Raw genomic sequence first — 72,089 nt, 5'->3', positions numbered from 1 at the left:
AGTTCAGAAAAAAAAAAAAAAAAAAAAAAAAAAAAAAAAAAAAGAAACCATAAGTGTTTGAAAGCAAAATTATCAATACACATTTGTAAGTCTAAAAACTAGTAGCTTGACAGAAATCGCAATATGTGGACACTTGAACAGAAAGCACAACACATTCTTGGGTGAAAAATTAACAATCTAAATACGAAATTACAGTCAATGAGCATAGATTGGATCGGTTATGACCCAAAACCGAAGTTTTCTCAAACAGGAACAATTACATATAGTCAGATTGACTTCATACTTAATAACTACAGGTGAAGTTAACAAGCAACCAAAAATATGAACAAAAAACGCAGTTCAAATTAAGAAAATCAAAACTTCTTCGACAAAAAAGGATGAACCAAAGAGGAAAAAGAATCGTACCAAAAGCGGAGCAAACAAACGCCAGCGTAGGAGAAAGTGAGGCTAGGGTTTTGATTAAAAACTTACTGTTATGATTTTAACAAATAATTATAACAACCAAGTTTGATCATAATACTTCACCGACCAAACGTTCAAATTTAAAAGTAAGCTTGCTTTTTATCAATCAGTCTAAAACAGAAACAAAACAAACAATCAATGTTGCCTTTGAACCTAATACAATACCAGGAGGATATATCTATCTCTTATACTAAAGCAAAATAATGGTTGACTATTTGACGTTGATGTGGCTATTCTCTTTGGCCAGAGAATTGGTTGTTTAAGCGGCAAAATGATTTATATGGAAACTCACTCAATTCTCAATCACAGTTATAAATCTTCTCCAATACGTTTCTTTCATATAGAAACCGCAATCAATCATCAATTACTTGAAAATCTTCTACAAAACTATGAATACGTTTCCAATTTTATCGCGTATAAACAGTTTATTATGTTTAATTGGAGAATTCAAATGCCAATTAGCTTCACCTGTTTTGGTTTCTCTTCATCAGTCTTCAAATCTGAATCATCGGTTAGTGGTTCCTTTCAATTGCTACTTATATTATGGATTATGTTGATATATTGTTCGGATTCCATCTCTGTTTGTGTGTTTTTAGTTGTTATAAGAAAGCCCTAATTTTATATGTCTCAATTTTTATGTTGTTGTTGATGTTTAATCCGTTAATTGTTCTTTGATATGGGGTTGTAATGAGTTTATTGTTCTAATTTCAATCTAAGTTTGTGTGTTTTGTGTTGCTTGATGTGTGTAAAATGCAACATATAAATTACATCAATTAAGGCATAAAACTAACCCTTTTTAAGTACTAATGTTGGAAAAAGAGTGTTTTTTTCTTCCTTTTGTATTTTCAGGATGAAATGAGCTCAAATTCACAAAAGAAGCAAAAAGACAACTAATTCTAGCATAAATACAAGAAAAGTAATAAAAGTAGACTGCTCGAACCCTCAACGGCATCCTCCAAAGCAAAGAAGAGAAAACAGAAGCCTGAACACGCCCCGTGCTCAGCCAGCACGGGGCCGTGCCCAAGAAGCAGCAGAAAAGACAAACTTGTAGAAGCTTCTATTGCCCACCACGGGGCCGTGTCCAGTGAGCACGGGGGCGTGGTGAAAGTACAGCAGGCGCATTAATTGTAATTGCGAATTACAATTAATGAGGAGAGAGAGTGTCAGACGGGCACGGGGGCGTGTCCAGCGGACACGGGCCGTGCCCAGCCTTCTGTTCAGCCTATAAATAGGAGTGCTTGGTTTCATTCCATCTCATCCCTTGGCACACCACCTCTCTCACACTTCATCCACCACCCACCACCACCATAACACCATCATCCACCACCATCATCCATTGTCCATCGTAGAGTGTGTGAGTCGTCTCGGGATCCAAGATTGATAGTAAGAGTTCTTGACAATCAAGGCCATGTTTGCCTAAGTCTCTTACATCACTTGGTGAAGACAAGTGTTTAGTATAATACTTTTTATTTTTAATCTTTTGCACTTTTTATTTGGTTTTGTATTAATGACTTTAATAACTAGTTGCTTATGTTGAAGGTGATCTTTCCTTATTGTTTGTCCGTGGTGTCTTGGCATTATTTTACTATCTATATAAAATAAAAGATTTTCACCATTCATATCTCCACGGTCTATATGGAGGTATGTTGGCTACCTGGTCGGGGGTTAAGGGAACGGTTTGGTAAGGGTCTTGCCCTTGTTCAGCGTTTAGAGGTCCTGCAAGGGACCTGGGTCAAATTTAGTAGGATCTCCTTCAATACCCATAGGTATTGGATGGCGGGGATCCAAACTCTTTGACCCCCCTCATAAGTTAACTACTATTAATACTATAACCCGGCTATTTAGGACTATATCCCTGCTGACTCAGACTACTTAGCCGAGGGTAACGTCACCGCCAAAAGCGGGGCCTACCATAATTTGCATTAATAACTTAATTCATTATCTTCCAATAATCCAATCTTTTAGGATTGTATCCTTGCTGACTCAAACTACTGGGTTGAGGGTAACGTCGCCTTCAAAAGAGGGGCCTACTACAATAACTAAGATAATCTCTTAAACAAGTGCAAAAGTGCGAAAATAATCAAAGGTTATACTAATACACGAGTCGGAGCCAAGTGATTCATCTTGTCTATATGTTTTTATTTTTATTTTATTTTTCAGCATTTAGTTAGTTTTTATTTTCTTAGTTTAAAAACATTTTTCTCACTTTTTGATTTGATTAGACGTTGAGGATAAACCGGTATTAAAAGCTCTTGTGTCCTTGGACGGCCTCGGTATCTTACCAACACTATACTACGTCCACGATGGGTGCAGTTGCCCATATGTGTGTTTAGTGTTAGTGAATATCGTGTTTTATAAATTTAAAACTTGGCTAAAGGTGTAAAAAGGGCTTAATTATATATCTAAATTATATACACACCAACACACATCAAGTTTTTGGCGCCGCTGCCGGGGACACAAGGATTTTAAGAAAGTTAGGAATCAACGGCCTAATCATATTTTTTTATTTTTCTTTTTAATTTTTAGGATTTTCTTAGTTTTTCAGCTTCTGCAGAGCTCAGCACGGGCCGTGCCCGCTGAACACGCCCCCGTGCTCAGTCATTGGAACTGGCAATCCTGTTTTAAGTCAGACAGTAAGCTGAACACGGGGCCGTGTCCACTCAACACGCCCCCGTGCCCAAGATTCTCTTACTGAAAACAGAACCGTTAGATCCCGGCGGTTGGTAATTTCCGACACAAACATGAGTGATAGTAATTCTTTTTACTTTCGACACTCTTATGGTATGTGGTGTCAATTATGTGGAGGCGAACATGAAGAATTAAAATGTTATTTTCTAAATTATAGGCCCCACTATATAGACCCACCGATTCCTTATAACCTTAAGAGGGGCGAAAGTAAAAATAAGCACTATCTCTCCCTCGAATGCGCCCAGCCAGATATGCTAGGAGACATGCTCCTTGACGAGTTATTTCAACTAGAAGAACTGATTCTAAATTGGTCAAAAGAACTTAGGAAGGATTTTATTGATCCGTCCCAGGACGATGACCATGAGGAAATGTTGGAACCGCATTCCGACAACCTCGTTGCTCCCGAAAATACCTTCATACCTAGAAAAGACTTGGACGATAGTCGTCCCTGTGCCGATTGTGCCGTGAAGGACTCTCCATCGACTTCGTTCGGTGCATACATAGACCTGAGCGATTCGGCATACACCTTCTTTAACGAGAGCCCGGGAAAGGGTTGGACTTGTCCACCTAGAATGAAAATAGGAATTACCCTCACCGACAACCTCTTGCGTTCTCGCCTTAGTATAGGACAATTAAGGTATCTTAGGCACTTTGGGGTTGTCCCATCCAGTAAGGAACCACCCGATATAAATAAGATCCTTAGGAACAACAAAAACCCATAAGGCAGTCTCCAGACACGGGGTCGTGTCCGGCCAACACGCCCCCGTGCTCACCCAAAAGATTTTTTGCTGATTTTGTCAGAATACGGACAAAATGTGTCAGGATTTTCTCTGCACACGGGGTCGTGTCCAACGTGCTGTCGTTTTCTTTAAATGCAGCCTGATTCCTGCTCATTTTTTACCACTTCACTAGACAGAGATTCCTGGGATCTTCACATATACCATCCTAGGTAAGTGCTAAAAGAAGGTTCCCAAGGACCATCTTGTCCCTTCCACTTTTATTCATTTCCCCCTTCTTTAAAAAATTTTCAACATTTCCTCCATGGAAGCTTGAAAATCCCATGATTCCAACCTTCTATGTGGAGTTTGTAAGATTATTTGCTACGGATTCTTGTTTGAATTTAGTTGTATAACTTTGTTTTAAATTATCTAAGCTTAAACCACAGTTAAAAACTATGAAAATAATTTAAAACCCCAAGAATCCTTAGCCAAAAATCCTGCAGACAACTGAACACGGGGCCGTGCTCAGCGAGCACGGGGCCGTGTTCGAGGTACTATTTCGCAAAAATTTAGCTATCTTCGGTTTCTTTCACAGAAAATGGCCAGCAGAACAAGTGGATCATCTTCAAGGGGTAACCGAAATGGGAGAAGGTCGTCGACAGCAGAAGACTCCCTAGTAAACTACGTTTACGCCTTAAGGGAGGCCATAGACGAAATGACGGGAGTAGAAGAAGCGTTAGTGGTCCGTATTAACCATCTGACGGTGGGGTTGGAGGGCTGTCTTCGAGAAGTGAACCTCCTGCACCAGAGGTTAAACCTTCTCGTCTCCCCGCCTTTGGTTCCCGTAATAACCCAAAAGGCGTGGAATGTAGTGCCCGAGGTCATCATTCCGGCCGAATGGTATGCCATGCACCAAGGGCCTCAGCAAAGGGTGGTGCAAGGAGTCCCGGTGAATGTTCCTCCTCAAGCCGCTGAGGAGAATGAAGCCGCTTTCTTCCTTCCAAGGGAGATAGAAGAATGGCTTTGAACAATAACTGAGGAACCATTGGCTAAAGGTCTTACTACATCGGGAAACTATTCCCGAAATTTTCTTAAATAAGTAGAACCCTTTATGATAACCTCATGTATCCCCCTAGTTATTTAGTTAAGTTTTTAGTCTATTTTAAATCTATATGTAATTCTCTACGTTTACAATGAAGTGATGGTTTCTAAGGTTTGATGGTTTATAAAATACACTCGTGGTGGTAATGGATGAAAAAAGGAACGAGAAAAATGGCCCCATGCACAAAGAACGGAGCAACCCGACATAAATCTCCATCACAGAAGACTCAACACGGGCCGTGCTCAACGAACACGGCCCCGTGCTGAGCCACCTGCAGAAAAACGCCCAGTTTAGGTAACTGGACACGGGCCGTGTCCACCAGACACGCCCCCGTGTCCAGGCTTCTGTCTCATTTCTTTAATTTCTGTTACTGGCACCTGAACACGGGGCCGTGTCCGGTCCCCACGGGGCCGTGTCCAGACTGCCAGTAACATAAATCTTTGCTTTCTAACACCACATTACACATCCAATCAACCTAAAAATTCATTTTTGGGACACATTGAGGACAATGTGTAATTTAAGTGTGGGGGGGAAGCTAACACTTTGAAATTTTGCAAGTCCTAACAACAAGCCTTACACAAAACTCTATTGGAACCGCTAAACACCCCAAATTTTTTCAAAAATTTTCATTTTTTCTTACTTGTCTAAAGTTTAAGTTGGGAATCATAAGATTAATAAGGTTATATTTTTATAAAATTTACAACCGAGAGCGTCGTGATAACAAGAACCAACATAAGAAAATTATGAAACGGCATAACAAGCCTAGTTAAAATTTGATTATATATACTTGATCACATTAAAAAACCCATTCCCACAAAAGTGAGTTTTTAGCCTTTATTGAGCATACAAATTTACATCTTTAGACTAAATGCTCATTTTTCGTTTCTTGTGTGAATAGCCGCTTGGTTCTTACAAACTCTAGAACTTGCCACGACGATTCATTCCCAGTCCTTACCAACTTAAACCCAAGTAAGTAAATGATGAAGGCATTAGGACTAACCATTTTTCTTTCTACACCATTATTTTTCATTTTTTTACCACTTACCCAAAATCCCCCTAGTTAACCCCTTTGAGCCTAAACCTTTCGTTTCTTTACCCTAAACCCTTTTTACCCACCAAAAAACCCTTTTTATTTTTCACCCCTTATTTTAGTAACAAGCTCGGTTTTTCGCAAGCTCGTTCTTTTATGTGACTAAAAAAAATTATATGATGATGAAGTTGAAAACAAACAAAGCTATACAAACAAAAGCTTGTTTGGAGAAATACTTCAAAATAAAAAGTCACTAAAAATTGTGTTACGAAAACCGACGCTTTTTACGCTTTTCGCCCTTTTACTAACCACTAACCCAACCACCCACCTTTAGCCCAAGCCTAACCCTTCACCCAAAAAGTCCTCTTGATATTTACAAAGGTATAAAGTTAAAAAGGAGGAGGATTGATTGCTTGGCAAGCCTATGGAAGGCGTAAGCTCCATGCCGCTCTCGAGTGATTCACTAAAAAAATACACCTTCGGCCGAGTGTTGAGTGATTTATCCCGTGAGTTATGTGAACTTGTATATAAATAAAATTTTAAAAAAGGCATGTTATGCCCAAATAAGTAATTTATCCTTTGAAACGTTCTAAATAAATCATAACGAATAGGATTGTAAATAAATAAAAATAAAACCCAAAAAGATCTTGGATTCCCGACACTCTATGACAAGCCGAAAACCTTCTCTTCTACCCATTCCATTTGGGAGTGAAAGCCACATTTAAAAGAGTTTTGCTTGAGGACAAGCAAAAGTTCAAGTGTGGGGGTATTTGATGTGTGTAAAATGCAACATATAAATTACATCAATTAAGGCATAAAACTAACCCTTTTTAAGTACTAATGTTGGAAAAAGAGTGTTTTTGTCTTCCTTTTGTATTTTCAGGATGAAATGAGCTTAAATTCACAAAAGAAGCAAAAAGACAACTAATTCTAGCATAAATACAAGAAAAGGAATAAAAGTAGACTGCCCGAACCCTCAACGGCATCCTCCAAAGCAAAGAAGAGAAAACAGAAGCCTGAACACGCCCCGTGCTCAGCCAGCACGGGGCCGTGCCCAAGAAGCAGCAGAAAAGACAAACTTGTAGAAGCTTCTATTGCCCACCACGGGGCCGTGTCCAGTGAGCACGGGGGCATGGTGAAAGTACAGCAGGCGCATTAATTGTAATTGCGAATTACAATTAATGAGGAGAGAGAGTGTCAGACGGGCACGGGGGCGTGTCCAGCGGACACGGGGCCGTGCCCAGCCTTCTGTTCAGCCTATAAATAGGAGTGCTTGGTTTCATTCCATCTCATCCCTTGGCACACCACCTCTCTCACACTTCATCCACCAGCCACCACCACCATAACACCATCATCCACCACCATCATCCATTGTCCATCGTAGAGTGTGTGAGTCGTCTCGGGATCCAAGATTGATAGTAAGAGTTCTTGACAATCAAGGCCATGTTTGCCTAAGTCTCTTACATCACTTGGTGAAGACAAGTGTTTAGTATAATACTTTTTATTTTTAATCTTTTGCACTTTTTATTTGGTTTTGTATTAATGACTTTAATAACTAGTTGCTTATGTTGAAGGTGATCTTTCCTTATCGTTTGTCCGTGGTGTCTTGGCATTATTTTACTGTCTATATAAAATAAAAGATTTTCACCATTCATATCTCCACGGTCTATATGGAGGTATGTTGGCTACCTGGTCGGGGGTTAAGGGAACGGTTTGGTAAGGGTCTTGCCCTTGTTCAGCGTTTAGAGGTCCTGCAAGGGACCTGGGTCAAATTTAGTAGGATCTCCTTCAATACCCATAGGTATTGGATGGCGGGGATCCAAACTCTTTGACCCCCTCATAAGTTAACTACTATTAATACTATAACCCGGCTATTTAGGACTGTATCCCTGCTGACTCAGACTACTTAGCCGAGGGTAACGTCACCGCCAAAAGCGGGGCCTACCATAATTTGCATTAATAACTTAATTCATTATCTTCCAATAATCCAACCTTTTAGGATTGTATCATTGCTGACTCAAACTACTGGGTTGAGGGTAACGTCGCCTTCAAAAGAGGGGCCTACTACAATAACTAAGATAATCTCTTAAACAAGTGCAAAAGTGCGAAAATAATCAAAGGTTATACTAATACACGAGTCGGAGCCAAGTGATTCATCTTGTCTATCTGTTTTTATTTTTATTTTATTTTTTCAGCATTTAATTAGTTTTTATTTTCTTAGTTTAAAAACATTTTTCTCACTTTTTGATTTGATTAGACGTTGAGGATAAACCGGTATTAAAAGCTCTTGTGTCCTTGGACGACCTCGGTATCTTACCAACACTATACTACGTCCATGATGGGTGCACTTGCCCATATGTGTGTTTAGTGTTAGTGAATATCGTGTTTTATAAATTTAAAACTTGGCTAAAGGTGTAAAAAAGGCTTAATTATATATCTAAATTATATACACACCAACACACATCATTGCTATTATAAACTCTAAGTTAATTTGTCTCAATCTATGTTCTAGTGATTCTTCATATTTTCTGTTTTTTTTTTTTTTGCTACATATCATAATCCATGATTTTTTTTTGTAATTTTATTTTACTGTGTACATATGTTTTCTCTTAACAGACGATGATTTTTGTTTTATTTCAGGTATGGTTAGTGTTTTTTGGTTGATATGAAGCCACAATGCATTACTCATTAATTTTTTTCTCATTGTTCTTCATAACGTGTTTTTATTGTTTCATAAATCTCTTAACTGACAATGATTTTTTTTATTCAGGTATGCTTAGTTGTTTTTTGGTTGATATTAAGCGTAATTGCAATAGTCATTAATTTTCATCTCATTCTTCTTCATATTGTTTGTTTTTGTTTCATAAATAAATCTGAACCCTAACTCTGTTTTGTTTTATGTTTTTCCCCTTTACTCATATGATTTTTGTATTGACAATGAGTATACTTTTTGTTTGCAGGAATGGATCGTGGCTTTCTGGTTGATATGACGGACCCGTATAAATCTGAGTTGGTATAATTCATTAACATTTTCTGATTGTTTTCGTTAACATTTTCTTATAAAGATATCATATTCTTTTACTTTTCAGGAATTGCCTATGTGATATCATATTCTTATTATTCAAGGAAAAGGTATGCTCATAGTTTTTCATGTTAGTAGTATGTTTTTCAGATACGCTTTGTTCTTAATTGGGGCAGAATGACAAATTTCTTGAGACTTTATTTATTAGGTAAATTGATTGTTGGATACCCCTATGTTGATGTCTATACAAATTTCTTGATCCTCTGTTTCGTTCTAACTTCCACACTATTATTCCAGCAGCAAGTTTATAGATTTTATGGTTATTATTATTTGATGAGATTTCATTGATTAGGTAAATTGATTGTTGGATTGAGTACTGAAATACTTATTACTTAATCAATCAATTGTTTATTATTGTTGCAGCAAGTTTCAGTTCATTATTCAATCAATTGTGTTTGTAGCGTTTTGAGTTGTTTATAATAAGAAGTTTATAGGTTAATTGCAAGTAGGTATGTTCAAAACTGATTTCCATGTGTTTTTTTTATCTAAAGAGTGGGTTTTTTGGTGTTTTTATTTGTTTATTTTAACATAATTCTTTCTAATCTCTATTATTAAAATGTTATATCTTCATTTATTTTCTACCAGGTAACTCGCAAAAATTCAGCAATAAACCAACTGTGAACAATTGACCCATAAGTGTCATTCCTACGTATATATACATATATACAGCCATACAGACATACACATATATGAATGTGGGTTAGATTGTATATATGCTGATAATAGTGAACCTACCATTTGAAAGGGACAAGACGAAGTAATTAGTAAGATTGGAACATAGTGCAGACAGTAACACATTTAGGTACTTACTATCAACATTTTCGCCAACCAAAAATAAATGTCATTTTATTTAAAGGTTATAAGTTCAAGTCTTATTGGTATATTTAATATGCTTCAGTTAAGTATGGTGGTGCTGAATTCTAACAACTTTAATGAAGTTGTATTGGATGGCAAAAAGGATGTTTTGGTCGACTTCTATGCTCCCTGGTCAGTCATGTTTGGTTTACTTATAGTTTTCACGGTCTCCTTGGTCATTTTATAGAGTCAATTTCTAATTTATTCTGGATAAGTTAACTAATTATTGTTCACTTACATTTTACAGTTTTGTTTCCAGCAGAACCTACAAATTTTCTACCTTTGAAGGTAACATTACCGAGTCATTATCCACAACATGATTATGACAATTTCTATATGTATGTGTCTTGATAATTTATTGATTTTTTCATGTCGGTTGAAGTAATATACTGCAAATACCCAAATATACATAACTTAGTTTTTATCTTTATGTTTAGAGTACTAAAGCTCTATTTGTAGGGAAGTGGATCTATTACACAGAGTGAAATATTATTCTTATCATGGAATAAGAAGGTTCAACTGATCTTTGGTATTAACTTCTGTTAATGGAACAATCGGTATGCACAGAAATCGAGGTTAGTTTTAAGCTACTTTAGTTTAGGAAAACTGATGAACATTTTGTTGTTGTTTTAGTGGTTTGGACCTAGGGAAGCAAAAACCGATTATAAGGTAAATTTCAGGAACTTTGCAAAATGGCTATGGGTTGGATGTTGTTTAACTATTAGTCTTTTTAGTTATCTTTTTTTTTAGATTTATGTGTTTAACCCATTTAGAAATGATATAGTATAAATGTCCAGTTGAACAACTTAAAAATTTGATGTGCAATGTAGCTTGCCTACAATAGGAACGATCATAGGAGTGACCCTTCAACATGACCTCCAACATTAAGTAAAAATTCGTTAGTTTTATTTTTTTAAATTCATTAGTGGTCATTTGTTTTTTTTTTAACTCATTAGGTATTTAATGGGTCAAAATGGGGGTTTATACTGATCTGAATTACTTCTTTTTCTACATTTTAAAATTATAATTCGCGTATCATATATGTTAATAAATATTGTTTCTTCGCAATATCCGACCTTTTTAATGAAATGATTTGCCGCTTTGTTCATTTGTTAGATAAAAGTTGATTTTTTATGTTGTTAATATGCAGGTTGATCTACAGGGTTATTTTAGATAGCAATCATGTTCCTTTGAGCCAAGAGGTACTGTTATCATTGCTGAAGCAATTGGCATTATTCAGATTTATGAATTAAATTGTTTTCATCATTCAAATAGGGTAGTACACAAATCTATAGCCTAGAATGATCATATTTGATATAAAAACTTTTTTTTAATTGTTCTTTTAAATGGAGATGGTAAGTTCTTTTTTATTATTGTTACCTAATATATATGATTGTAACTTCAGTTATAAAAAGGTATATACACATTTTTAACTATATGTTTTTTTTGTAAAGGTATACGGTGCTTCACAAGTTGATGTTATTGCTTCCTATACAATGCGGGTCTTGCGATTCGATACACTTTGGATTCAGGTTGCAAACGGGTTCCAGTTATTTATGTTGATGTTCATTAAGGTAATATAATTGTGGAGGGTTATATCATCCTAATAAAGTTTTTATTATATCTTTACATATAAATCAAGATATGTGGGACCCGTTTCATGTTGCTTGCGAATTATAATTGTTGGTTTGTGGTCTCACTAGCTAGATTGTGTTAAAAGATTTGTGTTTCATTACAATCGTGTTTGGCATATTATCACACATTGTGTTGCATTCAGTAAGTTTAATTTTAAATATCTTTTATTAAATATTAAATTGCTATAGTGAGCGCCGATAACGTAACGAGCAAAAACGATGTAATTAAGTACGTAGAATGGAATTGTTAACGATACCGTTTGTATGGTTCTAGATTGATTAATCAGACATGTCGATATCCTTTTTTTTGGAATATCACGACTTTAATATTCGAAGTTGCACTTTCGGTTGTTATATCCACATGGTACTATACCAAACCAAACTAATACCATAGGTTACTATAAAATACCGGGTTATGCGGGTAATAAGCGAGTTAGTGAAATACCAAATTGGTATTTTGCAGATTTGGTCCTTAGTAATGGAACGTTGATTTCATTTAAAAGTTTGCGTGTTTATGTCAACACTATTAAATAATAAAATTTATTGTGAGACCACCCGTGTAACACACGGGATCTTAGACTAGTATACATATAATCGAAAGAAATCAATACGACAAAACAAAACAAAACTAATACAAGCCCTAATAGCAATACCACACAAAATAAGACTTGAAAGTAAATCAAACAGCAATGGACACACATACCTAAATGATATCCGGATGACGATTAGGGCTGAACGATTCAAAATCGCCGAGAGATAGACGACCATTACGGATTAGGGTTGCCAAACGGAGGAAACCGAGATATATATCCAAATTACCTACAACTTAAAAACAAAGGTCGGTGCGGTTTCCCAGCTTGGAACTTGACATCTTTGAAAAAGACAAAACAAAGGTAGGGTTTCCCCAGCTTGGAACTTGACATCTTTGAAAAAGACAAAACAAAGGTCGATTTGACAGGTGTCTCCCCCCCCCCCTCGTTGGGCTAAGGGATCACAGGTTTGTGACGGGACAGGCGATAACTAAAGCAGAGGCGGGCAAAGTAGCTAAACACGAAAAAGCTTGCATCGCGAATCAACACGTGTTCGTCCCGTTCGCTTTTGATACATTTGGCGCTCTCGCCCCTGACGCGGTGCGATTCCTAAAGCGGGTTCAACAGGTGGTAAGCAGTAACACTGCATATGTTAAGGGGCAGAATTTTGTGTTTAGCAGGGTAGGGTTTGCTATTCAAAAAGGGGTAGCGGCGCAGCTTGTTACTCGTCTACCTGCCATTAATTTGTAATCTTATTGAGTTTGTTTATAATAATAAATGGTAAAAATAAATTGTCCTAAAAAAAACTTTAGAACTTCACAAAACAACCCTTAAACTTTTGAAATTGATATTTTTACCCCTTGAGTTCTAACCTTTTAAATTTACCCACGTATTTTCATTATTTAGCTTAAAACAAAAAAAAACTATTTTCGGAAAGTAATTATTTTTATGTACGTGTCGATGTAAATTCACATTTCATGCTTATTTTTATGTACATTTTCAGATGGTCTGCGTCTTGAAGTTTAAATGTACGTGTCGGTATATATTCATGTTTCAACATAATCGATATAAATTCACGTATCATAGTTTTTTTTCCGAAAAATAGTCTGGTCAAATATAATATGTTTTCATACTTATTTTTGCATACGTTTTCTGGTAGTCTATGTTTTGACGTAAACAATGTTCAGAAACGAGTCAGATCAAATATAATATGTTTTCCTTCAATGATATAAATTCGAGTTGTACGTTTTGACGTCGCTTAGTCTTGATGCAAAGATAAGGGTGGTGTAGTAGTTAGGTGAAACGCTCACTAAACATACCAACTCGGGTTCGATTCCGTTTCTTTTGTAACAATAATGCTTTAGATCGAATAGGCTAAAACACGCGTTTTCATATGGTTAACGCTTCACATAACGTGCTCCAATACGCTAAATTTAAACAATTAAGGCGTCACCGCCGCAACGCGCGGTCCATGACAACAATCTAGTAATAATATTAATATTCATTTCACCAAATAAATAAATATCTAGGGAAAAGATCAAATAGAATGTTTATTTTGGCTAGGAAGTGTAGGAAGCAATAGGATTAGGACATGTGACAACATTTAAAATAAAGAAAAAGGGTATTTTAGTCAATCCAACCCTTTCTTCTTCCTTTTCAAAACCCAGTAACTTCAAAACCCACCATTTTTAAAACCCACCATTTTCAAAACCCACCATCTTCAACCATTTCTTCACTTTTTATCTCAATAATCACTACATTATAATGCGATTTTCAACACCAATCAATGATTCAAACCCCCGATAAACATGTTCTTCAGCTTTTTTGAAGAAAAACCCAGTTTAATTTCATACAAAAACTCGTTTTTTCGGGCGATTTTGAAGATAATCACTCGATCCGTTCGATTCGAGGGCTGATAAGTGTTTCAATCATTCAAAAAATTCGTCAATTGTTGAAGAAATCACTTCGATCCATGTAAGAAATTCTTTAATTTCATTTTTACGATCTGGATTTTTGATTTAGTCATTGCGTTTTACGATCTTGGCGGGAGTCCGGGGGCAGCGCCCCTGGTAGCGGGGTCCCAGGGGCGGCAGCCCCTGGCGGGGTCCAAGGGGCAGAGCCTGATGTGTGTAAAATGCAACATATAAATTACATCAATTAAGGCATAAAACTAACCCTTTTTAAGTACTAATGTTGGAAAAAGAGTGTTTTTGTCTTCCTTTTGTATTTTCAGGATGAAATGAGCTCAAATTCACAAAAGAAGCAAAAAGACAACTAATTCTAGCATAAATACAAGAAAAGGAATAAAAGTAGACTGCCCGAACCCTCAACGACATCCTCCAAAGCAAAGAAGAGAAAACAGAAGCCTGAACACGCCCCGTGCTCAGCCAGCACGGGGCCGTGCCCAAGAAGCAGCAGAAAAGACAAACTTGTAGAAGCTTCTATTGCCCACCACGGGGCCGTGTCCAGTGAGCACGGGGGCGTGGTGAAAGTACAGCAGGCGCATTAATTGTAATTGCGAATTACAATTAATGAGGAGAGAGAGTGTCAGACGGGCACGGGGGCGTGTCCAGCGGACACGGGGCCGTGCCCAGCCTTCTGTTCAGCCTATAAATAGGAGTGCTTGGTTTCATTCCATCTCATCCCTTGGCACACCACCTCTCTCACACTTCATCCACCAGCCACCACCACCATAACACCATCATCCACCACCATCATCCATTGTCCATCGTAGAGTGTGTGAGTCGTCTCGGGATCCAAGATTGATAGTAAGAGTTCTTGACAATCAAGGCCATGTTTGCCTAAGTCTCTTACATCACTTGGTGAAGACAAGTGTTTAGTATAATACTTTTTATTTTTAATCTTTTGCACTTTTTATTTGGTTTTGTATTAATGACTTTAATAACTAGTTGCTTACGTTAAAGGTGATCTTTCCTTATCGTTTGTCCGTGGTGTCTTGGCATTATTTTACTGTCTATATAAAATAAAAGATTTTCACCATTCATATCTCCACGGTCTATATGGAGGTATGTTGGCTACCTGGTCGGGGCTTAAGGGAACGGTTTGGTAAGGGTCTTGCCCTTGTTCAGCGTTTAGAGGTCCTGCAAGGGACCTGGGTCAAATTTAGTAGGATCTCCTTCAATACCCATAGGTATTGGATGGCGGGGATCCAAACTCTTTGACCCCCTCATAAGTTAACTACTATTAATACTATAACCCGGCTATTTAGGACTGTATCCCTGCTGACTCAGACTACTTAGCCGAGGGTAACGTCACCGCCAAAAGCGGGGCCTACCATAATTTGCATTAATAACTTAATTCATTATCTTCCAATAATCCAACCCTTTAGGATTGTATCCTTGCTGACTCAAACTACTGGTTGAGGGTAACGTCGCCTTCAAAAGAGGGGCCTACTACAATAACTTAGATAATCTTTTAAAAAAGTGCAAAAGTGCGAAAATAATCAAAGGTTATACTAATACACGAGTCGGAGCCAAGTGATTCATCTTGTCTATCTGTTTTTATTTTTATTTTATTTTTCAGCATTTAGTTAGTTTTTATTTTCTTAGTTTAAAAACATTTTTCTCACTTTTTGATTTGATTAGACGTTGAGGATAAACCGGTATTAAAAGCTCTTGTGTCCTTGGACGGCCTCGGTATCTTACCAACACTATACTACGTCCACGATGGGTGCACTTGCCCATATGTGTGTTTAGTGTTAGTGAATATCGTGTTTTATAAATTTAAAACTTGGCTAAAGGTGTAAAAAGGGCTTAATTATATATCTAAATTATATACACACCAACACACATCAAGTTTTTGGCGCCGTTGCCGGGGACACAAGGATTTTAAGAAAGTTAGGAATCAACGGCCTAATCATATTTTTTATTTTTCTTTTTAATTTTTAGGATTTTCTTAGTTTTCAGCTTCTGCAGAGCTCAGCACGGGCCATGCCTGGTCGGACACGGGCCGTGCCCAGCATCGTTACTGGCAGTTTTTAGTTTTCCAAGTTACAAAAGGCTGACCACGGGGCCGTGTCAGTGCAACACGGGGCCGTGTCCAACTTCCAGTAACTGGGGTCTGGAAAACATTAACTGTAACTCCGACCACGGGCCGTGTTCGCTGAACACGGGGCCGTGGTGAACCTTCTGACCAGCATTCTTTTCTGTTTTTATTGCAGGACTTGGAACCCGACGCCAATCTTACATAGTGTATGAGCTCCAGTTCTAATAAGGACATAAAAGAACCTCTAGAAGAACCCGAACGCTTTCTCAGAAAAACATTAAAAGCTAAAAACCAAGGGAAGGTTTCGGGTGATCCACCTCCAATGGCGGACCAACGTACCCTCATGGATTCTCTACGACCCACCGTAGGTAACCTAGGCGCCGCTATCAATGCTCCGAATGTTGAAGCTAATAACTTCGAACTTCGGCCGCATTTGATACAAATGCTCCAAAACTCCGCAACCTTCCATGGGCTTTTGGACGAGGATCCCCATCTACATATCACTAATTTCTTAGAAATATGTGATACCTTTCGGATCAACGGAGCATCAAATGACGCCATCCGCCTCCGTATGTTTCCTTTCTCACTAAAAGACCGAGCGAAAGCTTGGCTCAACGCCCTCTCAGCTGGATCGGTAAACACCTGGGATGAACTAGCCCAAAAATTTCTATATAAGTATTTCCCTCCCGCTAAAACTGCTAAATTAATGACTGAAATTAATACATATTCACAAGAGGACGGGGAATCCTTATATGAAACTTGGGAAAGGTTCAAGGAGTTATTACGCAAGTGTCCACATCACGGCCTTGCGATATGGCAACAAGTATCCACTTTCTATAATGGATTGTTACCACACACAAGGCAGACACTTGATTCTAGCTCCGGGGGACTTTTAGGTAATCGACGCCCGCACGAAATATATAATCAAATTGAGGAAATTGCTCAGACCAATTTTCAATGGCACACCCCCCGGGGGAATAAATCCATTGCCCCGGGCGCCCATAAGGTCGATGAAAGCACTTCTTTACAAGCCCAAATCGAGGCCCTTTCTTCAAAAATAAAAAAAATTGGAAATGACAAAAACAGTCTCGGTTATGGCTTGTGAAGGGTGTGGTGGGTCACACGAAAATTGGAGATGTATGAAAGAAACGGACGATCAACAAGAAATGGTAAACTACATTGATAATAGACCTAGGCCGTCGGGTCCCCCAACGGGAACTTACAACTAAGGATGGCGAAACCACCCAAACCTTGGTTGGAGAGAACCCGGCAATAGTAGTAACCAACAAACCCAACGAACAAACTTTCAACAACCAAGAAATGAGTCACAAAATTTCACTCAACAACAAAGTGGACGAGAAAGGCTTGAAGATACTGTATCTCGCCTCATCTCCGACACTGAAAAGAAAAACTCGGAAAGATTTCTACAATTAGAATCAAATTTTAGAAATCAACAAGCTAGTATTCAAAACATAGAAAAACAATTAAATCAAATAGCTCAAAATTTTGCCGAGAGACCGCAAGGCGCATTACCTAGCAATACCGAAACAAACCCAAAAGCGCAAGTTCACCTCATCACACTACGAAACCGCACCGTAGGGCCTGCAGAAGCGCACCGCCAACAGAAGAAACAGTACCCACACCTCTGCAGGAGAAGAACTCCCCTCCGTCACCAGAGCCTACCAAAGCTCCTCGAGTTCCGTACCCAGGTAGGTTAATTCGTCAAAAGACCAATGAGCAATTCGCAAAGTTCGAAAGTCTATTAAAGCAATTGCATGTCAATATTCCTTTTATCGAGGTCCTAACCCAAATGCCCAAATACTCTAAATTCATGAGGGACTTCCTTACGCATAAAAAGAAAATTGAAAATTTGCAATTAGTCAATTTAGGCGAAGAATGCTCTGCCCTCGTACTCAATAAACTTCCCCAAAAGAAAATCGATCCCGGAAGCTTCACGATTCCTTGCTCAATAGGGGAATCCCCCGTTCGTAATGCCCTAGCCGACCTTGGGGCTAGCATTAACCTCATGCCATCATCAATGTTTAAACGACTCGGCTTGGGAACCACGAGTCCTACAAAAATGAGCATACAACTCGCTGATCGCTCCGTCAAATTTCCACAAGGTGTCATCGAAAATGTCTTGGTAAAGGTAAGCAGATTCGTCTATCCAGCCGACTTTGTCATACTCGATATGGAGGAAGACACCGAGGTCCCCCTCATACTAGGAAGACCCTTTCTTGCCACCGCCCAAGCGGTGGTAGATATGAATGACGGAACGCTCACCTTGAGGTATAGGGATGATGAAGTAAAATTCGGAGTTGGGAAGAGAATAGAGGACGACGACCCGGTCAACTACATGAAGGTTATTGATTCGAGCTTGGATGCTGCTCTCCGACGGTGCAACATGGAACGCCAAGCATCCCACTCAGAAAACATATAACCTCGCATTGGGTCTAGCCAAGGACCCTTATAAACGTGGCGCACCACGGAGGCATTCCGCGGAACTATCCTTAGTTTAGTTTAATCTTTTAGTTTTAATTTGCAGAAATAAAACACACTCGTGATGGATGAAAAAGGGAACGAGAAAAATGGCCCCATGCACAAAGAACGGAGCAACCCGACATAAATCTCCATCACAGAAGGCTCAACACGGGCCGTGCTCAACCAACACGGCCCCGTGCTGAGCCACCTGCAGAAAAACGCCCAGTTCAGGTAACTGGACACGGGCCGTGTCCACCAGACACGCCCCCGTGTCCAGGCTTCTGTCTCATTTCTTTAATTTCTGTTACTGGCACCTGAACACGGGGCCAGGTCCGGTCCCCACGGGGCCGTGTCCAGACTGCCAGTAACATAAATCTTTGCTTTTTAACACCACATTACACATCCAATCAACCTAAAAATTCATTTTTGGGACACATTGAGGACAATGTGTAATTTAAGTGTGGGGGGAAGCTAACACTTTGAAATTTTGCAAGTCCTAACAACAAGCCTTACACAAAACTCTATTGGAACCGCTAAACACCCCAAATTTTTTCAAAAATTTTCATTTTTTCTTACTTGTCTAAAGTTTAAGTTGGGAATCACAAGATTACTAAGGTTATATTTTTATAAAATTTACAACCGAGAGCGTCGTGATAACAAGAACCAACATAAGAAAATTATGAAACGGCATAACAAGCCTAGTTAAAATTTGATTATATATACTTGATCACGTTAAAAAACCCATTCCCACAAAAGTGAGTTTTAAGCCTTTATTGAGCATACAAATTTACATCTTTAGACTAAATGCTCATTTTTCGTTTCTTGTGTGAATAGCCGCTTGATTCTTACAAACTCTAGAACTTGCCACGACGATTCATTCCCAGTCCTTACCAACTTAAACCCAAGTAAGTAAATGATGGAGGCATTAGGACTAACAATTTTTCTTTCTACACCATTATTTTTCATTTTTTTTACCACTTACCCAAAATCCCCCTAGTTAACCCCTTTGAGCCTAAACCTTTCGTTTCTTTACCCTAAACCCTTTTTACCCACCAAAAAACCCTTTTTATTTTTCACCCCTTATTTTAGTAACAAGCTCGGTTTTTCGCAAGCTCGTTCTTTTATGTAACAATTTTTCTTGCTTGGCAAGCCTATGGAAGACGTAAGTTCCATGCCGCTCTCGAGTGATTCACTAAAAAAATACACCTTCGGCCGAGTGTTGAGTGATTTATCATGTGAGGTATGTGAACTTGTATATAAATAAAATTTTAAAAAAGGCATGTTATGCCCAAATAAGTAATTTATCCTATGAAACGTTCTAATAAATCATAACGAATAGGATTGTAAATAAATAAAAATAAAACCCAAAAAGATCTTGGATTCCCGACACTCTATGACAAGCCGAAAACCTTCTCTTCTACCCATTCCATTTGGGAGTGAAAGCCACATTTAAAAGAGTTTTGCTTGAGGACAAACAAAAGTTCAAGTGTGGGGGTATTTGATGTGTGTAAAATGCAACATATAAATTACATCAATTAAGGCATAAAACTAACCCTTTTTAAGTACTAATGTTGGAAAAAGAGTGTTTTTGTCTTCCTTTTGTTTTATCAGGATGAAATGAGCTTAAATTCACAAAAGAAGCAAAAAGACAACTAATTCTAGCATAAATACAAGAAAAGGAATAAAAGTAGACTGCCCGAACCCTCAACGGCATCCTCCAAAGCAAAGAAGAGAAAACAGAAGCCTGAACACGCCCCGTGCTCAGCCAGCACGGGGCCGTGCCCAAGAAGCAGCAGAAAAGACAAACTTGTAGAAGCTTCTGTTGCCCACCACGGGGCCGTGTCCAGTGAGCACGGGGGCGTGGTGAAAGTACAGCATGCGCATTAATTGTAATTGCGAATTACAATTAATGAGGAGAGAGAGTGTCAGACGGGCACGGGGGCGTGTCCAGCGGACACGGGGCCGTGCCCAGCCTTCTGTTCAGCCTATAAATAGGAGTGCTTGGTTTCATTCCATCTCATCCCTTGGCACACCACCTCTCTCACACTTCATCCACCAGCCACCACCACCATAACACCATCATCCACCACCATCATCCATTGTCCATCGTAGAGTGTGTGAGTCGTCTCGGGATCCAAGATTGATAGTAAGAGTTCTTGATAATCAAGGCCATGTTTGCCTAAGTCTCTTACATCACTTGGTGAAGACAAGTGTTTAGTATAATACTTTTTATTTTTAATCTTTTGCACTTTTTATTTGGTTTTGTATTAATGACTTTAATAACTAGTTGCTTATGTTGAAGGTGATCTTTCCTTATCGTTTGTCCGTGGTGTCTTGGCATTATTTTACTGTTTATATAAAATAAAAGATTTTCACCATTCATATCTCCACGGTCTATATGGAGGTATGTTGGCTACCTGGTCGGGGGTTAAGGGAACGGTTTGGTAAGGGTCTTGCCCTTGTTCAGCGTTTAGAGGTCCTGCAAGGGACCTGGGTCAAATTTAGTAGGATCTCCTTCAATACCCATAGGTATTGGATGGCGGGGATCCAAACTCTTTGACCCCCTCATAAGTTAACTACTATTAATACTATAACCCGGCTATTTAGGACTGTATCCCTGCTGACTCAGACTACTTAGCCGAGGGTAACGTCACCGCCAAAAGCGGGGCCTACCATAATTTGCATTAATAACTTAATTCATTATCTTCCAATAATCCAATCTTTTAGGATTGTATCCTTGCTGACTCAAACTACTGGGTTGAGGGTAACGTCGCCTTCAAAAGAGGGGCCTACTACAATAACTAAGATAATCTCTTAAACAAGTGCAAAAGTGCGAAAATAATCAAAGGTTATACTAATACACGAGTCGGAGCCAAGTGATTCATCTTGTCTATCTGTTTTTATTTTTATTTTATTTTTCAGCATTTAGTTAGTTTTTATTTTCTTAGTTTAAAAACATTTTTCTCACTTTTTTATTTGATTAGACGTTGAGGATAAACCGGTATTAAAAGCTCTTGTGTCCTTGGACGACCTCGGTATCTTACCAACACTATACTACGTCCACGATGGGTGCACTTGCCCATATGTGTGTTTAGTGTTAGTGAATATCGTGTTTTATAAATTTAAAACTTGGCTAAAGGTGTAAAAAGGGCTTAATTATATATCTAAATTATATACACACCAACACACATCAGAGCCCCTGGCTGGGGTTTTTTCGATTAAATTGCTGTAATAAAAATGAATCAGAAAAATTAATTTTCTGTAAATTGCCTTTGGAAACTGCATTGGTTCAGACAGTTCACAGCACAGACAATTCACAGAACAGTTTTACATTGGCCATTGCGTTTTAGAAAAACACATTCTTGAAGTGTTTTAGGTAAAACACTTTTTTAGGTGTTTTCAGTCCATTGCGTTTTACATAAAACACTTTTCTTTTGTTTTTTAGGCAATTGCGTTTTAGAACGAGTCATTTTTAAGTGTTTTCTGGCCATTGCGTTTTACAAATAAGACATTTTTTTGTGTTTTTGGTGCATTACGTTTTAGGTAAAATACTTTTTTATGTGTTTTCAGTCCATTGCGTTTTAGAAAACAGACATTTTAAGTGTTTTCTGGCCATTGCGTTTTAGAAATAAGACATTTGTATGTGTTTTTGGTGCATTGCGTTTTAGGTAAAACACATTTTTATGTGTTTTTAGTCCATTGCGTTTTAGAAAGTACATTTTCTTTTGAGTTTTTAGGCTATTGCGTTTTAGAAATAAGACATTTCTTTGTGTTTTCTGGCCATTGCATTTTACAAATAAGTCATTTCTTTGTGTTTTTGGTGCATTGCGTTTTAGAAAAATGTCATTTTTTAGGGGTTTTTTTTCATTGCGTTTTACGTAACTGGGGGTTTTTCTATTGCGTTTTACGCAACTGGATTTTAATTTTTTTTTTTGAAAATATAGCAATAGTATACTCGTTTTAAAGATAAAAAAACGCTCGTTTTTTGGTGCAATTTTTATAAAAAAATAATGTCGTATGAAAGAGTTATTAACGTTTAAAAAATGGAGGGGGAAATTGGAGGAGAGAGAAACTATTGGCTTGGATTGACTAGAATGCCCCTAAACAAACTCACGCCCCTCTTTTCTTTCCTTCAATTTCCCTGATTTAATCTTAGCCCTTGATTAACTAAATGGATGGTCGAGATCACTTCCTAGCCTTCCTAGCAAAATAAACTTCCTATTGTATCTCCACCCTAAATATCTATTATATGATAAGAGGAGTTAACTTATCATTTTAGTCCTCTGATTTTCATCATTTAGTCGAAAAGTTTCATTTTTTGTCCGTGTGTCCAAAAATATTTCACTATTGTCATTTTAGTCCAAAAGTTTATTTTTTGCCTGTGGGTCCAAAAAATGTTTCACCGTTGCCATTTTAACCACTGGGAAATTCTGACATTTTATATGAGCGAATTGCCCTTCTAGTTAACAAAATTACATATAAAATGACCAAATTGTCATTCTCGTTAACATAAAAGATGGATGAAGTTAACCCAGTAGACTAAAATGGCAAAGGTGAAACCTTTTTGGACCCACAGACAGAAAAATGAAACTTTTTGACTAAACTTGCAAAATGTCCAAGCCAACAAGAGACTAAATTGGCATTTAACTCTAACTAAGTTTTATCCACGTCGCGCGTTGTGGCAAAACTGAGCAAATGATAATGTTAAACAAACGCTATTTGAAAATGTTTGGTAAAAATATTTTTGACAGGTTTTCGAGTGTGTGATTTGAGCAAGTGTTCAGCTAGTGTACGGTTTGATTGGGCAGTGTACGGTCGAACAAGGAAGTGTGTGGTTCTTATACTAGTGTGCGGCGACGGTTTTAAGAGTTAAACTCCGTAAAACTTAAATTCCAGGGGATCACATTTCCGGCTGATCAAATCTTAAAAATGTCTTCTACTGAGGTATGTGTAGACAATATATGTTGTACTCCTACTTGTAGGGAAAAACTTAGTAGGTACAAAGAGCAGGCAGACTCGCTCGTTATGCAACTTAGATTTTCCAAATCTAATGATTATGAAACTAAAAAGAAAATAAATGGATACAAGGATATGATGGAGGCGCAGAAGCGTGATATCCGTAAGTTGCATAACGATCTGAGTGAGGAGCGATGTAGACATCTCCACTTCAAGAAATTGTCTAAACAATTAACTGTTGATCTTGATAATTTAAATTCAACTTTTGAAAAGACAGAGTTTAATTTTAAAAAGTTTGACGTGTCTAGTGAGAAAGTTGAAAAAATGATTAATCAACAGTTCAAATTCAGTAAAAAGGATGTGAGGAATAAGGGATTGGGATTCGTATGCATACCTCCACCATACAATCACAATTACACCTCAATTCCCATGACTGATGAGGAGATAGCCAACTTTCCTGAAATGGAATATGGGCAACTGAGGGATATGAAGGTCGAGTCTGTCAAGCCAAAGAAATTAAAAATCACAAGGCGCGATAAAACTGAAATTATTTTAGAAAAACAGGCCTTCAAGAAAACATTTATTAAACCTGTTGATACTTCAAAACACACCGAGACTCTAAGTTTTGAGAAAAATGCTGATGTTGATAAGCATTTTCAAGTGTTAGATAATATTGAATCAACAATTTCTCAAAAACCATCTGAATTGCAAAATAAAAAGGAAGAGTCTCAAACTAAATCGACCAATCTTCAGTTTGCTATTTGCTATGATGAACAATTTGGCTAAGTTCATCAAAGAATTTGAATCTAGCAAATAATCTGAATCAACTAATTCATCTGACTCTCCATGTGATGCTTCAGAAATGACTAATTGTGAAACCTCAGAATTAGTTGAATCTATTGAATCTAGTGAGGAGTCATTTAAAATAGTTGAATCAGAACCAACAATAGCAGAATCTAAGCCACCTACTCCATCTGACTCCAAATGTGAATCACCTTAAGCAACTGATTTTTTATGCCAGAGATCTTCTAAAGATCCAGGGCTTTTTCCTCGTACAAATTCTTGTGTTCACCGTCATTTACCTTTCATTCATTGATCATTCAATTATCTATCATTTAAGCACACTACCTCACAAAATCAGATTTGGTTACACCATCCTTAGTTTGATTTTTGACCAAAACAATGTCGATTACCGCTATCCAAATGAAATAGTTTACCTTTCTTAGCAGCCACGTGTTCCACATATTTAGTACCATAAAGGTAGTGTCTCTAAATCTTGAGTGTGAAAATGACCGCACCAAGTTCAAGATCGTGGGTAGTTAAATTCTTCTCATGAATCTTAAGTTGCCTTGATGCATATTTTATAATCTTGTTTCGTTACATGAGAACGCAACCGGGACCTTGATTAGAGGCATCACAATAGATAAAAAAAGCCATCATTACCATCAGGAAGGGCTAGGATTGGAGCGTTGCAAAGCATATGCTTAAGAGTTTAAGCTTCCTCTTGCTTAAGGCCCCAAACGTAGGTTTTTCCCTTTTGAGTCACAGATGTAAGAGGAACGACGATTTTGGAAAAATCGGAAAAGAAGCGAGGATAATAGCTCGCTAGTCCGAGGAATGAGCGAACTTCGATAGGAGACTTTGGAGCAATCCAATTTTGGACAACTACAATTTTGGCTGGATCCATGTGGATTCCCTTCTCATTAACAATGTGTCCTAAGAATTGAACTTTTTCTTAGCCAAATTCACCCTTGTAGAATTTGGCATATAGTTGTTCTTTTCATAAAATATCAAAGTTCAAGCGAAAGTGTTCCTCGTGGTCGGATTTGGATTTCGAGTAGATGAGGATGTCGTCGATGAAAACAATGACGAATTGTCAAGGTATGGTTTACACACATGGTTCATAAGATCCAAGAAGATCGCGGGTGCGTTGGTTAATTCGAATGGCATAACCATGAATTCATAATGTCCACACCGAGTACGAAAGGCAGTTTTTGGTATGTCATCCTCGTGTACGCGAAATTGATGGTAGCCGGAACGAAGGTTAATCTTGGAGAAACAAGTTGCACCTTGGAGTTGATCAAAGAACTCATCAATACAGGGCAAATGATAACGATTCTTGACTGTGAGTTTCTTGAGCTCACGATAGTCAATGCACATTCGGAAGGAACCGTTCTTCTTTTTAACAAAGAGCATAATCCACATGTCAAATAACTATTATGGCAAATATGTAACATGCATTGTACAAAAGGCATAATTCAAACCTAATATGTAAGACAATCTGTGCACCATAGCATCGAAGGCTAGGTCAAAGTGTAACTTAACAATGACCATGAATCTCCCTCGCAAGGGTTAAATTAAACTTAGCGGCCTATAGCGCTATACATGTCAAGGGCGGCTTGCAAGGTTAATGAATATACATAGGAATAATTGTAACAAGTATGTAGCACATAAGCATATAGTATTATTGAACATGTATGTGGATATGTATCTGTATAAATGTTGTGCAATTTATAGTGTAATTTATAGAGTTGCATGTTTTCAGTTCCAAATAGTGCATAAAGTAAAAAGGGATCACGTATACTCACGGTTTTGCGAAGATGAACCAAGAGAAGTTGCGAACAAGTGTAATAAGTAAGATGAATAAGGGAAGACTAGCCTAAAAAGATAAAATGTACACATGTATAAGTATATGGATGAAAGAATAAATGAATAAATGGAAAAACTAATATACGAGTCTTAGATTGGATCTAGACGTAAGAGTAAAACTAACTTTAAATGGAAAAAAACGCATCATAACGTGTTGGATAATAACATTCGAAGTATTGGAGAACTTAGAAGTTTATTTTCCATGTGGTCGATTTATTAGGAAATCGACTACGGTTATGGGAAGTAATTTAATAATTGATATTGGGTGTTAATCTTAAAAGTATTATTTACTTAAAGATTATCCCAAAGTGGGTTATGTATGAAAACAACTAAAAATAAGCATAGAACTATTTAAAACTCAAAGGTTATCTTAGTGTATATGCAAGGTTATAAAACCTAAGGTATTTGCTTGCAACAAATACTATATAAAATATAAATCTGAGGTAAATATTTGGTATTTATTTGGATGTTATTTATATGTGTGGTGGTCAAAAATGGTTTTTATGATTTATAAGAATTTTTAACAATCACATCACTATATATATATATATATATATATATATATAGGGGAGGTTCATTTGAGAAGAAAATTAATTTGAGAAGAAAAAGAACAAAGGGTACAATTGTAAAACATTAAATAGTTTTTCTCTCATCTCATTTATTATTATTTTTGACTAGTTAGTTAGTCATAAAGACTATCATCCTACACACTAAAATTTTTGCCTAGACACATCAAAATTTATCCTACACGTTTTTGAAATTTATCCTACACATACTGAAATTTATCCTACACAACTCGTAATTCATCCTACACACCTGATACTTTATCCTACACTTTAAAATATTTTTTTTCTTCTTTGAAAAAATATATTTTTTTTTAAAATAAGTTACAATTTTAATTTAGTTAGCTAATAAAAAGGAAGACTAACAATTAATGATCTATCTAATTTTACCAATATACCCTTAAACCTATATTAAATACAAAAATTAAATGAAGTAAAAGAAATCATTTTTATTGGTTGAAGATTGTTATTTTTTATTCTTACAAAAGATTTGTTCTCATTTGAACCCTCCACTATATATATATATATATATATATATATATATATATATATATATATATATATATATAGGGGAAAGTTCATTTGAGAATAAATTTAATGTGAGAATAAAAAGAAGAAAGGGCATATTAGTAAATACTATTTCATTTATAACTCATATCATTAATTTTTTTACTCTTTAATTAGTTAGTCAACTAATCATTAATTATCCTACATATAATCTACAAAACCTACACATATCAAAATTTTACTACATATATCCTACATATAATCATTACTTCTCATTTGAACCCTCCAATATATATATATATATATGGTTAAGCTAAACTAATACTTTAATAAGATAGAACATTATAGTATAAGGTATATTTTATTAGTTAGATGGGCTATCCATGAGTAGTTAAGTGGTTAGTATGATTGCACATGAGAAATAGCAAAAAGAATAAAAATAATGCAGGGAGTGGGGTTTGAACCCATGACCTCCTACTCACACCCAACATTAACACAAAGTGGCAATCATTGAACTAGGTTATCACTTTGGTTTGGTAAAGGGTAAATGAAAATACATAAACATGAACAAGAACAAGATCCAATCCCATTCTTTTGCAAGGTTGGAAAGGATTCCAATAGGGATGTCAAAACCCTCAGAAGAGTCTTGTTTACTGGATTGAATACAACCATATGCAAGAAGAATGAGGTTTAAAGACTAAGTATTAAGCTCAGAAACTCGAGTCAAACCTTCTGTTTTTTATTTGCAAATTTCGTGAAATGCAGAGAGGAATCGAGCTTGAGAGTAGAGGGGAAATGTAGTGGAAAATGAAAAGAATGAAATGGAGGTTCCAAATTATAGAATGATTATGTAGGGTTAGAGTTTTGGGCGGGTCAATTTGAAATGTTTTGACCGCCCAAATGTGGTTGAGGTATTAATTAGAGGTGGTTGGTGGTTAAAAAGGGATGGATTATGGTTAATTACGGAGGTTAGATGTTAGGTAAATGTTTAAAGTAAATAATGGTGGTTAAAATCAAGTAAATTGGTTAAATTTGAGGTCAAAAGGTTGAAAACGGCGAAATCCCTTAGCTGGGACGACATAGCTGAAATTGGGTTCTTCCGTGCGTCGCACGGAGGGAGAGGTGGTTCGTCCATGACGCACGTGGGAGTACAAAGTCAAAAGGTTAATTGTGAGCCTCCGCACCATGCAGGAGGCACAAGATGTTCCTCCGCTATGCGCAGGAAAGGTGAAAGTATCAAATTTTCAGTTTAGCCCCTGAAGTTGATATAATTGATATTTTATGCTAGAAACTAAATAATTAGGCACATTTTTGTAAATATAAGCATTTGTAAGTATGTAAAATTTCTAAACGATTTTTTTATTGATCTAAACGTCAACGATTACAAAATATGAAACACAAAACAAGATCACAAAGTAACAAAAATTACTGATATTACAGTCTCCCCTAAGTTTCTTTAAGAGGAAGACTCTAGGAAAAGATGCGGATATTTGACTTTTATTTGATCTACATGTTTCCAAGTAAATTATGGTCCACGCTGAGTTTCCCAGCGTACTTTGACACTTGAAATGCGACTACGTTTGAGCTGCTTGATTTCTTGATCTGTAATTACAACGACTAACGTGTTTAATTTTAGGAAATATGGATTAAACATGTCATTTAGGGTTTACCTCAAGGACACAAGACCCAAATTGTAGTTTACTCTGTATTAATATTAGGGGCTGTTTGTTTACCTCTTAATAAGGCTCTTAGTGGTTCAGATCTCTTACTGGTCCAACATTTAGGTGCTGTTTGTTTTTTCAGAGGTAAAACCTCTGTAGTCTGCGGACCACATCTGGAGACATCTTTAGCAGAAGAGGTGGACCAAATCTCTGCAGTCTGCAAGAAGAAGATTGTTTGTTTTTTTACTTCTACAAACTGCTGAATCATATCAATCCATAACAAACAAAAAAGACTGTTTGGATTGGGGCTAAACCGAGTGTATGTATGAGAGAATCTGTGATTATTGATTATTAATAAAACACATACATTCATCTATCTTATTATATTCTCGCTTATCAATTTATTATTGATTTTGACCACAAACACCCATCTCTGTCCAAATCTAGGTCAATACCAGCGAAAATCTCTAAACAAGGTTCGAGAACCATGCCAAATATGTACCAGTTTATTGTTCAAGAATGAGGTTTTCACATATTTAAATTTAGGCGATTCTTAGGTGTGATAGTCACTACCACCAATTCGATCGAAGTCAAGTTAACCGATGCCCACTCTACTCTACACCGAAACCTGTTTTACCCAAACCGAATCATCCTAAATCTTGATCGACTTCTTTTTAAACCCTAGATAAAACCTGCGAATGTGAATCGAGCGACGTAACCGCCCAAAGTAGTGATGAAATTGAGGCGACTTGTGAGGCAAAGAGGAACTCAATGAGGTGACCACTGATCTCGGTGCTACTGGTGTGCGACGGTTGTTTCTCGGCAAATTGCACCGTGGCGGCGACGGTAGGAGGGTGGCAGACGGTGGGAGGGTGGTGGCAGGTGGGAGAGTGGTGGCTGGTGAGGAGAAGGGGTGGAGAGGTGATAGGGTTTGGGGCTGAGGAGAAAGAAGTGTGTTTTGATATGAGGGCAGAGGTTAGAAGATGTCAGAAGAGGAGAACCCACGACTGCACCAAAAAGAGGGCGCACATAGGTTTTTTAATGAAATGTCTTCGAAAAAACAAACAGTCTGCAAATCCAAATGTCTGCGCGTGGTCTGCGCTATGCAGACATAAGAGGCCAGAAAGCTCTTCTATGGAAAAACAAACAGCCCCTTAATGGTTTAGATTGTTTGTTTCACGAGCAGATGTCTGAATGGTTCAGACTAGGGGTGGGAATTTCTGACACGACCTGAAAACACGACACAAACCTAACACGAAATTTGTGGGTTTGGGTTTAGTCTAAACGGGTTCGGGTCAGTCTCAGGTTGAACCCGCGAACCCATTTAGCTAAACGGGCCAGGTTCGGGTCAACCCAGTCGTGTTGGCGGGTTGACCCGTTTAACCCATTTCTATTATATTATATTTTTAAAATATGTTTTATGTCACAAATTAAATTGGGTGTGTATTTTATGCTATAAATATAACTTAAAATGGAAGTTGACATAAATTTTTATGATTTTAATGTAATTTTATTATATAAATTTGTGTTTTTTGCAGTATGTTAATTTTAATATATTAATTTGGTGGAAAAAAAATCAAAAATTCGGGTTGAACAAGCCAGGTTCGTGTCAGTATGCAAATATTCCGGTCGGGTTTGGGTTCATATATATGGCACGATTTTCGGGTTCGGGTCGGGTTGAACCCGCCAACACGACCCGTTTAGCATCCCTAGTTCAGACATGTGTCTTTGAATGATTAAGCATTATATTGAGTCTGAATGGTTAAGACCTCCAATCTGAATTGGTCAGACATTTTCCTCTGAACGATTAAATATTATACTGACTCTTAATGGTTTAGACCACTTATTGGTTCAGCACTTAATAGTTCAAACATCTTACTAGTTCAGTACTTAACTATTCAGATTTACCAAACAGCCCCTTAGCTTTTCACATCGGCTTAAAAAAAGGACGGTCATGCCCAAATGTTGCAGTAAGGACTTAAAAAAGGACGGCTTAAAAAAAAGGACTTTTAGGGGATATTGCAGTAAGGTCCTAGGTGTATTTTAGGGACGTAGGTTTTCTTATTCTTTAAGTGACCTTACCGGTTATTGCATTCCTGTGTTCATGCCCAAATGTTGTATGATATTATACATGATTTACATTATATTGTGTGACTCTGATAACTTTCTTGGTATTGGTATGATGTTATTATATTGTATTGATATTATACATGATTTACATTATATTGCTGACTTCTTATTGCTATGTTCTTTGACTTGGTGTGTTGGTATGATGTTTGTTTTGGAGCCGAGGGTCTCTCTCTCTATCCATAGGGATAGAGGCAAGGTCTGTCTACATCCCACCCTCCCCAGACCTTATAAGTAGCTTTGCTATTTGTGGGATTTACTGGGTATGGTTGTTGTTGTTGTTGTTAAAAAAAGGACGGTCAGGGGCGAACCGGTTTATTTCACACATCAGGGTTTTAGGGTTTATAAGTCCCGAATAACATAATCTCTGTTACAGACAGACACACAGAGATGGGGAGATCAAAGAAGGGTCCTAAATTCGCAGTAATGAAGAAATTGGTCTCTCATAAAGCAATCAAACAGTAACAAATCTCTTTCCCTCTTTCAATTCATCAGTTATCAACATTTTCACCTCATAAATCATCTGTTTTTTTCAGACATAAAGAAGAGGTTTTGAACCCTAATAAAAAAGATTTAACGAAGGAGAATCTCCCCAGAAACGTGTAAGTTAATAATCCATATGTCTGTGTCTGTGTATATTTATCATGATTTGAAGTATGAATTGTGATTTGCAGGCCTTATGTTTCCTCTGCTCTGTTCTTCACGTACAATACAGCTTTAGGACCTCCTTATCGAGTGTTGGTTGATACCAATTTCATCAATTTCTCCATTCAAAATAAAGTGAGTTTTGCTTTATGTTATTTGGGTTTTCTAGTTGTCTCAATTACATGAAATTAGTTAGGTTTTGGGTCTTATATCACGTGTCGTCGTGTTCGGGTTAACTTGCTTAAATCTTTTAACTGAACATGACCAGTCAGACCGCGAATCGGGTTTAGGCCATGTGTAGTCTTAACCCCTCATGGGGGCTTATAGCCCAAATGTTGTATGAAAAGGGGGTTATGGGGGGTTATATAACTTGAGTGTGTAGTGGGGTGTCATGTAGATGTGGGGTTATATATGTATGTATATATATGTGTGTGTGTGTGTGAGTGAGAGAGGCAAATGTGTTCCAACCATTATGTCCATCACGCGCTAGAACAATTCGAAGCCATAGCGCCCCGGGGACGGTGTGCCCGGGCGTTATGGTGGGTTATGGCGCCGGAAAACGCTTGACTACGCTGCCCATTTAATTTATTTATCACAGCCTGTTAATTGCCTTCCAACCTTTTATGACCTGTTTACCTGAATCTTTATTCTTTAGATAAATGGGTTACACGTGTCACATTTAGGTTAACGCTTTTAAAAGTTTCCGGGTTGGGTTAGGGTTGATGTCTTTGACACGAACAACCTGTTTTTTTTCATAGAACTCTTTGGAAGTTGTTTAAAAGAAAGATGCTTCTGAAATTTTTGTATGATTTTATTTATTTATTTATTTGGACATTATGATAAATGTTTCTAATATTTGGTGTAGCTGGACTTGGAGAAAGGAATGATGGACTGTTTATATGCAAAATGTAAGTTTTTACTCTATTCTTTATGTTAAGCTATCGTTATAGATTAAGAATCAACGAAGTTTTTACTCTATTCTTTTGGTGCATTAGCCAAATGTAAGAATTGAAATATTAAACAAAGTTAGGTAACATAGGAATTTCATGATATTTCAGCTTTTCTTTTATTTAATTTCGGTCCAATATTATTTTCCTACAGGCACTCCATGCATTACGGATTGTGTGATGGCTGAACTCGAGAAACTTGGTCAAAAATATCGTGTTGCTTTGAGGTAACTTATCTCGTCGTGACTTCCTTAAGTTATTGGCCGAACTCCGTTTGACGGTCTCAAGTTTTTCTGCTCACCCATCAAGTAAAAAATATAGTTCTGCTGAGAGCGTTATTAGATACGATTAGTTTTGTATGTACGTTGTACTTCAAAGGAATCACGAAAGTCATATTTTTTATTTCAGAAAATGAACGTAGATCTTTAAAACGTCTTGCGAATACATGTTTTCTTTATTGTTGTTTTATTGCTCAAAACAGAATTGCTAAGGATCCTAGATTTGAAAGGCTTCCGTGCACTCACAAAGGGACTTACGCTGATGACTGCATAGTTGAAAGAGTTACTCAGGTAATTATTTTCTTGTTTTACATTAATAAAATTGTCAAAATCGTCGCGTGTTTTTTACTGAATCTCATAAGTTTTTTCGTTGAAACAGCATAAGTGTTATATGGTAGCAACTTGTGATAGAGATTTGAAGCGTAGGATTCGCAAGGTACGTTTCATTTCAACAAATCTTATCTCTCTCTCTTTTTTTTTATCTCAAGTTTTACATGATTTACTCTAGATTTATTTTGGATCAATATTTATGTAATCAGATACCTGGGGTACCAATTATGTATATCACTCAGCACAAGTACTCCATTGAAAGATTGCCAGAAGCAACAATGGGTGGAGGTACGCTAATCACTCTTTTAAATTCTTGCATACAATTTTCTGAACACTTAATTTTTCAATTTAGTTATAACTGGAGTGAATTTCAAGGATTGTCCTTTATCTTTATACCCAATTTCAGGCGCTGTCCTTTATGTTCAAAATTGACGAGTTTTGTCCTTTATGTTTTCATATCATACACGTTTTGTCCTTTAGGCCTAACCCAGTTAGTTTTTTCAGTTAAATTTAGTCATATACTTTGCACATGAGGGCATTTTTGTCAATTCAAAGGTAAGTTCAACGGCAGATTTACAGCTCAAAGCTTCTGCAACCTTTGAATTGACAAAAATGCCCTCATGTGCAAAGCACATGACCAAATTTAACTGAAAAAAACTAACTGGGCTAGGCCTAAAGGACAAAACGTGTATGATATGAAAACATAAAGGACAGCGCCTGAAAATGGGTATAAAGATAAAGGACCGTCCTTGAAATTCACTCTTATAACTGTTTTAACACGTTTACAACATGTCAAACCCTCAACCTGTTTGACTTAGATAAACGGGTTAAACAGGTCGTGTTCAGGTTACATAATTGTAAGTATAGCTAGATAGGGTTGATGTTTTTGACACGAATAAAATTTGAGCTGTGTTTGGGTTCCTCAGTTTGTTCTGTCAGCCTGCTAACCCTACACGGTTGATTGATACCCCTAGTTATTAATATTTGGTTTACTTGTTTTTGTTGCAGCTCCAAGAATATGATGTTTGAGTGTGTTGCTGCATGTTATCGATGACGAGCTTTAAGGACAGATAATGCACAAATTGCTGACTGCTGTTCAAGGATGTGTTCTCCTTTTATATTTTTATTTTATGCGTTTTGTCTTGTGACACATAAATACGTGATATGAAAGTTGTACTTTAAAAACGAGTAACGCTTGACGAATATGTTTTCCATGACCGTGAGCCGTTTGCATTTCATGTTGAAGGTTCTTAAAGAGATGCCAAGATGGGTGGGTTGGGCAAGTTCAATCTATAGTATGAATTGGGTCGGGGGTTGACATGGTGGTGTTTGTTTGTTCGCTAAAATGTCGAGTAACGAATGTGTTGTTTTTAGAGAAGGGATTTATTAGACTAGTAATTCAGATGTACGGACAAAATGAATTCATGAGGTTATATGGAGCATGGTTTTAAAAAACGGTTGAGGCGAGGCGCGCCTCAAGGCGAAACCCCAAAAACCGATTCTGAGGCGCGCCTCAGGGGGTTTCTGTTGTACGTGCGCCTCAAAGGAGCCGAGGCGCTAAAAAGGTTGCGTGCGCCTCAGGGGTTTTTGATATTTGTTTTTTGATGTTGACTTTTTGTGTCAATTTCAAGCAATTTATGTTATTTTTATGTGTGTTTTTGATGATTTTGATGATGAAACTAGTTAGTATTATTATTTTTATAAGATATATAATTTTACTGTCTCATACTCTCATATGAAAGTGCTACCAAATAATGCGACAGTAAATAACCCCGACGACACAAATGGATAAAGAACCCATTTAGTATAAGGTAGGTTAGTAGTATAATTATATGGAACAGGTAGGGGTGGAACTACTGGAGTTGTTTTCATCAATAATTGTCGTTTTCTTTGAGTTTGATCCCTCATCATTACCTAGTGCAGTTGTTTTCCGACCGCTTTGAGTGGTGATAGACGTAGCTGTTGTTAGAGCATGAAGACAATGAGTGAAGACTTGACGAGGAAAGAAATACAATGGCGAACTTGTGCCTTTTTGAAAGAAACGGAAGGTTAACGTACAATAGTCCTTAACGTGCGATGCGTACGATATTAAATCAAGCATGTTATACAATTCAAACCCTAATCACGTATGAACAAAACCATATAATCACGCATGAACAAATCAGAAAATCACGCATGGAGTAAACCCTAATCACGCATGTTATATATTGTTCATGCGTGATTAGGATTTGAATTTTATAGCATGCGTATTTAATATCATACGCATCGCATGTTAAGGACTATTGTATTTAAAACTTTTTCTTGAAAGAAATCATATTAAATCTTTAGTTTTACACGGTGTAGTCCCAAATCATACCAAAATCATATTAAAACCGTCTTAATACTTCTCCTTAATGCAAAAGACCGCGGAAAAGGGCCTGGTGTTGCATCATTGTTGAAGATCCTTATCCCCATCTGCTCTTTTCTTCTTAGCACATCCTCGTCGACCACCCCCTCCGGCGAATGGTTCTGGGGTAACCCCACGGGGCTTATAGAGCCCAAGAGCTTGCGCCTGGTCTACAATCTCTCCTGCACCTGCTGAAGCCAGAAGATTCTTCAGGTTCCTCTCTCCCTTGACATCGCATTGCTCCCGAAAGGACAACAACTTCGATTTGGCATACTCAAACAACATCTTCGAATTCTCACCCTCCTTTACAAACTCAATATCCCTTGCCATTTTCCCCAACTGACCATTATTATTTATAGCATAATCCTGCCCACCCTGAGCCATTTTCGCCTGAACAGACGCAGGAACAAAAGCTGCAATAACCTCCTCCTTACGTAGCTCCATCCTCTCCTCAAGACGACGGATCTCCATCTTCAAATCCGCAATCTTCTTATCGTACTCCAACATCTCAGACTTCAAGGCTTGAGAGTAATCCTGCCTCTGCATCTGAAGAAGAGTCTCCAAAGCCACATCGGACGGCTCGAAAACCCCAGCAGCACGCTTCTTTAACTTAGCATGCTTATTAATCCCCACAATAGCATCCTGACCCTCCTTAGACTTGAGGAACCTTGAAAAGGCAACAAACTGCTTCAAATCACACATGGTGGGTGAATCGTGAAGATGTTCTGCTTAACGCCAAGACTCACAACCTGTGGGAGTTGATCATGGTCCTTGAAACGAGCAACAGTTTGGACAAGCTTGAGAAAGATTTTGTGAGTGAAGCCTGCGTTGATGGCAGCCTCACGGTTGAAGATGGTTGCTGGAAACTTGAAAGCTGTGAGGGGAGCAGCAGCTGATGTGAGTTCCTCCTGTTCTTGTTCTGGTGTCTTCTCAAAAATCAACACATTCTGATTGCCTGAAGCCATAATGCACTTGTGAGTAGCAAAGAAGCAGATGATCGCTGTAGGGAGACTAAAAGAAGGAATGTATGGGTAACACAAAACGAAACAGTTACTACCTATAGAGGCAGGTTGGAATCTAAAAGGTCCTTTACGTTTTCTAAAAATTGAACGGTACGATCCTTTATATCTAAAAGTTGTCAAATCAGTAGTGACAAATCTAAAAGAAAAATTTAGGGGCAACCTCAAATTTTTTTTTACCTACATACATAAAACGGATAATTTTTTCATACGCTCAGCCGCTCAGGCAAGGGGCATAGCTTCCTTTAGGCCCGGTGGTGCCCCGGCCCCATCAAATTTCGTTCGTAGTGTTAATTTTACTGAAATTTTGTTTTAATGTAAAATATTGGATTTTCTAGAGTCCGTCTCCCACCTATTTGGATTTTGAGAGTCCGCCCCCCATCAAATTTTCGTTCAATCTCCGCTACTAGTTAGAAAGTGGTGGAAAAACATTTTAAGGGGATGATCTGACTTATATTTTGTTTTTGTATTCACAATCATGTGTCAAAACTTTTTTTTTAACAATCAATGCACTATAAACACAAAAATGATAAACTAGATTCTTTTAACATTACCTTCATTTGACTGAAGCTACTTCTTTTAGTAATCAATATATCAACCAAAATTTTTAATCTTTAAGTCGTCGTATTTTGAAATCCATTGTAAATTATTTCATTTTCAACACTTTAAAAAAAGATTTGAGTTGTTTATGTAACGCATATTTAAAAAACGTTTTTTTATGACAAATGTGTTTTGACTATATATATTTTAAAATACGAAAATTATTATTATATAATTTAATAAACGATATGTAAAAAATAATATATGAGTTTATCAGTCAATATAAAAAATAAAAACTAATTTCAGTTACACTTTTTAAACCTAAACAAATCTACTTTATTTATTAATTTGAATGAAAATTAACGGTACAACTTTTCTCGGAAATAGTATATGAGAAATAATAAAATAAATAAAATAAAATAAAATAAAGTATTAGGGATGTAAAGGCACTAATAGACTTCATTCATTTTTGAGTTAATTGCCCGGATGGTCCCTGTGGTTTCACGCTTTTTCACGTTTAGTCCCCACCTTTTGAAATAACATGTATGCTCCCTATGGTTTGTCATTTTGTTACTCGGATGGTCCCCAAACATTTACTCTGGGGACTATCGAGTAACAAAATGACAAACCATAGGGAGCATACCTGCTATTTCCAAACTAACTGACATCTACTCAGGGACTATCCGAGTAACAAAATGACAAACCATATGGAGCATACCTGCTATTTTCAAAAGGTGGGGACTAAACGTGAAAAAACGTGAAACCACAGGGACCATCCGAGCAATTAACTCTTCATTTATTATCCTTTTACTAGGTTATCACCCGGGATTGCTTCCCAGGTTTAAGAAAGTTACTAAGATTAATCATTAATCTATGGTCTGGCATAATAAATTCAAAAGTACGTTGATCAGACAAAATGAATTAAAACACTTACTTTTCGGGTATAAATATAAACGATCAACAAAATCTTTATTAGATAAAGCCGAAAGCAAACGAAACTGAAAAATGAGGATGCAGACCTCATAATTGAATGCCTTTGTACAATTCAGTTAGAGAAGAAAAAAAACTATTACTTCATTTTTTATCATCATATGTAATTATGTATACTCCCAAAGAATAGTCCACATTTTTCTTACGTTGTGCTGAGTTGACTTGTTTACGACAAAACGATAAAAACTAATAAAATGATTATAAATATACCATAGCTTCTTCTCCATCCTTTGAATTAAACACAAATTTGTAATCCTCACCGAGATCTTCCTTGTTGTCTTTGAAATACTCTTTTACACAACTTGCAAGTCATAAAATGAACAAACTCGCTTCACATGTCACAACCCCTAGTGCACTTATCGGTTGTACACTTCTCACAAATGTACAACACACTAATACACCAACAAAAAATGCTAAGAGTGTGAGTTTGACCCAATTCAACCTAAAGAACGAACCTAAAGAATTTTCGGCCCCTAGTGCACTTATCGGTTGTACACTTCTCACAAATGTACAACACACTAGTACAGAGCTCTCTCCAAGACTTTCCTAGCCGATCTGACTGAGAACGAACCTAAAGAATTTTCGGCCCAAGTCATACATGTCTCCATATGTAATTAGTCCTTTCGACCCATGTCGTTAATGTATTAGTTGATTTAGGTTATCTTTTTATCTCAAAAGAAGGGGTCATAACTTACACAACTTTTATTAAATGTCCAAAAAAGATAAAATAAAAGGCTTAGTGCAACTAAATAAGATTTGTAGAATTAATAAAAATTACATAAACGACCAGTTTGTTTCAGGTAGGAAAAAATGACCTTAATATATACACTATATCAACTATTTATATAACCTTATTCTTATCCTATATAACCCTAGTCTTGTGATTAGGATACTCTATCAAGTTTGTGTATATATACAATATCAATGCTACATGTTTTTAGTCAACCCCACCTGACCTGTATACAAAGTCAAACCGAAGGAAACTTGAGGCTTTAAGATTATTCACATGCTTTTCAAGTTCAAAATCATGGGTATAACACGACTGAACTTTAAGATTATTTGCATACTTTAGAATTATTCACATGCAGTTTTGACCCGTTTAACAATAAAGAGTTGAATTAGGTTTATTTTTAATCTCTATTATGAAATGGACGAAACTAAAGGTTTAAATCATTGGCATAATATTGTTTTGTAATCATATATATAATACATTAGTTATTTACTAAATGTTGGTAAAAAGGGTTTCTTGGCCAACCCGACCTTGTCGAACCAGCCCGACCAACACATCTTCCCAACTCTATTCATACATCTCGCTAAAGAAGCACAGGAAGACATCATACCTTAGGCTGGCATTTTATATGTGGACTGTAATTTTCCATTAATGTCTAAAATGGAGTTATTTTGGTAATCTCTGCATAAAATAACAGTCAAGATACAAGCAATAAAATTTTACATTAGTAAAAATAATGAAACTGACTCTTGGCTTTCAAAAGTAAAAATTTGAAGTTATTAACTTTAATTCTATACTCGATGAATGCCTGTTTGTTATGTTTACAGACTGATTGCTGTCTACCTGCCTTAGCAACGATAGTACTATAGTTTAGACTCAGCACCTGTTCACTCAGGGGTTGTTAAGGACATTACTTCAAGTGTTCGCAGTGGTGTTGTGCAGTCGCTACTCGCAGTCAAATCGCAGTCATTGGTATAGATAGGATCTTTGTCGATAACTTACATGCTTCACATTATGCGTAAACTATTTTCGAACTCTATTACGCTATATCAAACTTGTATGCTCACCTTTACACCATGTGTATTGACTTTATTTTAACGTATGTGACAGATGTTTGAATGTTAGAAAGTTGCTTGTTAATTGCTGGAATCAAGTTAGGATGGAGTCTAGAAACAAACCTAACAAAAATCTGAGTTGTCGGAACAGTTTGCTTGTTTTTGAGACAATTATCTGTAATAACTATTTTTACTTTATCTGTTAGTAGTATGAGATATTAACGTTAAGGATTTGGTAATTTAATAGTTGTTGTGGAATCTCTTGAACAATCTGTTTCGCTCAGTGTCGCGCCCCGATGATTCCGTCATCGGTTGGGGTGTGACATTTTACATTTGTATATCGGTTATTGAAGCTTGTTCTCGTATTATCCGTCGCAACCGCAACCGTTGAAAGATGTTTTTCGGCAACGAAGAATGTGAAGAGCGACTTGCTCAAGCGGATTGGCGATAAGAATTTAAGTGATAGTTGTATATCTTATATAGAGAAAGATTTGCTTAAGAATATAGTTTTAGATGATGTTTTGGATAGATTTCAAAAAATGACAACCTGTAGGGCGACGTTTTAATTATGTTTGTAACAAGGTTTGACGTATTTTTGATGAATATATAAATTTAGTTTGATGTTCTTTTGTTTTACATGACCCGACCCGATACGAACCGAATTTTTTATTTATATACATAGGGGCCTAAAATTTTTAAAAATGTTCCGCACCCCCATGAAAAAATTCCTTGGTCCGCCACTGCCTAATGAAGATGGATATGATCGGATAATTCCACTCGTAACACGATAATACTCTAATGATACATCAGTGATCCAAATTTTACGTTAAAAAAAAGATTGAGAAGTTTAGGGGATATAAAAAGCTTTTCATTGGCCGATGCTTCGATTTTGAGGAAAAAGCATTAGATCTCGATCTCGATTCTACCCTAGTATTACACAGGCCCAAATATTATTATATACAGATAAAATAAAATCTTAGAACGGGCCCTAGGCGGCTAGGCCCATGCTTTCCCATACAAATACTTTTTCCCACATGGACCTTCTTCTCCGATACTATACTTGATTTCACTCAATTTCAACTTTTCTTCACAAAGGTACGTACGAACGATTTGTTTTGCATTTGTGGTTTTCATGGGTGGAGATACAATAGGAAGTTTATTTGGCTAGGAAGGATAGGAAGTGATCTTGACCATTCATTAAGTTAATCAAGGGCTAAGATTAAATCAGGGAAATTGAAAAGAATAAAAGAGGCGCGTGAGTTTGTTCAAGGGCATTCTAGTCAATCCAAGCCAATAGTTTCTCTCTCCTCCAATTCCCCCCCATTTTTTAAACGTTAATAACTCTTTCATACGACATTATTTTTTTATAAAAATTGCACCAAAAAAACGAGCGTTTTTTTTTCTTTAAAACGAGTATACTATTGCTATATTTTAAAAAAAAAATTAAAACCCAGTTGCGTAAAACGCAATAGAAAAACCACCAGTTACGTAAAACGCAATGAAAAAAAAAACCTAAAAAATGACATTTTTCTAAAACGCAATGCACCAAAAACACAAAGAAATGACTTATTTGTAAAACGTAATGGCCAGAAAACACACAGAAATGTCTTATTTGTAAAACGCAATGGCCAGAAAACACATAAAAATGTGTTCTACCTAAAACGCAATGCACCAAAAACACAAAGAAATGACTTATTTGTAAAACGCAATGGCCAGAAAACACACAGAAATGTCTTATTTGTAAAACGCAATGGCCAGAAAACACATAAAAATGTGTTCTACCTAAAACGCAATGCACCAAAAACACAAAGAAATGACTTATTTGTAAAACGCAATGGCCAGAAAACACACAGAAATGTCTTATTTGTAAAACGCAATGGCCAGAAAACACATAAAAATGTGTTTTACCTAAAACGCAATGCACCAAAAACACAAAGAAATGTCTTATATGTAAAACGCAATGGCCAGAAAACACTTAAAAATGACTCATTCTAAAACGCAATGGACTGAAAACACCTAAAAAATGTGTCACTGTGAACTGTCTGAATTGTCTACGAATTACTGTCTTCGAAATGAGCCAATTTACTGTCTTCGAAATGAGCCAATTTATGGAAAATTAATTCAACCCCAGCCAGGGGCTCTGCCCCTTGGACCCCGCCAGGGGCTGCCGCCCCTGGGACCCCGCTACCGGGGGCTGCCGCCCCCGGACCCCCGCAAAGATTGTAAAACGCAATGACTAAATCAAAAACCCAGATCATGAAAATGAAATTAAAGAATTTCTTACATGGATCGAAGCCGATTTCTTCATCAATTGACAAATTTTGAATGATAGAAACACTTATCAACGCTCGAATCGAACGAATCGAGTGATTATCTCCAAAATCACCGGAAAAAACGAGATTTTTTTATGAAATTAAACTGGGTTTTCTTCAAAAAAAAGCTAAAGAACACGTTGATCGGGTTCTGAATTATTGATTGGTGATGAAAATCGCACTATAATGTAGTGATTATTGAGATAGAAAGTGAAGAAATAGTTGAAGATGGTGGGTTTTGAAAATGGTGGGTTTTTGAATTTACTGGGTTTTGAAAAAGGAAGAAGAAGGAGTTGGATTGACTAAAATACCCTTTCTCTTTATTTTAAAATTTGCCACATGTCATAATCCTATGGCTTCCTATCCTTCCTAGCGAAAATTAACTTCCTATTTGATCTTTTCCCATTATTATGTTTTGCCGCGTGTTTTACAAAAGTACCCTATAATATGGGTGAGTTACACAAAGTCGCTTCATCTCGTTCAGACGATTAGGGTTTAGAGGTTACACATGCTTGAATTCTTATTAGTTTTTGTGTAGCTTAAATAAAGTTTTATTTATCTCTCAAAAAGTAAGTTATTAGGATTTGATCTGTATGGTTTTAAAGCGTGTGTGTGTGCGCGCGCTATATACAATAAAATTCCTCCTTTGATTTTCCAGATTATTTTTTTTTAAATACAGGAGGGGCGATTTGGAGCGATGGCTGCATCCGACGAAGCTGACAGGAAATGTTTTGAGGAGTGGATGAAAAACCGCAACAAAGTATACAAAAGCGACGAGGAGAAGGAGATTAGATTCGAGACGTTCAAAATTAATCTCCAGGTAATTTTTTAAATATGAAGTCCGATGATGGTAGTTTATGATGACCACTCAGATCAACGGTTCATGTCTTTAGATGAAACATAAGTGTCATTGATCTGTTATAAATAATATCCTTTGATTCATTCACCAGCAATTTTTTTATTTGTAAAACAGGAGGGGCGATTTGGACCGATGGCTGCATCTGACGAGGAGCGTTTTGAGGACTACATCAAACAGTACAAGAAAGAATACAAAACCGAAGATGAGAAGAAGAATAGATTCAAGTCGTTCCAAATAAGTCTCCGTGAAATAGATGCTTATGAAGCTTTTGTTGCAGATGAACCCCCAGTATTTCATGCCCTGGGTTTGAACCAATATTCGGACTTGACTGTTGATGAGTACTTAAGAGATTTCCTCGGAAGGGATGCGATCCCCCCAGATGTTAGTTGGAGTGACAGTGACAGTGACGGTGAGTTGGTTTGGTACAGGTATGGGTACGTGAGAGATAGCAAGGACGAGGACCTCGAGGACGAGGACGAGGACGAGGGCGAGGGCGAGGGCGAGGGCGAGGGCGAGGGCGAGGGCGAGGACGAGGACGAGGACGAGGACTTTGGGGCCGAGGGCGTGGTCAAGGGCGAACTCGAGTCCGATTAAACAAATCATGTAACTAAACTTAAAAATTAATGCAAATCATGTTTACCAAAATTTTGTGAAAAAATTATTTACTGATCTGAACATATAAACAAATAATTTACAGATTTGAACATGGTATCCAAAATCTTTGTGAACTAACGGATCTGAACAAGTAAGATTTATATATAAATAAATAAATTGAATATAAATAAATGCTAAAATCCATTGTGTGAAACCGACCCGGATGACGATCAGTGACACAGGAGATGAAACTCGGATGGTGTAGACGAACTGAGAGAAACAAGATGACCGATGACAAACCAAGTACGACAATGACGTAGAAAAATACGACAACTAACCAAGAAGGAGGGCTGAGGGAAACGAGGAATCAACGGCACGGGAACAGAGTACGTGCTGCGCCATATCGCACAGGAGAGGGGTCATTGGCCATTTTGGTAAGTTGTAAAAGTCAAAGGTTAAGTTCTTAATTAATTTGGTCTATGGTGTTTTCCCTGCTGAAAAAGTGTTTCATGTTCTGACCCGTACAAAGTTACACACCAACCTACGGAGAAAAAAACTAAACCTTAAAATTCGTCAAGCTGTTTGAAGAACATTGTTCATATATGGATTAGTTACGCATGAAACACCATCATATCTTGATTGCAATATTCTAACCCTAAAAAAGGGCACTATTATTTTAACGAACCTTAACCCGTTTAACTCACTTTTTATTTGACCCGTTTGATTATTCGAGACGCAAGCAAGAATGAAGAGTGATTGCAACACATTTTAATATACATTTAAAGCAATGTATGAACATTTGAGCATCATCCAACACTTGATACAGTTTTACATACAACAAAATTTATAGATTTTCACAAAGAATCAAACCCAATAAAACTACAAAATTCTACCTAAAGTATATATGTTATCTAAGAAGCTTTACCGCTTCTAAAACCGGGCTAGAATTATTTACTGTCTCATTATCTGGTGGCGGTTTCACATACATCCCTAACGCTTTCTGTTGGGATCGGTGTTTTATCCTTTGAATCCTATCTTTGCTCTTTTGCTTTCTTTTTTGCTTTTGTAATCTCATTTGACTCCTTTCTTTCTCATACATTCCTTGCCAGAAAACTTCACCTGTTGACGGCCATAACCACCGTCGTTTAGGGTGGTCTGAGTCGGCTTCTTCAGCAAGATCTTCATCCATGGCTTTTAAAATTTTGTAATTGAACCATTTGATCCACATTTTGCCTCTTCGGGTTTTGAAATTGTGTTGTTCTTCAAGTGTTCCGGTTGTAGGGTCTATATACACCATTCGTCTTGCACTGTGGTATGCCCATACGTTTACAAGAAGCTCAAGAACACGTGAGTAGCATTGTTTGTCCTACAAACAACATTTATAACCGTATCAATATCAAACGACCCGTTTTCACCCATGCAAAAAGTTACATGTTTTGGCATGTAACCCAACTTCCCATTTCACCCTTTCTAGTTAGGGGTGTAGAGTGTAAACTCTTGTGGTATACGAGAGCATACACGAGGTAAAGCCCGGGCTGAGCTTCATATACCGAGCTCGGCTAGGCTCGCGAGCCTAAACAAGCCTATTTTTATACAAATATATTATTTTTTGTTTAATATACTACATACATATTACATAAAGAAAAAGGTTATATATGTAACTATGATAAAAGTAACTAAATAATATATATTACTTATACAATTATAATATATCTAGAAATATAAAATTATTATATAGGAGTCGAGCCATTCATGAGCTACTCGAGATTGACTCGCTCGAGCTTATTATACAAGCTCAAGCCCGAGCATAAAAATAAACTCGTTCATAAACAACAAGCCCAGGCAAGAGCTTCATATGCCAAGCTCGGCTAGGCTATTGTTTATATAAATATAACAATACTAAATTAGTATGATAATTATAAATTTCATAAAATTAATTATATGTAATTATGACAAAATAACTAATATATATTATGCTTTATATATAATTAAAACTATAAATAATAAAAGAGCCAAGTCCAAGCCGAGCTCAAGCATGAAAAGTGTATCACGAGCCGACCTCAAGCTTTGTACATAGAGCTCGAAACGAAGTGATCCGAGAGCTCGATCTCTGTTAAGCTTAACGAGCCGAGCTTGATCTTGGCCCGGCTTGTTTACACCCCTTACTTCTAGTGAAAGGTAGAGATTACCTTGGATAAACTTAGGTAGCAGAAACCACTTTGATGATGTTCTTCGTAAACTTGTGCATCCAACGCGTCCACAAACATTCTGCAATCGTTGATGATGACAAGATCAATTTCAAATTTTATTAAAAAGTCGTTTTTTTTTCTTGCTAAAAGTTTAGTAAAACGATCATTCAAACCTTGAAAACATCACAAATTCTACGAAAGATTTGGTTGGCATGGTCCAACTATGCATGACAGACCACGAATCCCCATCGACAGGCATTGGAGGAAGAGATGTCAAGTTGCCCCGCAACCCATACATGTTCTTGAGAGCCTCGGAGAATGCAAACCTTGTACAAATCAAACATTTTGTCATTGTTGATCGGTATTTTAGATTTTAAACATGTGACAAATAATTAAAATGTTTTAGAGACTTACTTGCAATTACCCGCGTTTATAGCATCACAAAATGTCCAAAAATCTTGTTGCATCGGGTTTCTTGGATCTCTATCCATTCGAACCCAAAAATACAAAGCATCGCCATGCCTTCGTGATTGAATGTCATCTAATAATGCCACCTCAGCCACCTTCGACAAAGATGCCTGTTCTCGTAATCAAAAGCTCAAATCTTTTAGATATAAGAAAAAAAATCGGTTGAGGAAATGAAATTTTAACTTGAAAATTTTAGAAAAACCAAATGTTGCTATTTATATAATAAAAAAAAGAGTAGGAATAATTGAAATGTACATGCCTTTTTAGCTGTGGCTCTCCATGATGAAAACCCAATCCAAGCATTCTTGTGAATACGGTCAATACGGTTAGCAATAGCGAAAAAGGCGCCAAAATCACCAAGGGCATTACGGTAATATGGTACGCTTAAAAGAGGAAGACGAGAAGGCGCATCAATGTCATCTCTTGATCTTCGACCTTTAGTCGACTACAATATCACCAATAAATAAAAAGTTCGTTTAAAATCTTATACAATCAAACTAAGCAGACTAAGTGGAAAATATAGCCAGAAGAGGAACAGAAGAGGAACAGGTTGAAAGTCGCCCAAAGTCTATATTTAGTGCATAAACTTCCTATTTCCTAAATTATTTTATTTCAAGACTATTATTGTAATAATATCCTTTATCGATCATAAATAACATGGTAGTTGTTTAATAACTAGTACAAAGCCCTCTGCGTTGCAGCGGGGGACGTAAAACCGTGCCAAGTAGCACCAATGGCACACCACCACCAGCGACCACCAACACCAAAAAAGCTTGTATTAAAAAAGAAATAAAAACGAAAAAAATAAAACTAAACGAAAAGCAAACGTAAAAACGTTGAACCACGCAAGCGAAACGTAAAACATATAAACAATAACTAAGTCGATATAGGACTAGTCACAACGGGCCGTTAAATGGGAAAAAAATAGGCATAAAAACGTTGAACCACACACAAACGTTGTGGCGTGTTAACGTGCAAAATTCAGACCGAAACATAAAATGACAAATGTAAAAGATGGAGAGCATAGGGAACTAACTTTGAAAGTGAAAAAGTTTTGGGGTTAAATTGTAAAAGATTTAGTATTGGGTTAATAATATAAAAAGTTGATGATAAAAAAACAAAAGGTGTGTACAACCCACTAAAGCCCATGGTACAACCCATGATGCATACCTAAATTGCAAATTAGTATATATATATATATAGGGAGGGGCTCATGCGAGAACCACCCTTATTGTGAGAACCTTGAGAACCAATGTGAACACAACCTAAAATAGCTAAAAAACCTAACCCCCCCCCCCAAGCTAAATGCTAAAAACTAAAACCCCCAAAAAAACCTAAAAAAAACCTAAACCCCCCCCCCAAAAAAAAAACCTAAACCCCCCTCCCCCACCCCCCAAAAACCTAACCCCCCCCCCCCCCCAAGCGAAAATGCTAAAAACTAAACCCCCAAAAAACCTAAAAAAATAAAAAAAAAAATCTAAAAATTTTCTTTTATTTTTTTATATATTTTTATGCTCAAATCGCTACTTTTAGTGGCCAAAAAAAAATTTTTTTTTTTAATTTTTTATTTTTTTGGCTTCGAAAAGTAGCGATTTTTATATAAAAATATAAAAAAATTTTGTGTGATTTTTAGCTATTTTTAGGCATTTTTGGTGTGTTCACATTGGTTCTCGCGGTTCTCACAATAAGAGGTGGTTCTCGCATGATCTTCTCCCTATATATATATATATATATGGGGAAACGATGTACTAAAAATGGTTCGTTTCAACCTGAACCTGTTTTGACCGGTTTCTTAACCCGCATAGCCCGTCAATCTTGCAACCTACAGTTTCTCATAGGTTCTAAGTAGAAAATGTTCAAATCTTTAGATATAATAAAGCGACTCACAAGTCCAAGACCCCGATAAAGGGGACCTTGATGCAAAAACGGCCAAGCTCCTTGACCAAAATAAGGTTCATAAATGCACAACGGTTGACCCGTTCTTTCAAGCTCCCCGTCATCTCTCTCATGCAAAGCATTCTTACTCCGCTCAGCTCTTTTTGCACTTCGATATACATCCTCCCACTTTCCCCTCGGTTGCTCACTTCTGTCCCTCACCTGCATATAACATTTGCCACAGATTAGATCTTTAGAATTTTCACTAAACATCTAAAAACGCATTTTTATCCTTTTTTAAAAACTGTTACAAAAACAATATATTTAATTATAATAGTAATCTAAATTTTTGAATAACAACTTAGGTGGGGCATGCATTAAGGAATTAAAATAAACTTTGCAAAACGTTCAACCCGTTCTTCTTTTAGCTAAAAATCTTATTTGACCCGTTTGAGCTAAAACACAACACGTTCACAAGTAACAAGGACAAATTGACACCTTTATATCTTTGAACATTACAAATATATTGATGGTATATCGATTTGGGTTCATAAAATCCTATTAATTGTCTTTTGAGGAAAAAAAAAAGACTAAAGTACACGGATGGTCCCTGTGGTTGACCAAATTTTGGATTTGGTCCCTAGCTTTCCAAAAGTACACGGATGGTCCCTGTGGTTTGCACTTTGTAATGCATTTAGTCGCTAACTTGGACTTGCTGAAACCTTTAGATTTGTTAGATGGGGACTAAATGTGTTACAAAGTGCATACCACATGGACTGTCCGTGTACTTTTGAAAAGCTAGGGACCAAATCCAAAATTTTGGTTAACCACAGGGACCAGTCGTGTACTTTACTAAAAAAAATCTTTTTTCATAAAAAGTCAAACGTTTCAGTCAAACCATGTATAAAGTCAAACTTCTCTTAATTACAGAATTACCTCACCATCTTCTCTTCTCTTTTTAGCTATTGCTGTCTGAACACCTTTCTCTTCTTGCCATATACTATACAAAAATGTATCATCAGCCGAAACATCCGCAAAACTCTCTTTTACATTACGCGTCCACCGATGTTCAACATTGTTTAAAAACCGATAAACCCTTTGAGTTCTAGTTACATATGTACTATCTGCAACAGCTTCAAAAAAACGCCACTGCCACTCGGTTTTGAAACTAGATGGAATTTCCGATACTGCCCTTGGAGATGCAACTTCCGAAGGTAGGTTAACAACATTTTGTATTAACGAAGCATACCCTTCGACTGCTTCCATGACCATCATGTTTTTTGCAGTATGTTTTCCTATCGGTCCGATATTTCGCGCTAAAGATGATAATTTTCTGTTTGGTACCAATTGCAGCATAATCCGTGTTAAAACGTTTATATTTTCCTTAGGGAAGATGTAGCCGTTGACCTTGTCATCAATCTGAAATATGTTATTAATTTATTATTATTGAGTTAATTACGTTTTTCGTCCCTGCGGCTTGTTGAAAATAACTATTACAGTCCATTAGTTTAAGAACTGCCAAAACAATACCAGTACTTTCACTTTTGTAACAATTACAGTCCACCTACGTTAACCCCATCCAATTTACCGTTAAGTTTTTGGTGAAAAGACTAAAATACCCCTGAGTTAAAAAACCATAAAAAACAAAATTACTATCGCACCAATCCTGTCATTATGGTCATTTCACATAAAACTAACAGGAAAATTGGATGGGATTAACGGAGGTGGACTGTAATTGTTACAAAAGTGAAAGTACCGGTAATGTTTTGGCAATTTTTGAACTAATGGACTGTAATGGTTATTTTCAACAAACCAAAGGGACGAAAAACGTAATTAACTCTTTATTGTTTTATCAAAACGGAAATAAAAACCAATCAAATTCAAGACATTGAAATGTTGCTAGTTTAAGAAGCATACGTATTTCTTGATTATCGATAGGTCAGGAGCTATTATTGGTTTCTCAAAGCACATTGCTTTAACAAGAATGTCGGGAAAAGATTGTTCTTCAAGAAACGACCCATATATCACAAGATCTGCAATGCTAAGAACGTTGTACACGTCATCATGGTCATCAATGGCAGCATAATTGACAGTTCCTCTTGGGTAGTTTAGATTTGAAGCAATTTCCTGTGAAAAATATTGAAAGACACAATAAAATTATAAATGAACGAACGCGCCCCTGTTCATGTTCGTTCCTTTAACTAAACGAACGAAATTTCTTGTCCGTTCATTTATTAAACGAATGAACACAAACGAACTTCCCGCCAAACGGTTTACAAACTATTTGCTGAACGTTTGGAGAGGTATAAAACAAAGTCTCCGGAAAAAGATTCTACCTCAATGGCGGCACTGTAATTGCCGGTTAAATCTTGACGTAAGATTATGATCCTGAGACGTTGACTTAAACGATCATCAACGGGAAATTCGGCTAAAAGTGGCGATAAAGCTTGTAAAACAAGTGCATGTTCCACCCATAATCCTTTATAAAGAAACTGACTTCCTGTTATCGCAATAACAAAATCACGAGCCGTAAAATTCATATTCACACGAAGACTTTCTTCATGAACAACGATCGAGTTATTTAATTTACAAGCCTCAGATGGAGATCCGGGTATAACAAAGTAGTTTCCAGCATCAAATGCAGCATAATACATCTGAAAACACAAAAAAAAAAAAAAAAATTAAAAACAAGTTCTCGTAAAATATTTAGTTAAAAATAATTGGAAAAAGAAAAAACCATCACTAAAATGTACCGGTAGGACATGGTTGGGGAAAACGACAACGGTCGCTCGATTAAATACGGTTTTCCAATCATCGATCAGCTGAAATTGGCCATCTGATACATAGTTTTTGTAACGGGTAGCGAGTGTTTTTTCATGAACGGTCCATATAAGCGGTAAAGATTTAAACGGTTCCTGTAAAAGGCTGCAGTAACTAAATTCATTAAGTTTATGTAATAATATGATCATGAAATCACGAAATGATCAAATTTGGTCAACAGTCAACTTACCCTGAAACGGCATCTTTTGCTTCAAGAGAATTCACAAGTACGGCATCGTAGCTGCAAAGTTCATATGTATAGCGGTAAATGAACAGATCAAATAGAGATTAAATTAAGATCTTAAATCAAAAGCCATCATATTTTATTTCGGTAAAGCAAACATACATTAGCCAGTCAATTATAATCTTTGAATCACCGCTAGCTTCCATTATATTGACCGGAACTCCAATATTTTTCCATACGGTATGCACAGGACCGTCTTCAAGTGAGTAAACCTACACAACATTAAGTATAATTTGAACTACATTACTATTGTTTTACATGCATTTTCATGTTTAGTTTCTTAAATATATTCTAAACATTCTCATTCAAAGCCATCAAAGCTTTCTAACCAGTAATCATCATAACCGTTAAGCATTGGCGTAGCTTAGTGGGGGCGGCCGACCCTCCGAATTTTTCGTTCAGTAGTGGAGAGTATGTAGTTTTTGTATAGATATTTTTGGGTATATAAGTTTTTTACCCCCGGTTTTATAGAAATTTTTTGGTATATACGTTTTCGACCCCCGTTCGTAAGTCTAAAGCTTCGCCACTGACCGTTAAGGCAGCCCAAATTACCCTAAACAGCAAACTTACCTCAATTTCATAACCAATTGCTCTCAAAGCAACTGCAACAGAGACCATTAACACTTGCTGTGGATCAACGAACAGATCTGCAAACACCTACATAATTCAACTAATAATTAATTAAACATTAAAACTAAAATGTACCCAAATTCCATAATGGGTATGATTGTTACTTCAAAATAGTTTAAGAAATTAATAAAAATATTACTAAAAAAAAAAAGACTCACAAAAGCTAGCTGAGGCTTTCTTGAACCTCCAAATGACAAATTCTTAACATTTTTATTATTATCTTCTTGGAATTTAAGCAAAAGCCTTGTGGGTTCAAACTTAACACCTTCACCAAAATCCAATCCACTGATTTCTTGAAACAAACTCTTGAAATCACCTTCAAAGTTGTCATCTTTTTGTATCAAGAAACCACCACTAGCTTTCTCCAAAGTGGAAAGTGGCAACAACATTTGAAACACAAACATGAACAAGAAGAACACTGCCACTGCACAAATCCATTGCAAGTAATCTAGCTTCTTAAGCACCATGAATCTTGCAAATCTTGATCTGGGTCTGTTAGCAAATGAACTGTTTCTTTCATTTCTTGATAAAGATTTTAATAAAGGGTCTCTTTTTAATGGCAATACTCCGTTTTCAAGAGAACCCATTTACATTCCCACCAAATTCCCACAACTTTTGCGTACAAAATTCAAATCAATACATTAAAAAGGGTTGCTTTTTGGCTAATTTTGAGATTAATAGTGTAATCAAGATTTCTTGAAAATGGGTAAAGACAAAAAAAGAAAAAAGAAAGCTGCTTTTTTTTTTTTTTGGTTTCTTGAAGTATTTTGGATAAAACTTGTGATTGAATCACTACCCAAAGTGTCTTTTTTTCTTTCTAGTTTAAACAGAAACACATTAAAGAAATCAAGAGATTCCTGTGAGTTGTTGCTTTTCAGTGATAAGGAAACCAGCTCAGAAGCTTTTAGAGAGAGAAGAAAGTTAAGGAGAGAGAAGAAGAAGAAGAAGAATAAAGAAGAATATTATTCATTTTTTTCTTTGTTTATCTTTTTCTCCATGCGCGGCTGTCAAGGACTGTTTTACTTTCTGGATTTTTCACTAATTTTAGGTTATCTATTTTCAATTTTTATAATATAATAATTATGTACAAGTTTAATGCATTGAGTACAACTTGAAGAGGGTAGAGTTTTATTTTGCATTTTAAACAGTTAAAAAAAAAAGTAAATTGCGAAAATCGTTCCTGTGGTTTGGATATGTTTGTCTTTTTTATCCAAAACAAATTATTTGTACAATATAGTTCTTCACTTTTGGGATTTTTTACCATTTTCTTCCAAACATATAATTTGTTTTATTTTTTCTATCAAACATTTGGATGGAAATGACAAAAAATCTCAAATCTCAGGGACAATTGGGACGATTTTAGCAAAAGAAAAAAAAAGTAAGACATTTGGATGAAGATGGCAAAAAATCCCAAAAGTAAAGGACTATATTTTACAAAAAAAAAAAATGTTTTGGATGAAAATGGCAAACATGCCCAAGCCTCAGGGACGATTTTGGCAATTTACTTTAAAAAATGAAGAGGGTTAAGTTTTATTTTGCATTTTAAGGACATATTTGGCTAAGCTTATTTAACTAAAAAAAAAGACTTTTTGTTAAAAGAAAGTATTGGCTTATGACTTTTTGAAAAGTAGCTTTTAAAAAAAGTTTGGATTAGATTATGTAGTGGGAAAAGTCAATAAGCCAAAAAGTTTTAAAAAGTTAGAATATTCTAACTTTTTAAAATGAATTTTTCATTTTAACCAAAGATTATTTTGACTTATTGGCTTTCTGAAAAAGTTAATAAGCCAATAATTTATTTTAAAAGCTTAGCAAACATGCCTTAAACATGAAGAAGTTAAAAAAATATCACATATTATTCACATGTGATCATATATATTCGTATCTAGGTGTATCTATTCTTGATATAGATATGAGTTATAGCTACTTGTATGTATCGTATGGTGCTTTTATATTGAATGAAACAAAAAGTAATGTTGTTTTCAACTTTTCATATTGAATCAAACAAAAAAATGTGTTGGTTAATTTTTCCATAAAGAGTTTGTTGTGTAACGTTTCAAAAAACTCGCGGCTCGAAGTTTGCTCGGATTTAGTTTGGAAAAAACTCGCTCGATGTGGCTCAGTTTAAAAGTGAGCCTAGCCGGTTCAGCTCGGTTAGAAGTTGAGTATAGCTCGGCTCGGCTCGTAACGAGCCGGATTGGCTCGGTTTCGCTCGCATACCATCTAAGTTCGGCTTAGCTCGGATTGTTTTACTTTTAATATATTTTATTTTTATATATATTATAATATATCACAAAAACTTATTATAATTTACCTGTGATTAAGAGTGTAATTTGATATCTATACCACATCTAAAGGTTGATTATCATGCTATTGAACTTATATTGTGTTTCGTTGAAATTAAAAACGTATTTTGTGTTGTTAAACTTGATTTTGGCTTGTAATGTGTTAGCTTGAGCTTGTTTTGGATTTTTTTTAATTATTGAATAATATTTTAGATTACTGAGTTTTGAGAGCCATGTATTAATTTTTCTTTTCAAAATCGAGCCAAACCAAGCTGAGCCCGAGCTTAGATTTCCGGCTCTGTTTCAAATCCGAGCCGAGCCAGCTTGGTTTATAATCGAGCCGAGCCCGAGTTTTGCCCTAGCTCGGCTAGGTTCGGCTAGTGAACAGCCCTAGTGTAATGAAAACATGTAAATAGGTATACTAGTCTTTACTAATAAATGAAAATCTTTTTTAACACGTGTCAATCCTCCGATGTCTCCTTATCTTATCTTTCAATTTCTTTTTCCTATTTAAATACTATAAATTAGCAACTTATATATGCATATAGGTGTTGTACTTATTGCTTAGGGAGTTTTTCAAAAAAAAAAATGAATTTTTACTTTTACTACATAAGTATTTGCTAAACTACATTTAACCCAAAACTATTTTATTTTTACTTTTAACCGAAAACTTTTCATATTTTTCAGTTTAACCTCATTACTTTTTTACTTTCAACTTTGCTCCTTTATACTTTTCATCTTTCGCAAATTTTCCTTTTTACACTTCATTCTAAATTTCGAGAGTTAACACGACGCAACGTGCGTGTGTGGTTCAATGTTTTACATTTCGTTCTACGCTTCGTTCTAAGTTTTGCGAGTTAATACGATGCGACGTCCGTGTGTGGTTCAACGTTTTTACTCGTCTATTTTTTCCCTTTTTGACGGGTTCGTCATAACGTGCGGGTCCTAGATCTACTTAGTTATTATTTTCTATATTTTACGTTTCGGTGTTGGTGGTCGATCTCGGTAGTGTGACATTGATGTTATTTGGCTACGCCCCCGCCGCAACGCGGGGGTGCTTAATGCTAGTATAATATAATTTAGATAAGAATAATAACTTTTTTTATCAAACTTTGAATTAATATATATAATTTGTATTTTCACCTTCTTCGTAGGAGATAGAAGAAGTTTTCTTTTTTTTTTTCTTTGTGGAACCTCGCAAATATAAATTTTTATTCTCATTTAAATTAGATTTAGTTAAATTGTTTTTAATACTATTTTTATATAATATTTTATAGGATACATAAATAATAAAAACATATTAAATCACAAACTTCATGTAACTCTCTTATTTATTTATTATTTCTTTTATTTTATCCGGTTATTAATAATCATCTAATATTTTATGGGTTCTACCACATGTAATACACATGTTTCTAACCTAATGATAAATTAAATACAAATTAAAATTTTAAAAAGTAAATAGTACATCGAATTTATCATTTAAATACATATCTTGACAATCGTATGTGTTAATTGATTACATTATATTTATTTAACTCGTGCAATATACGAGTTATCTTAAAGATATAACTATATTGCTTATCATAGAAAATTAAATTTAAGCAACTCATGTAAAACACGAGGTTCTAAGCTAGTTATATAATTTACAAATATATATTTTGATTAAAATATAATGTTAGGTTATAAGGTGTGGTTATAGTCCTAATCATCATCATCCTCTACGTCATTGTAACATCAATCCATCCTCTACATCGTACATCACCAACCTATATGGTGTGGTGATGATCCTCTCTTTTTTTTTTTTTTTTGTTAAACAATTAAATAAATAAAAGTAACATTTCATTTATTTTTGAAAAAGAAAAAAATACATAATTTAAAAACGAAAAGTACATAATATAAAAATGAAAATTACATAACTTTAATACGAAAAAAAAACTAAAGACCTCATTTTTGAGCAATTTTCGTCTTCATTTTTTCCAGCACTTGTTTCTCTCTATCCGAGAGTGAGTCGATGTTGGTTGTCATTATCTTAAAGTCTGCACGATTGGCCACTTCTTTCTTTAATCTAAGATTCTCGTTTTCTCTCTAGGACGCTTCATCCTTCTCTTTCTGTTTCAACTTAAGTCACGCCAATTGTATATCGTTAAATTTGGCAAACCTGATTCATCAACTTATCCACCTTCGATTCACCGACAAATTATTTTTTTCGATGCCTTCTTTTTGTATTGTCTCTACCGATGGGGCGTTGCAGTTTAGGAACATCCATAAATTGGTAACCATAACTCGTTTATTTTGTCAATAATGTAATATTACAGGTTACGAGACTAAAGACTGTAGGAAGTTAGCCCGATTTCTACAAGACAACACCACCTACCAACTCGATGGTCAATGCTTTGATGGCAAGCTCATTGTTACCTACATCACCATTGATGTTTGATAGTGGGCCATCTTTATCATGCTGCAAACAACAGATCTTTTTTACACATCCTCTCAAACTATAGCGAGCCCGATAAGATCGCGTTAGGAAATGGTAACACTCTCTCCATCTCTCACACCGGTCACACATCTGTTTCCACCTCCTCTCGTCCATTAAATTTAAATATTGTTTTTCTTGTACCTCAATTGCGTAACAATCTTGTTTCCGTTGCAAAACTGCAAATCTAACAATGTTTTGGTTGATATTTTTCCATTGCATTTTCATGTGAAGATCTTCTAACGGGGACGCCACTAATGCGGGATTTGAAGGTTAATGACGTCTATTATGCCGCCATCAACTTTCTTCACCATTGAAGGGGTATGGTCCCAAAAACCTCGCGCAAGCGCATAGGACCATACCATAACTTCATTCCAGAAACATCTTAAACAAAACCTTGCGCGGCCGCACAACGGTTTTAAAACAAGATCCGGAAAGATCAGTCTTCGATGACCATGCGCCGGAGAAATGAAAGACAAATATTCAACTAACACCCTTGCGCGGGCTCGCGCAAGGGTACAGTTAAGCTTAAAGATGAAGTCCTAAACAATTTCGTGCACATGAAACCAGGACTTTAACAAAAGGAATCATTTCTGTTACAACAGAATGGACACGTGGCAATAATGCAATGGACTACAACTGTAGATCTTCTAGAAAGCCTTAAATGCTCATCGTGCATGGCCTCATTCGGTTATAACCGAATGTGACGTGGCACAATCCTGTGCCCTCATCTAAATCACGATGATGCCAAACTACTTTCCACGTGGCACCTCCCCAGCTGTTGATCAGACCCACGATCCATGTGCATAGATGTGGAGTTAACCATTAACGGAAAAAGAAATAACCGCTGACGGAAAGCAATTTCCGTCATTACCTCCGTCACCTTTTTTGGCGCCAAAACCTTGGTTATAAATATGGGAATTCAGGTATGATCTCACAAGCTACTTTCACATACTTTCACTCCCACTAATTCATCTTTTCCTTTGAGATCACTGTACTTATTCTCACGCCGGAGGGTGGTCACGAAGAGAACCCCCATTCTCCCCGTGGCGAGTCTAACGACTTGCTGTTTTGCAGTGTTCTTTGGTGAAGTAGCTCCATCCGACAATCGATGAGAGGATTAACCTTTTAATGCAGAGACTCTACCACCAGATCTAATTGATTTCATTCAATCCAGATCCGTGTTTCTTCAACCATGTATCTCAAATCAATTTCACCGTCAAGTCAACCGCCTCCATTCTCTCAAGGCATCACAAGCTTGGACATCCCTTAGTCAATGTTCTTAAATTTTTACATAAGAATTTAGGACTCCATTACAATAAAATGTCTAAAACATTATTTCATTGTGATGCTTGCTCAGTAAATAAAAGTCATAAAAAGTCCTTTGGTGAAAATTAATTGAAAGCATCTAAACCATCAGAACTTGTTTATTCGGATGTTTGGGGTCGGTTCAAACCTCTAATAATAGCTACAATTAGGTAAACTGCCATTTTGGTCCCTGTGGTTTGGGCAGTTTTGCCATTTTTGTCCAAATCTCAAACTTTTTAAATCTGGATCCCTATGGTTTCCATTTTGTTTTCGTTTTAGTCCAAATCTCAAAAACTCTCATTTTTTACTGTTTCAACATCCCTTTTTGTCTTTATCTGCAGGGGTAGTTTTGTCCATTTAATTTTCATTAAAACAATTTCTTTATTTAAAAACCCCACCAAATAAATACCCCCTATAGTTCCCAATTATATCATCATCTTCAACCTCCCAAATCGGAAACCCTAACCAGAGATCAACCGCCAAAAAGACCCTAACCCACAGGAGATCGAAGCAATGACAATGGTGGTTTGCACTTGTGGAGCCTCAGCCGACGCACGCTGGTGGTTCTGTGCTTGACGAATTCCCACCTGCAAACACCCCCCAACCTCCTATCTTCATCAAAAATAAACCTTGCAGCCCCTCCCCCTCTCGATTTCACTTATGGTGGACCAACCGGTCAACCATCGGTGGTGGTTTGGGTGTCTCCGATAAACACCCTCAACACATTCATTCTTTCCAGGTTTGTTTTCTAGTTGGAATGATGACGATATCGTGAAGATGATGATGTTGATTTATGATGAATGTCTGATGAAGATGACGGCGGAAGATGACGGTGATGTGGCTGACGGCTGGTTGTCGGAGCCACGCCGGCGGCGACGACAACAGTGGGGATTATGTCGCAACAGATCTGCCGGATACTTGAACCCGCAACATATTTGCAGGAGAGGTTATTTTTGGTTTGTGGTTGTTGTTTTTATGTTGCCGGCAGATTTGTGCTTCGATGAATATTTTGATTTGGAACTTGCTGTCATTTTTATGTTTCCTACTCTATAAGAACGAGCCAACTATCTTGGTCAAATGTGCAGCCAAATTTGCACCTGGGTTTTGTGTTGGGAGGGATGTAACCGGGAACTGATAGGGGGTATTTATTTGGTGGGGTTTTTTAATAAAGAAATTGTTTTAATGAAAATTAAATGGACAAAACTACCCCTGCAGATAAAGACAAAAAAGGGATGTTGAAACAGTAAAAAATGAGAGTTTTTGAGATTTGGACTAAAATGGCAACAAAATGCAAACCACGGGGACCCAGATTTAAAAAGTTTGAGATTTGGACTGAAATGGCAAAACTTCCCAAACCACAGGGACCAAAATGGCAGTTTACTCCTACAATTATTATATTATCTTTGTTTATTTCTATTAAAAGTACACATGGTTATATCCAATGAAATGGAAATCCAATGTGTCGATTTTATTCCCACTATTTAAAATGTTCGCCGAAAAGATCTTCAAAACTCCACTCGTTTTTCTATTTTTCTTACAATGGAGGCGAATATATTGATCTTGTTCTTTACCTACAACAAAATGGAATATCCCACTTTATTATTGTAACAACCGCGTCTTTGAAGTCAAAGTACAAGTCAAAGTCAAAGGAAGAAAAGATTGCTAAATGCGATCTGTCACTCTTTGCTTAATTATTGATTGTACTCCTTGACTTGTAATCTATTTCTTTAATTTATGTACTTTAGTTGTATTATCTGGAGTAAATGCTAATAATCGCAGTTTAATCGCATGTTAATCGCTAACCTATTTATCGCTAATCGCATCGCTATCGCATCACAACTTGAACCTGCGGTTCTGAATATTGTTTTACGTGTGTGTGCTATTTATGTGTTACTTGTGCATGTTTATATTATGTTTGTGGGGACTAATAAAAAACGCAATCGCAACTCTATCGCAACGCAATCTCATCGCGGACTGGAAACGCAAGTTTATCTATGTTGTTGTTTGTTAGTTATGTTATTTGTGTGACTATTATTTAAATCCATCACATCGCTTAATCGACACTCGCCTAAACGCATCGCAACCCTCAACGCACGAAACGAAAAGTCAGAAACCAACTCGCTGGAAGCCTTCGATCGAATGACCATTCGATCGAATGGTCATCCGTCCGGATGACCATCCGATCGGATGGCCATCCGATCGGACTGCCCTCCGATTCGTCACCCTGCACCGCCTTTCCTCTTCTATCACCTATAAATAGCACCTGTCACCTCACTGTTTATGTGATGTGACAACTCTCGTTTGACCAACACACTTTTGGGCTATTTTCTCTCGATTTCTCGCGATTCTTGTAAGTTTCTACCTTTAATCTTGTACTTCTATGATCTACACACACATCTTCATCTTTTTCACCATCAAATCTCAACTTTTAACCACGAAATCCATCTGATTTGGGCTGTTCGTTGATGATGTCATCATGGGTTCTCATGAACTTCAAAGTGTGACCACATTCCACCAAGAACAACTCAGATCTAAGTGATTTCAACATGTTCAAACACTGATTTCACCTAGATCTTAACATTTTCAAGATTAAAAGAGTTGAAAGATGATTCTATCACATTTCTTCCACATTCTTTTACACTCATGCACTCAAAACCGAAGGAATCGGAGCTCACCCAGGCCTTCTACTCATTCTCTATTGAAGTGTCGGCCTGAGAACTGATTCCTATCAAAGAGACAACCGATTCATGGGTTGAACATGAACAACCGTCAAGAACAGTTAACTGGTCAGACGAGGTGATTCCCATCCGATCGGATGACTTGGACTTGGTGGAGTTTCTGTTGTTTAACGCGTTGTCATACCGTTTCGGTCAAACCGCAAACTTTTCAAACTTAACAAAATATTTCAAGTTTCAAACGACCAAGTTGTTGAACGGATTGCCGTCCGATCGGATTGCCATTCGATCGAACGACAATCCGATCGGATGACTTATGGTCTCAAACCCTTAAACATTTTACAATTTTCAATACATGATATTATCCAAACGAATGGTCATCCGATCGGACGACCATCCGATCGAATGACCATCCTATTGCGGACTTGTTTTTGTGAAATGTCTCACTGGAACAGATCACCATCCGATCGAACGACCATTCGTCCGGATGACCGTTCGATCGAACGACCTGAAAGGTAGAGATACTTCTCTGATTTTAAAATGCTACAACGAAAACTTCAAAGCCATCATACACAAACACATCCATCCCAAACTAATGACAATCCGACTGAATGGCCATCCGACCGGATGACCATCCGTCTGGATTGTCATCTGATCGAACGACCATTCGTCACTCAGTTCACACGACACCGTTTAACGCACTGTTCATCGCTTACGCTATCGTTTTGTAACCAGGCTAACTTTCCAGAGCTCCCTTCAATCCAATCCAAGACCGTGTTTATTCGTAAACACGATCAATGAGTATACTTGAACCCTTTTTGGTTTACGCACTTTTGGGTGTTACATACGTTACCTATTTCAAATCACAATCGACACACAACGCAACCACTTTATACGCTGACCTTTACTACATGTTATACGTGTTATTCGATGAATGCTTGTATGTTATGTTTACACAGTGATTGTTGCCTGACACCTTAGCAACGATAGTACTATAGTTTGGACTCAGCACCTGTCGTGGACATGGGTTGTTAAGGGCTTTACTTCACATGTCGCAGTGGTGATATGTGTTGCGCATTGTACAACTCGCAGTCACGTCTGTGCATATTTCATTATTGATAACCTACTAGCTTCACTTTGCTACATGTTACATGCTGGTTATGCGTAAAACGTTTTCGCTATCTATTATACTATTAAACTTGTATGCTCACCTTTACACTATGTGTATTGACCTCTATTTTAACGTATGTGACAGGTGTTTAGGATGCTGTGCTTGCTATCTTTTGTGGAATCAAGTTAGGAAGAGTCTAGAAATAAACAATTCAATTATGAGTTGTCGAAACAGTATTTTTTTTGTCTTTGAGAACTATTTGTCTGTAATAACTATGTTTACTTAATATGTTATGGTATGGGATGTAATGCTTAAATATTTGGTAATTATTAGTTGTTATGGAATCTCTTGGACAATCTGTTTCGCTCAGTGCCTCACCCCGATGTTTCCGCCATCGGTTGGGGTGTGACAATTATTCCCCTTCACACTCCGGAAAAAAATGGAATTTCCAAGAGATGTCACAAACACATCATCGAAATTAGTCTATCTCTCCTACACCATGCTAACTTATCACTCACTTTTTGGTCTCATACGTCCCAAACATCGGTCCATCTCATCAATCGCCTTCCCTCAAAAATCCTAGAATTTAAATCACCTTATGATAGGTTGTACAATACAACAACCGCCTACACAAAATCACAACCGTTTGGTTGCTTGTGCTTCCCATGGTTACGTTCGTCCATATGTGGCTTCTAAGTTACACCCAAAATCAATTAAATGCATCTTTCGAGGCTACTCAACTTCTTAATCCGCCTACAAATGCTATGACCATGTAGCTCATTGCCTCTATCACTCCCGCCACGTCAAGTTTGCTGAACACATTTTCCCATTCAAAAATAAAAATTCATCTACCAATCCCCTTTCCCATAACTGATACTTTCCTCTCCACGCCTACTGGGCAAATAACTCCACCACCTCCTCATAACAATTCTAACAATATTTCACTTTCACCTCCCTTTGCCCATGCATACGTCAACCCCCAACCCTTAATGACTCCTATACACTATACACCATCAAGCAACACCCAATTCTCAAATATCCATGCCCACACATACACCATCCTTGAGTTCCACCCACCGGCTATCCCCACCGAACCTCAATCCTCAACAAGACAATCACCTCATTCCCCTTATACCTCTACTGAATCCCAATCTTCCAGAACACAGTTTCCACACCACCCACTACGTCGATTTCCTCTCCACGCACAAGCATCACTCAACCAGAACGAACAAAAAAACCAAACTCAAAATATTTCAATTCAAACCTAGTTAACACTACAACTCTTTTCCCTCTTCCACCTACTCATGAACCAACAATTCACACTAAAGCTTAAAAACCCAATGGCGAAAGGCCATGGATTTGGAGTTTAACGATTTTATCCAACATCAAACATGGGAACTTATACCCTCAAACTCTAAAACTCCAATTGGTTGTAAATGGGTTTTTTTGTATTAAACAAACCCCGGTGGTTCCATAGGAAAGTACAAAGCTCGTTTGGTGGCCGAAGGTGTCGCAACCCCCGCCCCCTATCTGTCCCGGGAACGGGCGGCCGCGAGATTCGGTTTTGGTGGTATCGGATTTTATCAATTTGGCAGCGGAAATTACATTAGGACCGTAGTTAGGAAATATTTTATCAGAGTAAAACACCATATTTTATATAAATAAGTACATTGGGATAAAGCCCCAGTTTTCATTACAAACTGATTTATAGGGATAAACTCCATTTTATTGAAATAAAACATCTTCTTTATTTAGGTAACTTTTATAGCCACTTTTCCAAGCCTTCAGTACTGTCCAACTGTCTTCTATTTGGCTTTCACATTTTGTTACCTGGAACGCGTTTAAAAACATTTTTTTCAGTGGGAAATAATGGTGAGTGAATCCCAGTTTAATCAAGAAGAGTTTTATCTTTTAACAGTATTGAGAGCGATTACAATGTTTACATCTACACAATTACTCATTCAGTACTGTCAATTCTAACTGGTGGGTCATATTACCCATTGGCTAACTCTTTGTCCAATGGTAACGTGTTTCACATTTTGTATACAAAACCCCAACATACCGGTAGTAATTGAAGAATTACAAAGACTCAATCACTACTTAATCACATTGTAAAATAATTAAGGTTTTGTAAAAACAGTTTACAAAAAGGAGATTACTCACATTGCTGTCTTAGGGTTTCCTTTAAGGATTTCCTGGTGATTATATATTAAATACACAAATGCACATGTGTTAGTATAATAAACCAATATTTACATTAGTAATACCCTCCCCGAGACGGCATTCCAACGACTACGTCGGGCAGAACCTTGATAACTATTACGGAACCCTGGATCAATCGGGCAGCGTATCTAATACGTAACCGGGGTTATGATACTTACAACGAGGCAGAACTTCATTATTTAGGGGGGTATTATGCCCGAAAATTACTTTAACTATGTAAATTTTCGAGAGAAAAAAGAAAGTGTGAGCGACCGGGACTGAAGGCTGATGCCCTTAATTTATAGGGCCTGATTCGAGCTTCGTCGCGCCCCGCGTAAGATGAGGCGGGGGCTTACGCGGCCTGCGAGCTAGGGGTGTAAGCCCTATCTTTGACCGGTCATCACTTCTAGCCTCGACACAAGTGTGCCACGTGTCGGCTCCGGGTGAGGCCTCGTAGACGGGCTGTCGCGCCCCGCGTAGACCAAGGGGTGGTCTTATGCGGCCTGCCAGAGACCCATTATTTTTGTTTTTTTTAATTTTAATAAGAATAAAGGTATCCGGGGCCCGTTTTCATATTAGGGGTGTATTTTAGGACATATAGGGATACTTTAAATATTTTTAGGGTGTCGTTTTATTTTAGGGTTGTTATATCCTCCCCACCTTGTTTTAGAGCTCGTCCTCGAGATCTACTGGAACAAGTGTGGATATTTCCTTTGCATTTCCGATTCAAGCTCCCATGTGTACTCTGGTCCTCTCTTGGAATCCCATTTTACTTTAACCAGAACTAATCTCTTGTGTTTGAGGTTCTTAACTTTCCTGTCTTCAATCTGTAGAGGTCTTTCTACAAATTCTAATTGTTCATTTACCTCTATATCCTTAAGAGGTACTACTAGTGATTCATCAGTTAAGCATTTCTTGAGATTAGATACATGAAATACATCATGTATTCCTGCCATTTCCTCTGGCAGTTGTAGCTGATAGGCTACAGGTCCTATTCTTCTAATAATCTCAAAAGGTCCAACATACCTGGGGCTTAGCTTTCCCTTTTTGATGAATCTGACTACTCCTTTCCAAGGAGAGACTTTTAATAACACTTTGTCTCCTACCTAAAATTCCAATGGCTTGTGTCTGTTATCAGCATAACTCTTTTGTCGGTCACATGCTGCTTTCAGTCGTTCCTTGACTTGAATGATCTTGTCGGTTGTTTCTTGTACTATCTCAGGTCCAGATAGTTGCTTTTCTCCAATCTATGCCCAACAGACTGGAGTTCGGCACTTTCGTCCATAAAGTGCTTCGAATGATGCAGCATTGATACTTGTGTGATAGCTGTTATTGTAAGAAAATTCTATCAGTGGTAAGTGATCGTCCCAATTACCTTCGAAATCAATTACACAAGCTCTAAGCATATCTTCCATTGTCTGAATTGTCCTTTCGCTTTGTCCGTCCGTTTGAGGATGATAGGTTGTGCTTAGATTCATCTTGGTTCCCATGGCTTTTTGGAAACTTGCCCAAAAATGAGAGGTAAAACGGCTATCTCTGTCAGAAACAATTGATAAAGGAATTCCATGTAATGAAACTATTTCATTTACATATAACTTAGCTAATTGTTCCATACTGAAAGTTTCCTTCATTGGTAGGAAATGAGCTGACTTAGTTAACCTGTCTACAATCACCTAGATTGTATCATTACCTTTTCTTGTTTTGGGTAATTTGGTAACAAAGTCCATTGTTATCAATTCCCATTTCCACACTAGCATTTCTAACTGCTGCAATAAACCTAAGGGTTTCTGATGTTCAGCTTTGACTTGTGAATAGGTTAAACATTTAGAAACACAAGCTGCTATATCTTTCTTAAATCCTGATACATCTTATCACTTCCAGGATGCATCGTATACTTAGACTTATGGGCTTCTTCTAATATACGATGGCGTAGGTTTCCTAATTTAGGTATCCACATTCTTTTCTTATGGAATCTCTAAATTCCATATGTTCCTTGTTCTAATTCCTTAATCATTCCTTTTAATTTTTCAGTATCATCCTTGATTACTGATTCTTTTGTCTTTCTAATCTGTTCATTTAAATCTATCTGTAGATTTAGTTTAAGAGATCGCACTCTTTTTGGCTTTTCATGATACTTTCGCTTAAAGCATCAGCCACTACATTTGCCTTTCCTGCATGATACCGGATGTTGCAATCATAATCACTAAGTTTTTCCATCCAGCGTCTTTGTCTCATATTCAGTTCCTTTTGTCCAAAATACATACCTTAAACTCTTCTGGTCGGTGTAAATGGTAAACTTACTGTCATAAAGCTAATGTCTCCAAATTTTCAGGGCAAAAATTATAGCTCCTAATTCTAAATCATGGGTTGAATAATTTTCTTCATGATTCTTAAGTTGTCTAGATGCATAAACTATAACCTTTTGACGTTGCATTAACACACATCCATAACCTAACTTAGAAGCGTCACAATAGACTACAAAGTCTTCCGTTCCTTCTTGTAACGCTAGTATGGGTGCATTGGTTAGTCTTTGCTTAAGAATTCTAAAGGCTTCTTCTTGTTTTGGTCCCCATTCAAACTTAACAGATTTACAAGTTAGCTTAGTTAAGGGAATGGCTATTCTAGAAAAATCTCGAATAAATCTTCTATAATAACTGGCCAATCCTAAGAAACTTCTAACCTCAGTTGGTGATTCAGGGGTTTTCCATTTAGTAATTGCCTCGATCTTGGTGGGATCCACATGATTTCCTTCACGATTGACTAAGTGTCCAAGAAACTGTACATGTTCTAACCAAAACTCGCATTTTGAAAACTTTGCATAAAGCTTTTCTTTTCTCAATAAACTTAGAAGTGCGTGCAAATTCTTTGCATGTTCTTCTTTACTCTTAGAGTAAATAAGAATATCATTTATAAATACAATTATTTATCCAAATATGGCTTACATATTCGGTTCATCATGTCCATAAATGCAGCTGGGGCATTGGTTAAACCAAATGGCATGACAAAAATTCATAATGGCCATACCTTGTTCTAAAATGCGGTCTTAGGAATGTCCTCTTCCTGTATCTTTAATTGATGATATCATGACCGTAAATTGATTTTAGAGAAAAATCGAGCTCCTTGCAATTGATCGAACAGATCATCAATTCTTGGTAATGGATACCGATTCTTAATCGTGACTTTGTTCAATTCATGGTAGTCAATGCACATACGCATTGATCTGTCTTTCTTCTTAACAAATAAAATCGGTGCTCCCCATGGCGACGAACTTGGTTGTATGAATCCTTTCTTCAACAATTCGTCTAACTGTTTCTTCAATTCCTGCATTTCTGCAGGTGCCAAACGGTAAGGTGCTTTGGCAATTGGCGTTGTTCCTGGTAATAGATGAATCCTGAATTCAACTTCTCTGTCTGGCGGTAATCCTGGTAATTCTTCTGGAAATACATCTGGAAACTGAGATACTACTGAAATATCTTTCAGTTCTTTTCCTTTAGTGTTAGTGATTATGGAAATCAAATATACTAAAGATCCTTTTTCTTATATAACTTGTTGTTTTCATCACAGAGATGAATTTTGTGGATCTAGATGGCTTATCTCCTTTCATTATGATCTTTTCACCCTTTGGTGAATTTACTTGGATCGACTTTTGATCACATAGAATACTGGCTTTGTTGGCTATTAACCAATATATTCCTAATACAACATCAAATCCTGCCAGATTCATTGGGTAAAGGTTTGCAATAAACTTTTGATTTAAAAATTCTATTCTTGCTCCCTGCAAGATTTCAGAAATCTTAATGGTTTCTCCATTTGCTGTTTCTACTAGACATTCTTGTGGGAGTTTAGTTAATTGTTGATTGAGAAGTTTGCAAAATGAAGTATTAATAAAACTTTGGTTTGCACCAGAGTCAAATAATACTTTGGCAAAAACATCATTAACTAAAAACGTACCAGCAATCATGTCCGGGATCATCTTAGCTTCTTCGCGGTCAGAACAAATGCCCTAGCATTTTTGGTATTCTTGTTGTTTGTAGCTGGAGCTAGTTTCGGACATTTTGGCTTGATGTGGCCTTGTTCTCCGCAGTTGTAGCATATCCTGTTGTTAGGTTTCTTCCTGCAGTCTTCTTCCTTGTGTCCAGATATTTTGCAAAAGTTGCAATATATGGAGCATCTTCCAGAATGCTTCCTTTTGCAATACTTGCAATAAGGTGCAGACGTAGAACCTACATTTTTCCCACGGTTGGAATTTCCAGAGTGAAATTCTTGGGTAAGCCTTTGAGCTAGGTTCTTCCTTTGATCCTCTTCCCGTGTACGTACTAACTCATATGTCAAGGTATTTGCTAGTTTTACAGCTTCTTCTATAGTTTGAGGTCTAGCTGCCTTGACTACATGCTTAATCTCACTGATCAATCCCCAGATGTAGCGGGAGATTAATACAGGTTCTGGTGATGCAAGGGTTGGCACTATTCTAGCATATTCAAAGAATAACGTAGTGTATCCCTTACTATCCACTCCATCCATCCTAAGGTTTAGGAACTTATTTGCTATTTGTTCTTTTTCATTGGGAGGGCATAATTTCCTTTTCACCATGTTCTTAAATTCCTCCCATTCCATATTGTAAACCCTGTCACTTCCCCTAGACTGGAGGATCGTGTTTCACCATTCTAGGGCTGAGTTCTTAAACAGATTGGAAGCAAACAGTATCTTATCCTCTTCCACACACTTGCTTATTTTTAAGACAACCTCAGTCTTTTCTATCCAGCGTAGAGCTGCAACGGCCCCTTCATTGCCCGAGAATTCCATTGGTTTACAGGACCAGAATTCTTTATAAGAACAACCATAAGATATGGTTCTTCTTTTTTTGGGAATGGGCACTTGAAGTAAGGGTCCATTGTTTACGTTGTGTTCTGGTTCAGTGGGTCGTTTACTGCTATGGTTACTTTTATTATCCGCTTCCCTAACTGTTTTAATAATATATGGCATGCATCTATTATCCCTTGTGCCACTATGTGTTGGATGGCACTGTTATCCACTGGGTTTCCATTATTATCAGGGTTCGGGTTGTCGTTGTTATTCTGGTTATCGTTATTCGGGTTATTGTCATTCTGGTTTTCCTGGTTCACTTCGTTGTCCATCTGAATTTTAAACATTTACCACGTATTAATATCACAAGATAATATTTAACACAACCAATCATATGACACGCATATTGATCAAAAGCGTCGAACATTGCGACTTACTCTTTCTTATATTATGCATCTAATACAAACTAGAACTGGAATTTAAAATTACAATACTAGTAGGCATCTATAGCTATTGTCTAGAATTTTTTTTCAAACATACACACATATTATATATTATATTATTATTATTATATTATTATTATTATTATTACTACTACTACTACTACTACTACTACTACTACTACTACTACTACTACTACTACTACTGCCACCATCACTGATATGGGTTCATCCAGAACTCCATATTACGCTCGTCATACTCCCAGACGAGTCGTTCTCCAACCTGCCTCATCCTCTCGCTACTTTCTAAAATCTCCTCTCCAAAGGTTCGGAGTTCTTGCACATTTTCTGCACTCATTGGGGGTGCAGGTGCTGGTACTGAGTTTGGGAACTGGGGCATGGGTTCCTGGTACGGGTATAGATTCTCTAGGATTTCTCTAATGTATTGATATCATAAAAGGGATCTAGAGGGTCCAAACCTGGGTAGGCTGCTAGATTCGGCATGGGTTCATATTCTGGTATTGGGTAACGTTGCTGGTAATCCCTATGTTCGTCTAACCACGGGTCGTAGTCTGGGTCTAAGGGATTGGGTGCCGGTACTCTAAGTATCTCTTATGGGTTAAAATCATGCATTTGGATTTGATTTTCTGGGTTGTTTTCAATTTCCATTGGCTGGGTGGGAAATAGTGGTAATGGTTGGGGTGCTATGAGTTGCTCTAGGTTAGGGTCTGCAGCTGTGGTTGCTAAGATATGGAAGTTTGCTAGACTCCTATTGAGCATATCCTGTGTGTGGGCATCTGTTTCTCTTTTAGCGGCTGCTAGGGCTCGCTGCTGTTGTAACTTTTTCATTCTTTTCCTACGTTCATGCGCTCCTCTAATGAACCATCCTCTCTTTTTAGGAGGGAATGGCTCTTCAGACTGAGCCTCAAACACGAATATCCCATCTTCATTGTCAGCTGAATACCCTGAGAGGGCAGGCTGTGAAGAGATGCCTTCGCTCCTAGGTGAGCCGGACAACTGATGGTAGGCGTCGGAAGGTCCTTGGTCGCTCATACTATAAACTAACAAATAGTCAAATAACACAAAATGATAAAATACAAATATGCACATAGTTCCGTAATTTATTTCCTAACATTTTGAATAATATCTTGGTGTCAGCGGAACACTTCTGTGGCTGAATCAGTGGCTTAGCTCTGATACCACCTTCTGTCGCAACCCCCGCCCCCTATCTGTCCCGGGAACAGGCGGCCGCGAGATTCAGTTTTGGTGGTATCGGTGTTTATCAATTTGGCAGCGGAAATTACATCAGGACCGTAGTTAGGAAATATTTTATCAGAGTAAAACACCATATTTTATATAAATAAGTACATTGGGATAAAGCCCAAGTTTTCATTGCAAACTGATTTATAGGGATAAACCCCATTTTATTGAAATAAAACATCTTTTTTATTTAGGTAACTTTTATAGCCACTTTTCCAAGCCTTCAGTGCTATCCAGCTGGCTTCTATTTGGCTTTCACATTTTGTTACCTGAAACGCGTTTAAAAACATTTTGTCAGTGGGAAATACTGGTGAGTGAATCCCAGTTTAATCAAGAAGAGTTTTATCTTTTAACAGTATTGAGAGCGATTACAATGTTTACATCTACACAATTACTGATTCAATACTGTCAATCCTGACTGGTGGGTCATATTACCCATTGGCTAACTCTTTGTCCAATGGTAACGTGTTCCACATTTTGTATACAAAACCCCAACATACCGGCAGTAATTGAAGAATTACAAAGACTCAATCACTGTTTAATCACATTGTAAAATAATTAAGGTTTTGTAAAAACAGTTTACAAAAAGGAGATTACTCACATTGTTGTCTTAGGGTTTCCTTTAAGGATTTCCTGGCGATTATCTATTAAATACACAAATGCACACGTGTTAGTATAATAACCCAATATTTACATTAGTAATACCCTCCCGGAGACGGCATTCCAACGACTACGTCGGGCAGAACCTCGACAGCCGTTACGAAACCCTGGATCAATCGGGCAGCGTATCTAATACGTAACCGGGGTTATGATACTTACAACGAGGCAGAACTTCGTTATTTAGGGGGGGTATTATGCCCGGAAATTACTTTAACTATGTAAATTTTCGAGAGAGAAAAGAAAGTGTGAGCGACTGGGACTGAAGGCTGATGCCCTTAATTTATAGGGCTTGATTCGAGCTTCGTCGCGCCCCGCGTAAGATGAGACGGGGGCTTACGTAGCCCGCGAGCTAGGGGTGTAGGCCCTAGCTTTGACCGGTCATCACTTCTAGCCTCGACACGAGTGTACCACATGTCGGCTCCGGGTGAGGCCTCGTAGACGGGCTGTCGCGCCCTGCGTAGACCAAGGGGTGTTCTTACGCGGCCCGCCAGAGACCCATTATTTTTGTTTTTTTTTTAATTTTAATAAGAATAAAGGTATCCAGGGCCCGTTTTCGTATTAGGGGTGTATTTTAGGACATATAGGGATACTTTAAATATTTTTAGGGTGTCGTTTTATTTTAGGGTTGTTATACAAGGTTTCCACAACAATATGGAAAAGACTACTTTGTAGCGAACCCATCACCATCCGCACCATTCTTTTGGTAGCTCTTTCCAAAAACTGGTTGTTATGTCAACTTAATGTTAACAATGCCTTTTTACACGGGTACACTTCATGAGGAGGTATTTAAGCACCAACCACCTGGTTATGTTAATCCTCAATTTCTATATCATATTTGCAAACTCAAAAGTCATTATACAGTCTTAAACAAGCACCGAGAGCCTGGTACATCAAGCTCACCAACTTCGTT

The 72,089-nt window shown here is 37.1% G+C and overlaps 3 protein-coding genes and 1 non-coding gene across 4 annotated transcripts; 2 read left to right on the top strand and 2 right to left on the bottom strand.

Moving 5' to 3' along the window:
* Positions 1–16,807: 16,807 nt before the first annotated feature.
* On the bottom strand, positions 16,808–16,914 carry LOC118489392. The gene has a single exon (XR_004887411.1). It is a non-coding gene; the product is annotated as a small nucleolar RNA R71 (small nucleolar RNA).
* A 14,445-nt stretch (positions 16,915–31,359) lies between these two features.
* On the top strand, positions 31,360–34,489 carry LOC110922126 (rRNA-processing protein FCF1 homolog). The gene is made up of 9 exons (XM_022166452.2): positions 31,360–31,512; positions 31,588–31,653; positions 31,726–31,831; positions 32,562–32,604; positions 32,798–32,870; positions 33,125–33,212; positions 33,301–33,357; positions 33,461–33,539; positions 34,260–34,489. The coding sequence occupies exons 1-9, from the start codon at positions 31,442–31,444 to the stop codon at positions 34,271–34,273; spliced, it is 597 nt and encodes a 198-aa protein (XP_022022144.1). The 5' UTR covers positions 31,360–31,441; the 3' UTR covers positions 34,274–34,489.
* Positions 34,490–40,984: 6,495 nt separating this feature from the next.
* Positions 40,985–43,787, top strand: LOC110925022 (nucleolar transcription factor 1). Its single transcript, XM_022168995.2, has 3 exons — positions 40,985–41,066; positions 42,963–43,103; positions 43,257–43,787. Exons 2-3 carry the CDS (start codon positions 42,981–42,983, stop codon positions 43,734–43,736), a joined length of 603 nt encoding a protein of 200 aa, XP_022024687.1. The 5' UTR covers positions 40,985–41,066; positions 42,963–42,980; the 3' UTR covers positions 43,737–43,787.
* Positions 43,788–44,489: 702 nt separating this feature from the next.
* LOC110926090 lies at positions 44,490–52,911 on the bottom strand. The gene is made up of 14 exons (XM_022169842.2): positions 52,121–52,911; positions 51,903–51,989; positions 51,435–51,544; positions 51,279–51,329; positions 51,022–51,193; positions 50,605–50,922; positions 50,186–50,395; positions 49,205–49,687; positions 48,281–48,490; positions 46,653–46,838; positions 46,340–46,503; positions 46,099–46,251; positions 45,926–46,004; positions 44,490–45,102 (listed from the first exon to the last, which is right to left on the bottom strand). The coding sequence occupies exons 1-14, from the start codon at positions 52,547–52,549 to the stop codon at positions 44,644–44,646; spliced, it is 3,111 nt and encodes a 1,036-aa protein (XP_022025534.1). The 5' UTR covers positions 52,550–52,911; the 3' UTR covers positions 44,490–44,643.
* Positions 52,912–72,089: the final 19,178 nt, after the last annotated feature.

Source organism: Helianthus annuus, chromosome 17 (genome assembly GCF_002127325.2).
Source record: "Helianthus annuus cultivar XRQ/B chromosome 17, HanXRQr2.0-SUNRISE, whole genome shotgun sequence".
Lineage (NCBI taxonomy): Eukaryota > Viridiplantae > Streptophyta > Magnoliopsida > Asterales > Asteraceae > Helianthus > Helianthus annuus.
This window is presented reverse-complemented; position numbering and strand designations above follow the sequence as displayed.

What these genes read in the sequence shown, in the direction of transcription:
- LOC110925022 (XM_022168995.2), top strand. Translation starts at nt 42,981, where the DNA reads ATGGCTGCATCCGACGAAGCTGACAGGAAATGTTTTGAGGAGTGGATG. An exon ending in CGTTCAAAATTAATCTCCAG is followed by an intron (nt 43,104 to 43,256) that starts GTAATTTTTTAA and finishes TTTGTAAAACAG; the next exon opens with GAGGGGCGATTTGGACCGAT.
- LOC110922126 (XM_022166452.2), top strand. Translation starts at nt 31,442, where the DNA reads ATGGGGAGATCAAAGAAGGGTCCTAAATTCGCAGTAATGAAGAAATTG. An exon ending in ATTTCTCCATTCAAAATAAA is followed by an intron (nt 31,832 to 32,561) that starts GTGAGTTTTGCT and finishes TATTTGGTGTAG; the next exon opens with CTGGACTTGGAGAAAGGAAT. An exon ending in AAATATCGTGTTGCTTTGAG is followed by an intron (nt 32,871 to 33,124) that starts GTAACTTATCTC and finishes TGCTCAAAACAG; the next exon opens with AATTGCTAAGGATCCTAGAT.
- LOC110926090 (XM_022169842.2), bottom strand. Translation starts at nt 52,549, where the DNA reads ATGGGTTCTCTTGAAAACGGAGTATTGCCATTAAAAAGAGACCCTTTA. An exon ending in ATTACAGTGCCGCCATTGAG is followed by an intron (nt 50,396 to 50,604) that starts GTAGAATCTTTT and finishes TATTTTTCACAG; the next exon opens with GAAATTGCTTCAAATCTAAA. An exon ending in AGAGAAGAGAAGATGGTGAG is followed by an intron (nt 48,491 to 49,204) that starts GTAATTCTGTAA and finishes TGTTATATGCAG; the next exon opens with GTGAGGGACAGAAGTGAGCA.